At 40.2% G+C, this 60,948-nt stretch overlaps 6 protein-coding genes and 1 long non-coding RNA gene across 10 annotated transcripts in view; 3 read left to right on the plus strand and 4 right to left on the minus strand.

Moving 5' to 3' along the window:
• LOC126374361 (uncharacterized) overlaps positions 1-1,808 on the plus strand; it is a 5,686-nt gene extending 3,878 nt beyond the window's left edge. For all 3 annotated transcript variants that reach the window (XM_050020970.1, XM_050020971.1, XM_050020972.1), the window contains one exon: positions 760-1,808. In XM_050020970.1, coding sequence (XP_049876927.1) covers positions 760-1,695 — 936 coding nt within the window. In that variant the 3' untranslated portion in view covers positions 1,696-1,808. The remainder of the gene's footprint in view (positions 1-759) is intronic.
• A 3,250-nt stretch (positions 1,809-5,058) lies between these two features.
• LOC126374332 (serine/threonine-protein kinase par-1-like) lies at positions 5,059-12,254 on the plus strand. The gene is made up of 10 exons (XM_050020905.1): positions 5,059-5,229; positions 5,651-5,823; positions 6,527-6,585; positions 6,926-7,055; positions 7,922-8,079; positions 9,301-9,452; positions 9,687-10,522; positions 10,953-11,039; positions 11,341-11,401; positions 11,990-12,254. The coding sequence occupies exons 1-10, from the start codon at positions 5,065-5,067 to the stop codon at positions 12,071-12,073; spliced, it is 1,905 nt and encodes a 634-aa protein (XP_049876862.1). The 5' UTR covers positions 5,059-5,064; the 3' UTR covers positions 12,074-12,254.
• On the minus strand, positions 8,348-18,256 carry LOC126374390 (nucleoporin SEH1). Its single transcript, XM_050021015.1, has 9 exons — positions 18,046-18,256; positions 17,542-17,698; positions 16,914-17,067; positions 16,285-16,392; positions 15,281-15,394; positions 14,601-14,759; positions 13,940-14,106; positions 13,081-13,243; positions 8,348-8,792 (listed from the first exon to the last, which is right to left on the minus strand). Exons 1-8 carry the CDS (start codon positions 18,178-18,180, stop codon positions 13,101-13,103), a joined length of 1,137 nt encoding a protein of 378 aa, XP_049876972.1. The 5' UTR covers positions 18,181-18,256; the 3' UTR covers positions 8,348-8,792; positions 13,081-13,100.
• A 288-nt stretch (positions 18,257-18,544) lies between these two features.
• On the plus strand, positions 18,545-27,260 carry LOC126374394 (DNA repair protein RAD52 homolog). Its single transcript, XM_050021022.1, has 6 exons — positions 18,545-18,795; positions 19,257-19,398; positions 19,997-20,148; positions 20,607-21,053; positions 25,825-25,936; positions 26,682-27,260. Exons 1-6 carry the CDS (start codon positions 18,748-18,750, stop codon positions 26,873-26,875), a joined length of 1,095 nt encoding a protein of 364 aa, XP_049876979.1. The 5' UTR covers positions 18,545-18,747; the 3' UTR covers positions 26,876-27,260.
• Positions 27,261-29,210: 1,950 nt separating this feature from the next.
• LOC126374396 (iroquois-class homeodomain protein IRX-5-like) lies at positions 29,211-53,617 on the minus strand. Of its 2 annotated transcripts, none has more exons than XM_050021027.1 (7): positions 53,310-53,617; positions 42,009-42,277; positions 40,646-40,819; positions 39,897-40,099; positions 38,943-38,964; positions 37,870-38,003; positions 29,211-35,530 (listed from the first exon to the last, which is right to left on the minus strand). In XM_050021027.1, the coding sequence occupies exons 1-6, from the start codon at positions 53,455-53,457 to the stop codon at positions 37,878-37,880; spliced, it is 942 nt and encodes a 313-aa protein (XP_049876984.1). In that variant the 5' UTR covers positions 53,458-53,617; the 3' UTR covers positions 29,211-35,530; positions 37,870-37,877. The 2 variants fall into 2 exon arrangements, with proteins under 2 accessions (XP_049876984.1, XP_049876983.1); XM_050021026.1 differs by having other exon boundaries at positions 38,811-38,964.
• A 215-nt stretch (positions 53,618-53,832) lies between these two features.
• On the minus strand, positions 53,833-56,328 carry LOC126374539 (uncharacterized). Its single transcript, XR_007567459.1, has 3 exons — positions 55,873-56,328; positions 55,201-55,240; positions 53,833-55,032 (listed from the first exon to the last, which is right to left on the minus strand). It is a non-coding gene; the product is annotated as an uncharacterized LOC126374539 (long non-coding RNA).
• An 875-nt stretch (positions 56,329-57,203) lies between these two features.
• On the minus strand, positions 57,204-59,285 carry LOC126374333 (lipase 3-like). Its single transcript, XM_050020906.1, has one exon. It carries the CDS (start codon positions 59,219-59,221, stop codon positions 57,317-57,319), a length of 1,905 nt encoding a protein of 634 aa, XP_049876863.1. The 5' UTR covers positions 59,222-59,285; the 3' UTR covers positions 57,204-57,316.
• Positions 59,286-60,948: the final 1,663 nt, after the last annotated feature.

A 60,948-nucleotide genomic window follows, 5' to 3' on the forward strand; every position in this document is an offset into this window, starting at 1 on the left:
GATGGTTATTAACGACTGCTAATGCAGCCGGGATCAACGGCTTAACGTGCCTTCCGAAGCACGGAGTAGCTCGAGATGAAAACTTTTTTTTTGTGGTCACCCATCCTATGACCGGCCTTTGCGAAAGTTGCTTAACTTCAACAATCGCAGACCGAGCGCGTTTACCGCTGCGCCACCGAGCTCCTCACCTACTATGGTATCAGCGACAAATAGTGACTTGCAATAAATAATTATGATAGCCACAAAATAAAGAATAATACTACGTATAGAGCGTTAGACTCCCGATGTGGAGATCCAGGTTCGATTCCCGATGGGAACATTGTCGAAATCACCTTGTGAGACTGTCCTTTGTTTGATAAGGACTTTGCAAGCTTGAATCACTTGATTGTCTGAAAAAGTAAGATGATTCCGTGCTTCTGAGTGCACGTTAAGCCGGTGTCCCGGCTGTTAGCCGTAAAAACACCTCCACCAAGTCGCAGTGGAGCAGCGTGGTGGAGTATGCTCCATATCCCCTCCGGTTGATTAAGGGGACGCCTGTGTCCAGCAGTGGGACGTATATAGGCTGTTTATGTATGTTATGTATAGAACGGTAACTCCGCCCCGCACCAATTCATATCGGGCACTGAGCTAAATTTACCTCACCCCCTCTGGCTATTCCTCTGCTAAGTAAGAAAGAGCGAGTGGACTGTCCGTCCCGCTCGTGCTGAAAAATACATGTAAAAAAACTAAAGATACTTTATGGCTTACTTTTTGTTGCAGCGTCCATGGAAACTGAATCACTTATTCGTTCAGGAAAGCGAAATCGAGCGTTTGAAAATAAATCTTATAGCCAAATCGCAACTGAAAGGCGACAGTATTGAGAATACCAACCTCGCCTCTAAGAATAAGATAGAAATTGTTGCATATGAGAACAAATTATTTGCTTTCGATTTCATCGCGGATGCAGATAGGCCTGAGGGGAAGCAAGTAGTTATAGTTGAAGCTTATAGAACTGTTAAGGAGCTACTTACACTAATCAAGAAAGAAAATCCATTCTTCTTGTCGTTATGGACTAATGACATTTCAGAAGCTAACGAAATAGCGTACAACGTTATACTTCCAATAGTCTGGATAAACGATTATGGCATATTCGGTGGTCCGGATAGATCTTCCCAAGCGTTTTACTCTGCATATTTCAAACTATGTTACTGCATTGATAAAGACTTGCTCACGAGTGATGTATTGAAGAATCTCCAAAATTGGTCCAAGATAAACACAAAAGAACGCGTGACGAAAATATTGAAGGTCGTAGAAGTTCTAAAAGCTGACAGTTCAGACGTTGAGTCTGCATCCTTAATTGAAGACGCTGTTAATAATTTACAGTCGAATAAATTCGTCGACATTGAGAATGGGCGGGTGTGCGTTGGTATTGAAGACTTTCAAGGTAGCATTGTATTGTTGGACAATGATAGTAATGTGAAGAAAGTAGTAACATCTTTAGTGTATGGCGCGGGATGCATAAGAGAACTCAAATCATTGCCCGATGATTTGTCAAGAATAGTTAAATTATTCCAACAAGAGAACATTCCATATATGGAAACAGATGCAGCTATTAAATACATTCTTTTTGGTATACGTCTATTAAATGATGGCATACAAGTGCTTCCTAACACTCGAGTTGTGTATACGACTTTTGGTACAATTTTCGCCAATTAATAATTCCGTATATTTGAACAGAATTAACACATTTAAGAAATAAAGTGCCTGTAATTAAAGTTAAGTATATAATATATTTTTGTATGTTTACGAGTATTTTATATAAAGAAATATTTTAAATAAAACGTTATCATAAAAGCTACAAAGTTTCATTTTCAAAATAGCATCTCGGGCTATGGTTGTCTGTTGTTATAATTTGACCCGAATTGCATAGTCGACATGGATTATGTATAAAAAAGCCTCGTTTTCACTAGAGACATCGGGCGATATCGCCCCACATCACACGACATTTTATCTTGACTTGTCGATGGATAATAAGGGTGTTTTGAAATTCTAAATTCCCTACGACACTACTGGCTGGTAGTGCAGAAGGGAATAAATATTCCCCACGGCACAACTGGTAGTGCGGCTTGGTAGTGCGGTGGGGAAGAAGGGGATCGATGTAGTAGAGCGAAGTGTAGCGACGTCTCCGGGGAGATGTCTCTCTACAAATGTCAACTAGTGGTGACCAGCAGGGCTAACTTGCGCAACGTGGTAAAATTATCGATCGATTCAATAAATTTTGTCGCCATCGATAAGTTTATTTTTTCTCTAACATGCGTGCCACGTGATTCTGTGCGTATTTTGACAGAACGACATGACTTATTTGGGTAGCACCAATCGACAAAACGACGTAATTATACCGTCAGAATCGATAAAATGACCGTGACATATTTTTATCACGTTGCGCATGTTAGCCCTATAAGCTTATTTTAATCCTCTGTCTAACTCCGATAAAGATTTCGGGCGCAGTTGTCTGTTTGTATGTATTATTTGTGTGTGTATTTTGTTTTTTTCTTGAATGGCTTCGCCTTCGCATTTACCCAATCACCAAAGTTAGGGAAACATGGATATAAAATTAACGGAAAGGACACTCAACTAATCAGTATTTGAAAATAGTAAAGTACCTAAGTCACAGATTAGGTAACAATGAGGTTAAAAACTGCGTATTTATCGCATCAGGTGTCGCTACTGTTGAGTATTCAAAAATTTTGACAGTTCCCCTTACACATACATAAACTCACGCCCGTAATCCCTAATGGGGTGGGCAGAGCCACAAGTAATCAAAGACAACTTGCAGCCACTGTTGATACGATGTAAGCTGGATATGATAAACCTTATGGTGATAAGGGATCAGCCTATCGCCCATAACATCAGTACATCATGTTAGAGGACACAATCCCTCTGTCGGTTTTTACGACAAGCCCGGGAAGACAACCCAGTTCCCCATACTACGTATTATTTATTTATTTTTTTTTTATTTATTTAAACTTATACAAACTTATAAACTAAAAACAATAGATTTACTATTTATTTATTTTCGAGCAAAACTGCCCTTTCCAACTGACTGCTTTTCTTTTTCGTTTTCCTTCAGACGGGATACAATCGACGATGCTCCACATTTTATACCAATTTATCTCGAATTTTGAGCTGAACAGTATGGAGAACTGTCAAACTTTAGGAACACTCAACAGTGCTGCCGCCTACATTTGAGCCTCTAGTTTTTATCTTCATTACTACGTGATGCCTACTATTCATTACATGATCCATGTCAGGGGCCTTCGACGGGTTAATAACCCCACCAGGGTTGGTGAAGTTGGTTATCGGCCTAACAACCCACACCAAAGAAGTAGGTAAGTATCTGAAGGGTGTAAGTGGTAGTGTTGCTCTCCCGGCAAGACGAATATACCGCGAACAAATTCATGACGTTAGAAGACACTCGTTGAGAGTTGAAGAAACGAAAGTGGAATGTCAGGGTCGTAGTAGGTAAGTGGAATTCCGTGGTCGCTAGCTACCCCAATAGGAATGGGATATTATTTAATGGGGAGATTTCTTAATTATGTATGATGTAACTAGATACTTAGATAAATGATTATAGACTAACTGCTAATCGTACGAAAATTATCCAAATCCGTTTCTGTAAATCAAGGACTTCGGCGGCTATTGTGAGAAATCTATTCAATCAATACATTGATCGAATCTCTTTCGAGTCAACACTGGCTAAACGATAAAAATAGGCCCACTAAATGTCACACGACACAAATCGCGTTCTAATTTCGAAGTAACAAACAAAAGATGGTCCCTAAACACTGAACCATTATTATGACGTTTACAAAAAACTATTATCGTGTGAAGAAACGTGTTATATTGTATAGTTGTAGAAACGTTTGTGCCTCGCCTTTTGAAGATACAACTACATAATTATGGATCGAAATTAGTTGTAACATTTTACCATGAAGACGGCTAATAATACTCGTAGTAGGGGGCAAGTGTACAGTGTAGGGAATTACCTGATGACTGGCAAAGTGCTCGGGAAGGGACACTTCGCGAGAGTTGAGGAAGCTACGCACAGAATAATAGGAAAAAAGGTAATGGCAGTTTTGAACGCAACCGTCAGTGAATATTAGTGTGGTAATGTCAACGAGCCACAGTGCTATTCGTACTGACATAATCCGGTCTATTTTATTTATTGTTTGTTTTCAACACGAAAGAAGTGGTACAAAGTAACATCTATATTTTTTAAGGTTTTTATGAATATAGGTACTTATTCTACCTAGTATTTATTTACGTTAAATGTAATAGTTTTTTAAACCAAAGTGATGTTTTACTACTGTGACAATATATCGGTATGTACTTAAAGTATATATTTAAATCTATTTAAATAGTCTACCTTTTTTTCAACACTAAGATTTTGTAAATTTATACAGAGTGTTAGTGACATCGTAACGAATACCTACTGAGAAGGACGATTCAGACCATGATTCTGATATTTTCAATTCTATACTTTTGCGATGGAAAATTCCACTTGGTATTAACTCATAATAATGAGCTGAATCATCCCTCTCAGTATTCGTTACGATGTCACTTACACGCCGTACAAGTACGTACTCGTATGGTTGTTAGTGACATCGTAACGAATATTGTGGGGGATGATTCAGACCATGATATTGAGTTGATATAAAGTGGAACTTCCTGTCGGAAAATTCATGAAAATGTTAGTGATTTTTTAATTAATTTCAATTCCATGCTTTTGCGACGGAAAATTCCACTTGATATCAACTCAGAATCATGGTCTGAATCATCCCTTAGTTTTCGTTACGATGACACTAACACCCTGTTAGAATAATAGGGCCTACCAACCAACCAACTGCTTAACGTGCCCACTGAAGCACGGATTCTCTTACTTTTGGACAAACGGCTAATTAAATTAGCCTGCAATGTCCTAACCAAACTAGGGATTAAAGTGATTTTGTGATTGTTCCCACCGGAAATCGAACCCTCCGGATCGTGAGCCCAACGCTCAACCACTACACCATAGGCCGTCATGCGATGAATGTGTGTGTTAGATATATTATTAATTTGCAGGTGGCGATCAAGATAATAGACTTGACGTGCATCAAGGAGGAGTACGCTCGCCGGAACCTGCACCGCGAGCCGAGGGTGATGGCGCGGCTGCGGCACCCCTGCATCGCCGCCCTCTACGAGACCATGATGGTGAGTAACAGCTCCCCTAACTACTAATATGGTGAGTGACAGCACCCTCTTTTACCAAGATAGTGAGTGACAGCTCCCTCTTCTACCAAGATGATGAGTGACCGCCCCCCTCATGGCAAGACGGTGAATGACAGCTCCCTCTCTTACCACGATGGTGAGTGACCGCTCCCCCATCTGCCAAGATGGTGAGTGACCGCTCCCTCATCTGCCAAGATGGTGAGTGACCGCTCCCCCATCTGCCAAGATGGAGAGTGACCGCTCCCCCTCCTGGCAAGGTGGTGAGTAAAAGCTCCCTCTCCTACCAAGATGGTGAGCGACAGCTCCTATTCTACCAAGTTAGTGAGTGACAGCTCCCTCACTGCCAAGATGGTGAGTGATAGCTCCCTCTGCGAAGTGTCACGTACCTGTCTGTCCTGTGCAGCACGGGCCGCGGCTGTACGTGGTGATGGAGGCGGCGGGCGGCGGCGACCTGTGCGCCCACGTGCTGGCGGCGCGCGGGCCGGCGCGCGGGCTGCCCGAGGCGCGCGCGCGCGCGCTGGCCGCGCAGCTGGTGTCGGCCGTGCGCCACATGCACGCCCGCGGCGTCGTGCATCGGTAACACCACACTCATTGTTTATTATATAAACATACTCAATGCAGAGAGGATGGATGGCCCATTCTGGAAACACTGGGTTATGACTCACGTGTTACCTATACGCCGTGTGGCCAAGTAATGTCATTTAATTTAATTTAATATACTAACATAGTTCGTAAGTCTCTATTGTTTTACTAACATTATATGGATGCAGAATCTGAAATAAATATTTTATTATTATTATTATTAATGACCCGATGAACTTTGTATCACCCTTTTCCATACTTTCTCACCGTTTAAACTTTCCCTGACAAACATTTCAAAACCAAAATCAGCCAAATCGGCCCAGCCGTTCTCCAGTTTTGGTGAGACTAACGAACAGAAATTCTTTTACATACAGGGTGTTAGTGACATCGTAACGAATACGGAGGGGGACGATTCAGACAATGACTCTGAGTTAATATCAAATGGAATTTTCCCTCGCAAAAATATAGAATTGTAAATTAATAAAAAAAACTACGCCACACACAAAAACAAGACATAACATCATTTAAAATTTTCTCAAACCAATAACAAAAAGGCGGAAGAGATGTTGGATGTGATATTGGATGACTTGTTAGTCATCTCTAGTCTAGAAGGGGGACCTTTACCCAGCAGCGGGATCGATTGCATAATTATATACAATTAATTATTTGATTATTAAATAATAATATATTTTTCCAGTGATTTGAAAATGGAGAATATTATGCTGGATAGTACGAAGCAATTTATCAAAATTGTGGGTAAGTGAATTTTCCAAGTCCTTAGCGGCTTACGGCCATTTAAGATAAAGTGAGACAAATAATAGTAATTAAATACATTAATTAAATATATTGTTAATTTATAATTGTATTCATGTTTAATTTGTAATTATATGTATTAATTTTAAGTGATAATTACGTTGGATAAATGATTCTGATTTCTGATTAAGTAAGTCACTTAATTTTCAATAATAAAATTTGCGTCCTTAGAATATTGGAGATACCAATTTAATGGTAACACTTACGTCATCAATGGGCTAGCAATGGCGACTTGTCATAGGATTGAGCATAGCTGTTCTTCTTATACCATGGATAATTCCAGATTTCGGTCTGTCAAACCTGTGGAGTGCGGGCGGGGCGCTGCGTACACCGTGCGGCTCCTTAGAATATGCAGCTCCGGAATTGTTTGTCGATGGCCGCCGGTACGGACCCGAAGTCGACCTTTGGAGCATGTAAATTTATTTTTCTTATACTCCTTGTAGAAGCATAACATACGCCCATGACTGTACCCCACCCACCTGACAGCTGAGTGCGGGTGCGACATAAATCGTCGACTTAACATTTAAGTGTATAAATATGCCCATGGTAGGTGTTTAATCTCGCGAGGTAATCTCCAGATTCTACGACTTTGGTTTTTGAGTTAATCACGGCAGATGCGTGAAACATAACATAAGCTCACGAGTATATCCCAATTGGGGTAGTCAGAGATACTGAACTAAGTACCCACACGTCACCGAGCTTTCTGCTAAACCGACGTGATAGTTGATGAGCTGTATCGCCGTCTATAATGGTCGAGCCAACTATGATAGTGAAAGCTGCACTGAAGGGGGGGTCATGAATGGCCACTGCAACATTGTCTAATTCTTTACGGAGATAGGCTGTCCGCCCATATAGAAACTGGATCCGATCTTGAATGCATTTGAGACAAATTGTTTTAGAAAGTGGTAGGAAAATATAATTGACCGTGGTACGTTTCCTTTAAAACGCATGGCGGTAAATGTTTGTTTTTATACAACTTTTTCTTACTTACCCAAGCGTCAGAATGTATTTAAAGTTGAAATAGCGGTAGAGTCCAAGATACGTATAGTAACGAATATTTATGAACTATGTGTTCATCATGCCTATGTGTTACGGTAAAAAAGATACCGGCAAATATTACTTTCCAAGAAATACTAGTACCTTTACGGTTAGTGTTAACACTATTTAATTAGTTCAAAATTTCATGCACCAAGATACAGGTTCACCTAGTTTGGGAGACAGGGTTTCGACGTTAAAACTTATATCAATTAAGGTTATTATTATTATTAATGTGTTTCAGAGGAGTAATAGTATACGGCATGGTGACAGGCGGGCTGCCGTTCACGGGGGCGGAGGGCGCGGCGGGCGGCGCGGGGCGCTCGCGGCCACAGCTGCGCGCGGCCATCGCGCGCGGCTTCACGCGCAAGCAGCGCGCCGCACTCGCCTGCGTCTCCAATGGTAACGTGTATATTGACCACGGCAACGAGTATATTGGCAATGGTAACTTATATATAGACAATGGGAACATGTATATTGACCATGGTAACGTGTATATTGACAATGGTAACGTGTATATTGACCACGGCAACGGGTATATTGGCAATGGCAACGCGTATATTGACAATTGGAACATGTATATTGACCATGAGAACGTACATTGATGCTTGCGACTAATTGTTTTAATGTGATCAAACTTCGTTTAGGTTAGTCATAATAAACAACTGAATAAACGAAAATTTCTTTATTTGCTATCTTAAAAAGGTAGAAAATGTAATATGGAAACATTATTTTACATAATTGAGTGCATTTTGGGCTGGTTTCTAATATATTATTTTTATAATATTAAATAAGCTAGACGACAACCTCGAAAACTAAAATTTCTGTGGAATTTGATAACACAAGGTTTGACGTCATCAATACCTAATTTTTAATTATGACATTGATTTTTATTGTTTTATACTGGCTATTTAAAAAGTACCATTTTATTATTAAACTTCGAGTTACCTACCTAAATAATAATTGGGTAATTATTATTATGATCCGCGTCAAGTAAATGAGGTTTTCATCCTTCTTCAGACATTTCAGGCTTATTGATAAAAATGCTTGTAGCTATTTTGTAGTTTCGTTTGTAGCGTTTGCCCAGCAATCCGCTTGGAACCTCCGCTTGTTACCTGCAATAGATAAGAACTTCATGGGTGATCTGAGACGACTTGGTAACATGTTTCAAAAGTGGCTGCAAGGTACTTGATGTTCTAGTAATAATAATAATAAAAAAGTTTATCACCATCACCAGAATAATAATACTACATATACAACGGAACCCCCCCCCCCCCCCCCCGCCGCCGCCGCCGCACAAATTCGTATCGACCGCCGGGCTAGATTTACCTCACCCCCTCTGGGTCTTGCTTTAGTCTAAGTGGCCGTAAGCCGCTAGGGGGATAGGGACCGCGCGCGGCATGCATGTCTGTCTCGCTCGCACTTACGCGGTAAAACGGCTCAAAAATATATCTTCGCTCATTTTTCACTACTAGTTGTAAAAAAATACTGTTTTTGTTTTGAAAACGGTGGCAACCCTAATCGAAGCATGCACAAGTCATCAATAAGACTACCCGCAGCCGCACTTGGTATTCGTTCCAAGATAGCTGAATGTATATCCATCTGTCCTTTTCTTACGATCAGAATGCAAGACGTTCGTCCAACAACTTTTGGAGCCGAACGTGGAGCTTCGTATGAAGATAGAGGAGGCGGCGCGCCACCGCTGGATCAAGCGGCCCGGGATGAGGATGAAGGCGCACCCGTTTGGGGCAGTCGACCCTAAGGCTAACAGAGAGGTACGACCAATTGGCTACTTAACAACCTAGTCAAATCAGATACTTTTTAAACGAAACGTCAAAACGAAAGTTTTCTTTGGAGTTTGTATGGAAATACTGTCCTGTGACGTCACCAATATAAACGATCAAACGTCGTACTCACTACATCATAATAAAATTCTAAAAGTAAAAAGATATTGATTTCTGATCAATTTTGTAACTTTGTAATAAGGCAGTAAATACTATGTTTTGCAGATTTACAAACAAATATCGGAGGTGTGCAGTCAGACAGTGATTGACGTGATTGCACAAGTTAAAGCGGAACCTTTCGGTCCATTGGGAGGCATCTACAACATCAAGACCCACCTCCAACAGATCCAGGGCGTCCCAGGCGTGGATCTGCTCTGGTCTTCAAACCCACAGGAGCCCAGACCCGCTTCCCCGCCAGAGTATAGAGCCATCTACGAACCCAGGCCCGACACTGCCCCATCCAGCAGCAAAGCCTTAACACCTCCCCCCAACAGCATAACACACACGATGCCCAGAAAGGTGTTCACTGCATCCACGCGGCAGAACGGAATAGTCGCTAAGGATGCCCTGAACGGACCAATGATCGGATCGACCAACGGACCGATGGCAAACGTCCACAAACTTCCACCGACGCGTCTGATAAACAACTCGTGCCAAGTGACCAAGGACATGCTGAACGCTCCACAACCCAAACCGACTATGCCTGTGAAGCCTATACAAACTGATCAAAAGACCTTCAGGCACGAGGTATTGAAGACTAGGAGTCAACCGTTGCAGAGTCCGAGGTTCACGATGATGAATAGGCCGTATACAGGAGTCTACGGGTTGAAGAAGCCGACGTACAAAGTGTATGATAGCGGGGACTGCGGCCTAGACCCACGGTTGCCAAGCATTGACGAACATTCCAACACGGATTTGAACGATAAGAACAAGAAAGCGAGGACTCCGTTCGTGAGGAAAGTGAACTTGGAGGAAGAGCGGCGACTGAGCAGTTGCCCCAACAGGATGGGAGACGGGAAGCGACCCGACTTTTATAGGCGAGCTGGCGACGCGCTACCAAAGTAAGCAATTTGCTTCTACTACACTCTAACACTACTAAATCCTTCTTAGATGATCTGCGTGACGCAATGGGAACGCAATGGCTGTGTATAGCTTTTGGCAGCTCAAAACTGCTGGTAGATGATGGTAGGATTGAGTTTTGACTTTCATTCAATCAGTCTGTAATTTCAATACGTGTTCTCTGATGATACTACATTGAAAGTAAAATATTTTAGACTTTTTCGCGACTACCTATACTCTATATTCAGAATAATGAGCTGAATCATCCCCCTCAGTATTTGTTACGATGTCACTTACTGAGGGAGATGATTCAGACCATGATTCTGAGTTAATATCAAGTGGAGTTTCCTGTAGGGGAATTCATGAAAATTTTAGTATTGTTTTTTAATTATTTTCAGTTTTTGTATGTTATTTTTTGGTATTATTTCGTAGTTGGAGGACCGGAATGTCTGTCAACACTCCGTCGGCACGGATCCTGCTACAAAGCAACGCCACCACTATCAAGCGAGCCTCCTTGGGGTATTTTATTTTTTGAGCATTTTATTTTTGACTTTATCCCTTATATTTTGGTGATGTTTTTTCAATGGAGGGTTCCGTGCCCAGTAATGTTCATAACTGATCAGCACCCAAAATAACCGGCAAGTAGGTAAAAGGAAATTCTGATTGCGAAACCGGAATGGGAAACAGTATTTTGACCAGGCGGACACGTTCCTTTTTACCATTTTGATACGGAACCGCAAAAGTACAAACGGAAACGGATCCTCTATGTAAACGAGCTTAGCCTGCGTTTCGTTTCAGTTAACCATTGTTTCATTTACAGAAACATCGTGAGCCCGCATTCTTCGTCAAACAGCCATTGCAAAAGCGAACGAGCTATGCCGGTAAGCAAGTATTAAGTATTAATTTCTGCTGGCTTAGATTTCTAGATTAGCAGTTTGTAGTTCATTTTTGACCCAGTACCCAGATTAGTGTAATTTAAGACCGTCATTATTTTTGGTGCAGTGTAAGCAAGGTATGTGAACTGTAAAAGGCACAATGTCTCATCATCATCTGTCTTTATTTAGTAATGAGAATTTCACAATTTATCTGGAACCTAGTAAACACCCCAATTATCTGAATTCTGAATCACATTCCAAAACTGAATTAGCCCACGAATGGGCAATGTACCCATAGCTGTCTGAATATGGGGTAAGAGCCCGCGAAAAAGGGTTTTTCTTAACCAGTTAAGAAAACTTAGTTATGAAAGTGCACGGAAGGTGTCTGTCATCTGTCTTTATTTAGTAATGAGAATTTCACAATTTATCTTGAACCTAATAAACGCCCCAATTATCTGAATTCTGAATCACATTCCAAAACGGAATTAGCCCACGAATGGGCAATGTGCCCATAGCTGTCTGAATATGAGGTATGCCCGCGATGTCTGTCATCTGTCTTTATTTAGTAATGAGAATTTCGCTATGGTCCCGCAGGTGGCGTGGTTCTCGCGCGGCGCGGCGGCTGGCAAGGATCCGTCGCCTCTACAGCGACTGCGCCGCACCGCGCCAATGAAGTGACCATTTATTTTTCGAGTAGCTTATTTTATAAGATTTTTTTCCTTTAAATTCTTTATGTGACACCTCGAAATGTAATTTTAAGCGAATAAAACAGTTTTATTCTATTGTACAAGGCATCGACTGTGTTTGGACGACGTTTTTTTTTATACTATGTAGTACTTTGGTGGATTTTACATTTACAAACAACTAAATAATAGAGTGATGTTATGCTTATATGCAATTTTATTCAAGGTTTACAATTACATGCGCATTTATCGAAAACAGGAAACATGCCCTTCTTCCCCACCGCACTACCAAGCCGCACTACCAGTTGTGCCGTGGTGAATATTTATTCCCTTCTGCACTACCAGCTAGTAGTGTCGTAGGGAATTTAGAATTTCAAAACACCCTTATTCCCTTCAACACTACTCTATTAATTTACTAATAATACCAATGCGTGGATGAGAAAAGAATATAATATCTGATGATATATGATCTAAAAAGATTCTGTCAAAAACGAAAATACAAGGAGACTGAAATGATTTCAAAGAAGTAATATTATATTCGTTTCTCATCCACGCATTGGTATTATTAGTAAATTAATAGAGTAGTGTTGAAGGGAATAAGGGTGTTTTGAAATTCTAAATTCCCTACGACACTACTAGCTGGTAGTGCAGAAGGGAATAAATATTCCCCACGGCACAACTGGTAGTGCGGCTTGGTAGTGCGGTGGGGAAGAAGGGGAAACATGCATAGTTATAAAATCTATTTCAAATCAAACACGACCTATAAAACAACAGTTAATAAATGGGGGATTTATATTACAAAGATTGGGACTATAAATTACTGAGAGAATACAATATATTTACATCGACATTACGCCATTTTCGATTATGCAATCAAGGCAGGAGTCGAGACTTTATGCTTGCGAGTGTACGTGAGTGTTCGTGCGAGCGTACGTGCTAGTGTCCGTGCGAGCGTACGTGCTTTGTGCGTGCGAGCTTACGTGCGTGTGTTGTGGTACTCACAGCGTGTGCCCGTGCGCGTGTCAGTAGCCGGGCATGTGCGTGGGGTTGGCCATGGCGGCGAGGCGCGTGTAGGCGGTGTGCGCCCGCGCCGCCGGCGGCGACTCCCCCGCCGCGCCCGAGCTCTTGAACTCCGCCACGCACTTCCACTGGTTCATGTATTGCACTACAAACACCAAGGTTCTATATTAAACTAAACTATTTAATAGGATCGATCAAGTGCTCTTTGAAAGCCGCTTACATACATAAGGTCATGCCTATTTCCCGTGGGAGTAAGCAAAGACCACGGAGTTCCGCTTACTACCATCCTGACACACCACTTTCGCTTCTTCCACTCTCATCAAAAACTTCATGCATGCTCGCCAGCTTATAATATTCATGGTTTAGTAGACAAAGGACTCTCATCATATGACCTGAACTTTCTTCAGGACAAGACGCTTAGGCGCCTTCCTCTTTTAACCCTTACTCTTACACCCATCAATCTTTCTATCTTCTTCTTCTTATCGTGTCGATGGCACTAAATAGTATCGGCCCAAAACTTGGCAACAAGTATGGCGCTAACTGCAGCGCTCATCAGATCCTCCTGCGTACAGGTGTTCGGGCACGCCGGACACCATATTAGATGTTCCATCGTTTGGGGAATAGTGCCGCACTTGCACTTTAAGTCTGAGCTATCCGAGAAACCCCGCTTGAACAAATTATCGTTACTTCGGCCCACCTGAGTCCAAAGTCTATTTAGAGACTTCCAGGTAAGCCAAAGCAAATCAAGACTCGGCTGAGGTCTCTCGGACGACGAAACAAATGTACCCTGCCAAATCTTGAATCCTGACTTTTTCTACCTTTAATGGTGGTTGACACTCACTTTTCCACAGTCTGACGCAGCAGTCGTCTCCGGAGGAGGCTAGCAGCGTGCCGGTTACGTTCCACGAAACCCGCCACACGCAAGAATAGTGCTCTTCGAAAGCCGCCATAACCTCTGTCTTGAAACGCACGCCGCTGTTGCCGTTCGCAGACGCGTTTGCCGTGTCCCTGAAGAATTAATAACCACTTTATTGCACGTACGGCCACGAGTACTAACATGTATGTATACTCTCTGATACCATATCACATTAACCTTTTTGATAAATTGAACCATAAGTTTTATTAAATGTCAAATATGATAGTGCGACAGGGTTCTAAAGTGGTTACATGATATTACTCATGACTGTACAACCAGGACTATACAAAAAAAAGACCAACCCAAGTGTTAGGGTTACTATTGAGCCGCCAAGAGTGTTTTGCAGTACTACTGTTAGATACAACAGAATCGATCGACTAATGTCGACTGACACATCACTATGTTACTGAACGTCACAACACTGGCTTCGACAGATCTAACTTGACTTTGACAGATCTAACTCATACCGCGCATTGTACTGAAGACTAGGCAGGCAAACATTGAATTGAAGCTATTGTAAAACATTATATTATTGAAACATAATCACTAATTGTATTGAATTAGACATTCTGTTAATACTACTCACGGCAGCGGTTCAATCTTGATGATGCGCACGTCCTTGGTGGCGACGGCGAGCAGGTGGAAGGAACGGCCGAGGTTGGGCGCGAACGCGAGGTCGTTGACCGGCTCCACCACCGATGACAGGCACTCGGTGCGCGTCCACCGCCGCTGCGCCTCGCTGTATCTGAAGCGTTTCGATGACGTCACAATATCACCCAATATCTTTTGGCGCGTGGCCGTAATCAAAACGAATATAAATTGAGTATGTATGGAGTGTGCACCATGCATACAAGTGCCGCAAAAACTTGCCGATTGGTCTACCTTAGAAACACACCCTGGTTTCTACTAAAGCAGAGGACAGATATATAAATCGACTAATCATAACCTAGGGCAGTGTCTTTTCTCTCGCTTTCTCAGACCCTGTGATTGCAGAAATTGGCACGCGTTTTTGCGTTTTTTTTTTAATCTAGTTTATCCTCTTGGGGACATCATTGTGATTAGCATTATCACTGATATTTTGTTTGTTCCAAAACCGAAATTTAAAATAGGTTATCAGCGTTGCCAGGCGAAATATACCATTCGTAACGTGGTTGAGTTACTTTACGAATGAGTCGCTAAATCATTTTTCTTGCTCAGTTACAAGACACAGTAATTTGTAGTTGTAATATATAATTAGCACATAGATACATCGAAATGGTAACTTACTCGTAAATGAAGACTTTTCCATTGCAAAGGCTCCCCTTGTCATTCTGTACGCTGGCTACCGCATTAGATGTGTTGGGTTCATCGCTACCCACCGCCAACATTGGTGGGTTTACTCTGAAACATTTTTTTTTATCGTGAATATGTTTTATAGTTTAGAAACTGAGAATTTTGTTTCCGACATTCGAATTTCAATTTTTCCTCGTATTTTTGCCGGTTTTTTTTTTGTTTTGGTTTTCCCCGAAGGGTAAGGCAAAGGGAACTATGCCCATACAGCCACGTCTGACGTATTTTTTTTCTTGATGATTAATGAAATGATGAAAGGTGATGATGATGAAACCTAAGCCCCCACCCTCGGAGTAGACTCCTACTCCGAACCCCAAACGAATTAACTCAAAAGTCCGCATAAACTTTTGAGTTATGAAGCGGCTTCCCGGCACGAAGCGAAAATAGGCAGATACACTTTGTTCATTGAATACTCCAATATAATAACACTCGCGAATGTCTTCCGACTAACTTAATGCGATCATTAACCACAAAACACCACTTCGTATTAATTATTTAGATTACTCAATGAAGAAAGCAACTGTCCCGTTCCCGTTTCCCGCCGAAAAGCCGTATTTTTGCCGGTCTCATTGCATTGGTCTCTCCGCCATATTGGAAAAATGGCGCCCAAAAACTGTTTTTTACCAATATGACGGGCAAAAGCGAATAGGCATTAATTCTAGTCTAGAACATTCTAAGATACTTATGAAGAGTAAACGCAAATTGTGGCAGGCTATTTCCGCCCTGTGTTCTTATAAAGAATAAGGGTATGTAGCACATTGTGATGAAATAATATATTCCTTTTTGGAAATATTCATAATAGGCCATCGCAATTCCATCAGATTAGTACTAACAATGATTATTAAGACATATCAGAAGTGGCTGTGAGTATTCTTCTGATTACTTGCTCTGCCCAGCCCATTAGGGATCACAAGCGTGAGATTAATTACATATATGCATACCTGGACAGTGATGGATTCCAAGAGAGACAGCTAATTGAAACTTTGGTTGGTATTTCATGCTGTAGTGTCCATTGTGCCAAGTTCATCACATCGGGCGCTTCATATATTCTGTAAGAAAAGACAGGTTGAATAGCATTCTTTTTGTCTACACAATCTAGCATTTTATTCAAATTAACACATGTCTTCAATCACTATAATAAGGTTTTTTCTCCAATGTCAATCTATGTTCTATTCAAATCCTGTTATAAAGTCATAATACATAACCATGACGCAGTTTCTTATCTTCTTCTTCTTCTATCGTGTGGGTTGTGAGGTGAATTAACAACCTCATCAACCTTGGTGTCAGGGTTACTATTGAGCCGCCAAAGGCCCGTGACATGGCTCTTGTAATGACTACTGAAGAAAAAGACCGTGTAGAAGACCGTGGTGCAGTTTCTTATGACATACCCTAAAACTCATGTGGGTTAGAGTTAGGGTTCCTAATAATTCATATTACATGTCAATATATATAGATTACATTCTACCAGTAGAATAGTTCATTCGCATCGGATAAGCTTTAAAATGCGCATATTTTATGTCGAACTGTCTGTGGTCTGCCTTTATTATATTGTCACATACTAAGTACTTACCTAATGATTCCATCAGCGGAACATATGACTAGGAGAAGGCCCAAGTGCTTAGGGCCAAACTTGACGTCTGTGACTGATGTCCTGGAGTCTACCAGATTTGACCTCTTCACCCACGTCCGGAGACCTTTCTCTGACCCTGACGATTGTGTGTCACCTGAAAATATGGTTTATAAATTATATAATATTTGTTTTGACCATTTAAGTAATATAGTAAGACAGTGTACTCATATTCAAAAATATGGTAACAGATGTTTAATTTCCCTGCTGAACTAAAAACCAAAACTAATAAATTAATTGCTTATTCAGATGCTTTTGTCAAGGCTTCTCATAAAGACAAACTAAGGAACATAGGCAGGGGATTAAAAAGGCTATATTGAAGCAATTCATCTAAAAAATCAATATTTTATTGCTATTTCACATTTGTTAACATTGCACACTTCCTTGATGAATTGCTTTAATATGGCCTTTTTAACCCCCGTGGTGTGAAGACTGGATACATAAAAATAACAGGATTAAAAATAAAATAGAGGATTTAGGAAAAGTGGCCACAAGTCGTCTACAGGTGAATTCTGGTTCTTTCTACTGCAATATGGTGTGTTATGTATAGTACCATTAGGTTTTAACCTACCAACTTCTTCCCAAATAGCTGCAGTTCTGTCAAAGGAACATGTGGCAATGACCTGTCCAAACTCTGGATGCGCCCATGTGACTTTCCACACGGAGCCATGGTGTGCCTTCCAACTGCCAGTTAGACGCCACCCGCCTCGGCCGTCCGAGTCCCATATCTAATAAATTAAATTAAAAAAAAATTACATATACTAACAATAGATATGTATTAACATATGGCGAAATTAAAAACAAATTTTTATGTTCAAGAATAATATCTGATTTCACTGTTAAGTAAAAGTATTTACTTTTTAGAGCTTGAAAATTAAATATAATAAAAATCATCTGTACTGTGCATGAATCACAATCAAAATTTTGTAAAAGTAGAACAAATGTTTATAACGCGTCTCCGCGGTGTGTACCCCTAATATATCCGGAAAACGAAAAGCTGAATTTTAAAGTCTAGTAAGTAAAGGACAAAGAAAAACAATTATTTTGTTATCATATCACAATAAACATAACCTACCTTCACGTACTGATCACTTGAACAGGTTGCCATTCTCTCGCCATAGAAGTCGTAAGCCACATCGTGAATAAGATCCTTGTGATCAGCGAAGATTGTTTGGGACTCAAACATATTACTAACTGAGAGGTCACCCATATTTCCACTTAAATTCCCAAAATATTTCAAAAATTCCTGACTCCGGTCCGTCCCTCCGTCCGCTTTCCTTTGACACTTTTTTGACAGTTTTGTGTTTTTAAAATATTTTTTTTCTTTAACTAGGAGCAAGGACCGAGCCCGTTATACAGCCATGTGTTTCATTATAAAAGGCAGCAAGACAAGCAAACAATATCAAAACTCAAAATAGCCAAAGGAACATTTTACTAAAGGCCTATTTGGCTAGGGGAAATTTTGCGAAAGAGATTGCGATTCGTCGCATAATGTCTCTCTTCCAAAGACCTCAGATGTGGCTGTATATATTGTTCTGAGGTATAGACCAAAAGCATACTCTGTATCCTTTAAGAAGAAACAAAAAAGGAAACTTCCGCGCAAAATGTCAATACATGTTTTGTTGCGAATATTTTACGAAAGTGCTTGTAAAAACTATAGTATCTTTTAAAAAATACCAAGATTAACTGCGTTTAATTCATCGCAACAAACCTGCGAGCTTCCAATTTCATATAATCACGTTCCGGCACCGCAGACTTTCATCTTGTTTTCGCTACGATGCAGAGGAAACCGGGTTATCCTGTGGCCAATTGCAACATTAAAATGGTAAATGAACTAAATTTCTAGCTATATATTAAGTAAGTATTGTAAACTATCTTGTATTTTGTGGGCAATCTATGTTTGTTTGTGAGTACTTTGCGCGCATTATGTTGTTATGTAGGCCGTATAACGTTCCGTTGTTATGACAGGCTAAAATGTTATTATCAAGTGTTGGCTTGATGAATCCGTACAATAACATTGCACCCACTTCAATGATAATATAGCTTATGTATCTTTAGTGAAGTCAGATAAAGAACATAGTCAATCAGTGCACTTTAGTATACAGATTTATTGTTTGTGCACTGGCCATACTTATTCACTTATCTATTCTCTAATTTACATTCTAATCGATTTATTATTTTTTTAATTTTCTGTGGCTAATAGAAATTAGACTATTTTTGAATACAATGAGTCATGTAGTTACTTGAAATAAGAAATAATTAATGGATTGTAATTTCTATCTTTAGCCTGACGGAGGTCCGTCACTGGACTTGTTGGCAGCGGAGGAGGACGGAGAACATGTCCAGCGTCGGCAGCAGCTCATCAACTTTGGGCACACACAGTGGGGATTCAATAATTGGAGCTGGAGTGTCACTAAGCAGGAACTAGGTGAGTTACAACACAAAAACTTTTTATTGCACTTAAAATAAATATTAAAAAATAAACAATTATAATCAGTTAAATAGTACAACAGGCAGCCTTCTTGCTAATAATATAATTACTAAATGAGTTGATCAGAACAGTCTATGAGTGATTTATTGATTGTAAAGTGGATCTTCGAACACCAGTGGTCAAATTAACACAAAAATGTATGTTGCCAACTTACGTTAAGTTTTAACAAAATATTTTAAAAAATACAAACTATTTTAGGATATTTTTGCATTTATGGTAATGATATTGACTTCCGGTGTTCAAAGAACCACTTAATATGCTTTAAAGTTTCTTTTTCAATCTCTTAGACCTCTGATTCCAAACACTAGACCGAATGTCCTTTTAAAATCCATACCCCATTGTTTAACTATTGTGTCTGGAAATCTCCACAAGAGGTTAAAGTCCACATTATATTTTGGTAGTGCAATAATAATAATCCACCACTTCTTTGCAGTGATACTTGGCTGAGGAGAAGCATAATACTTCTTTAAGCATAAGGCTCCTTTTATCAGTTTGTATAAATCCTTTCTCTCATTTAATACTTTGTACATTGCAGATTTTGTAGATTTCGCCAATGGAAAGTACTGCGCGGGCGTCGTAGCATTTGTGTCAGTCACGGTGAAGAGCTTTGACATTCACAGGGAGAATATAGGCTATGCAACCTCACTTGCCAGCAATAAGGGAGCCGCTATCTACAAGTCTAGAAAGGTAAATATAGATTAATTAATATACAAGTTTTCTTATCGAAATATTACTATTCCAAAAACATACAATATGTCAAACAACTTTATCGTTTAGGTAATTAAAGTCTACTTTTATCAATATGACCACTTTATATTCTGCCAAACTATACTTAGAATACAATAGTTTCTTGCACAGATGTAACCCTTACTCAAATTCAATTCTTGTCAACTACGAGTAAATCTTCAACTATTTATTTATTTTATTGTTAATATGGTATGGAGCAGTTAAGCAACAGATTTTTGTATATTTTACGCCAAGATCTATGAAATAGGTTGGTTAAGAAGAAGCCAATAAGGTATTATTATAATCTTTATTTGTAGGTTGATCTAATCTTATTTAGTATGCAGTGTCCCACTGGGCAAATGCCCTCCACAACTCTTAATCTAAGTAAATAATTTCCGATTCTTACTCCATGATTTCAGTGTGCAGTAACAAACGCGTTACGCGAAACGTTGTTAAGCTTCGGCGGTAGCGTGGCGAATGAACTAATGGAGCTGATAGAGTCGCATAAGAGTGAGGTGTCGCCCGCGCCAGAGGCCGAGAACAACCAGAACATAGCAAACAAACATACAGAGCCTAAGAACGCGCCGCTGAATAGAAATATTAGGAAGGATTCGTTCGACAGTGTGTGTTCGACTGCGAACAACATGCGGTCGCCGCACCCGCCCGTGCCGACTATCAAGAATGCTCCGGTAGTGCCGTCGGTGCAAGTGCCGCCAGTGCAAGTTCCGCCAGTGCAAGTGCCGCCAGTGCAGGTGCCGCCAGTGCAAGTGCCGCCGGTGCAGGTGCCGCCGGTGCCAGTGCCGCCGGTGCAGGTGCCGCCGACGGCGCGCTGCGCGGCCCCGCGGGCGCGGCCCAGCAACCCCAACGTAAGTGTGGTGGTGCCGGCGTGGGCGGGCGCGCTGCCGCCGCCGCTGTACGCTCCGCCGCCGCGCCTGCCGCCGCCTCCGCCGCACCTCTACCCCAACGCCTACTACGAGTACTCGGCGGGGCCCTGGCACTTCACTTACGAGACCTACGACCTGAGGCACGGTAATGTCGACCATAATTTCAATGTCCCGCCCAAGAATTTGGCGACGAACGGGCGAGGGTCGGTGGAGTGCAAGAACGCGTGCGGTGGCCGGCGAGAGGACGAGGCACAGTACGCGCCGCCGCCGCAGAACCGCGGCTGCTGGATCAAACCCACCATCTTCTACGACGGTTTCTGGACCGAGCAGAAGGTGAACAAGTGGGTCGCCGAGCAGAGGGAGAAGCACTTGTCCGAGGACATGTCCCAGAAGTGTTCGTCCCCGAGCAATGGGCAGGCGGACTCTTAAGTTCTCGCTGGACGATCAAATAATGTTGTCAATGTTTACGTGCTATTATAAATAATACTTTATTTTCATGGATATAAACGATGCTAGTGCATATGACACCTTTTATTACTAATTTTAGTAGTAAAAAAAGGTGTTGAACCAATCAGATTCGACATGCAAACAATTGAATTTTTATGTATAAAACCTGAATAACTATGAAGCATTTTTTATAAGAACGACATCATGTTTAATACCACGCTTGACAGCATGTTTTGACCGTCCAGCGAGGGCGTTCCACGTCAAAATCTATTTAAGGATATCCGTAATATACTGTAAGTTTAATTTTTAATATGTTTACTGTAAGTCTCGATTTGGTACAGTTAAGTATTGATACAAATTGCATGTTTGTAGTGGATCAAAGAGCATGTTTAGCAGGGACCCCTGCTTATACAGTGTTAGTGACTGTATTGAATACTGAGGGAGATGATTCAGCTCATTACTCTGGAGTGAATATCAAGTGGAATTTTCCATTTATGATATTTTCAGATATCCCAGTTGTTTTATCTGACGAATTCGTAACCTCGGACATCTCACGAAAACCAAATTCAATAATTAATACATACATAGCTACACACATACATTACATAGCTGGCGAGGAGTTCGTGCATAATTACACACCTCTGCATACCCCGTCGGTGATACAGGCGTGATGAAATGTTATGTAACATTAATTTGTATTGGAATAACCCTGGCTTTCTAATATTTCTTTTCGATTCGAAACAACCGGTTGAAAACCTCTGACGGGTATTGCTGGACTTAATATTGACGTTATATGACTCTGCCTACCCTAATTAGGATTACGGGCGTGCGGATAGTTTCAAATATATATATATTTTTTAGTACATATATTGTAGGATTGCTCTATTAGCATAGCAGTTTGTTTAGAAACTAAACTAAATTATTATAATTTTTCGTTAGTTTTATATTATTTTTATGGAATTTCGTGCGAGAATCATATACGTGTGTTAATTACGAATTCAATCTCATGAAATGGATCTGAAATTGGTCTGAGTTTTTTATACATAGATTTAAATAATAGATGAGTGTGTTGGGATGGGATGGAACTATTCGGCCGTTACTCGTAGCTTGTAGACACTATGACTTGAGCGCACTTGGACATCACTAGCCAATCGGCGTTGACTGGGCGTACTCGATCCGTTGATACTCGTATAGTCACATCCCGGCTTAAGTCCACCCTGTACGTGTTAGTGACCGAATATACTGAAAGGGGTGATTCAGCTCGTTCTTAGTTAATATCATGTGGAGTACAGTCACGAGCAATATCATGTACCCACTTTAGAACCCTGTCGTACTATCATATTTGACATTTAATGAGGCTTACGGTTTAATGTGACATGGTTGCAAAGTGTATACATATTAATACTCGTGACCGTACCACCGGAAAGATATATAATCATTTATTTTGGTTGAAAATAAGTAAGAATTATTTTCAATTCCATACTATATATTAGAGGGAGTGTAAACTTACTGCGGGTGGATTTGAAACGCTACAAGCTATTCGTCTAAAAAGCAATATTGCAATTGCAGACAAACTTTACTACTATTTTTGATGATTTATCTTGTCCGTTTAAATGCACTTAACAGGGGGATTAAAATGGCCGCATTGAATTGCTTCGATGCGGCCTTTTTACCCCCTGTTGTTTTCTCAGTCTCGTGAAACGTTAAGGGATTGCGATAATGTAAATAGGTATTTATAATAACTTAATAGTGAATAACCAAATTAGCGCTTTTTTGAAAAATCACATTCGGATGTGAATTTGTTAAAACCTAGCAATAGACAAGCTAGCAAATCAGGTAAAATATATGATCTCAATTTTTACCCGGTTTTAAATTAATGGGGGACTTTCTAGGCTACTATCACCATAAACAATATAGATGGCGAATTATTTTCTCATTACTCAAGCACATAATTATTCAAAAATACAACGTAATAGCAGAAGCATATATACAAATAATTGTTGCTTGACATTGTATATTGCTTCTCTTTATTTTGATCAGAATAATAAAGGGTGGAAGCTGTAAGAAAGGTGTATCTCTCCTTCCGAGAAACTGTGAAAGGCATACTTACAATACAAGGAATAAAAATAAAATTGTTGTTCAAAATTCTAGATTAAGTAAATTAAATTCATCTTTTTTGGGGTTATGTATACGTTTTTACAATAAAATACCAGATAATATTTATAACAATAAATAAAAATAATAATAAATAAAATAATAATTTGATAATTTGTCAGAGGACAAATTTAAAGCTCACGTGAAGCTTACTTTATGTAAAAAAGCCTATTATAAGATTAATGATTACCTAAATGATAAAAATGTCTGGTATTGAATGTGTTCCTCTAGTTATTAAATAACTTGTAATGTACCCTAATTGATTTAAAAGATGTGTTGCTGTTGCAGTTTCTTGTCATTTCTTCTCCACAGCCATAACACCTTGCGAAATGACGTAAATTCAAAAATGTTACATTGACCTTCAACAAGTTTATCCATGATAATTACGTTGAATAAATGATTCTGATTCTGGTGTAATAACAAGGGTCATCATTTATACCAAAAAAAAAATATAACAGACATAATATGTAGTGTCTGTTATCTGGGTCGTTCTTCTTTTTTATCGACAATAAAAAGACATTTTCTCAATTTATCGGATTTAACATCTTTAAAATTATAACGGCATTAAATATTTTAAAACATCATATAAAGATGTGTCTGTAGAGGACCATTTAGAGGTTCTCTTTATCTTGGTAACATACTTTTCTTTGTAGACACATTCCAAAAAATATTGTGACAGAGTGGTCCTTTTCATCGGAGACAGCATTTTAATTTACCACTCTGTCACAGAATTTTGTGAAAAGCAATCAAGCTACTTTAAGGACTAATTGAGGAACCGATTAGTATTTTGCTTGTATTTTGAGTATAATAAGATAACTATATTTTTGGACAATGGAAACATGAAACAAAATTCTAAAACATAACTTATCAGAAGCAGAACGAAGGACAGATCATTGTCGATAAAAAAGAAGAACGACCCATCTATGAAATTTGAAGGTTAAACGGAGGAAATCTGTACAGCGCCATCTATAATTGTTTTTGCGGAACATAGCCTGGAAAGACCCTCGTTAAAAGAAATCGTGATTTTATTTTTTGAAAATCGCATCAAAATGTGATTTTTAAAAAGGCGCTTGGTTTTCGCTACAATGCGTTGTCATATAGTATAATTTAGGAATTCTATGAAATAAGATATATTGTGTGGTATTGCAGTAGTACCTATACGTGTTTTTACTGTAATAAATTGATTGGAATATTCGTCATAAATTTTAATTGTTAAATTTCTTGTTTAACCCTGTTTTATTTTAATTTTCTAACATAATTCTTCAAGTAGCTAAGATTTACCTTCCCAGGTTGGAAATAATAACATAATATCTAATACATATACAGGGTGTTAGTGACATCATGACGAATACTCAGGGGGATGATTCAGAACATGATTCTGAGTTAGTATAGAGTCGAATTGTAGTCGGAAAATTCATGTTTTTTTTTAAATTGTTTTCGGTTTCATACTTTTGTGACGGAAAATTCCACTTGATATCAACTCAGAATCATAGTCTCAATCCCTCAAAGTTTTCGTTACGATGTCACTAACACCCTATTTATTATACAACAGTGGGTCGCTTCTGTAAAAAGCAATGATGAAGGTACCTAAGTACAGTACAGTGGGAAGTAGGATACATAAACTGACTATTTACGTCCCACTGCTGGGCACAGGCCTCCCCTCAATCAACCGGAGGGGAAAGTAGGATACTTGCTAACAATATGATTATGCAATACGCTGAAGTTAAGCAATATCGGGTGCGATCAGTCATTAGATGGGTGGCCGTTTAGGAGCTTCAATTTCGGCCTTCTCTTTCGGTCTAAAGTGACCCAGAGGGGGTGAAGTCGTAGTCGGTGCCAGATACGTATTTGTGCGGGGCGGAGAAATACCGTTCTTACTTATATAGTATTATTCTTTAGCTAGTTTTTTCCTTTGGGAGAAGAGCAGATTATCGCAGTAATAACCATATGCATTCATTCAGTAGTCATCGAGATTAGCGTGAACATGCGGTGATGTAAGATTACATAAACTCACGCCCGTAATCCCTTGTGGGGTGAGGAGAGCTACAAGCGATCGGAGAGTGACTCGAGTCCGGCAGTGGAACGTATATAGGCTGTTCATGTATGTTCATTTATTTCGAGTAGAGCATGATAGGCGTCCATTTGGTGACAGGAGCCGCGGCTGGACAGCATGAGCGAGGAGGAGGCCCGGGCGGAGCGCAAGCGCAGGCAGCAACGTGCGCAGGAGCAGTTCCGACTGCGGCAGGCGGGGAAGATGAAGCAAGGTTGAATAACGTGTCTTACATCACGTTCATGTTCCCATCACGTTGGTCTAACAGAAAGCTCGGTCTTCTATCGTGTCATATCTAGTCTCAGGGTTACTATTGAACCGCCAAAGGCCCCTGACATGGCCCGTGTCTACTTACTTACATTAGTAAGTAATAAACGCGAACATCGCTCAACGAAATCTCGGTGAGGTGTGGGTGGATACTTAGTTCTTGCGATGGAAGTACGAGTATGATCCGTACCCCCTCCGGTTGATTGGGAGGCCTGTGCCGTGCCCAACAGTGGGACGTACTCGTATGTAGGCTAATTATGTTATGCATGTTACACCGTTTGTACGGACTCCGCTTACCTAACCTGAAGATTTTACATTTTACGGAAGCAGCTGTCTATCCAGCCCAATACCTCACGATGTTTTCCTTCACGCTGAGCACGTCATAATCATTTATTATGAATTCGAAAATCATTTGTTTAGGCCCATGCTGGGTTCGAACCTGCGACCTCACAGTGAGAGTCATGCGGTCTTCGAACTGGTAGAGGCAGTTACATACATACACATATGAGTATATATTTTACATACTATACATAGGTAATAATCCCGTTTTAGTGTAGTTGAAAGAACGCTCGACTTTCATTGTGAGGTCGCAGGTTCCATTCCAGGCCCGGGACAAATGGGGAGAAAATTCCCAGTTGTCACCCCGGGAATAACACTAGAGAGGACTAACGGGAATAATCTCTTCTCTGCAGACGATAACCAAGAGAGCAAACCCAATTCGCACAGTAGTGGGTTCGACTCTTTGCTGATGGACATACCGACACAAGACATCGAGATAATCTCGTCTCACTCCGGAGATGACGGGAAGAGGACCTCGCCGGCCGGCGACCCTCACACCAAGAGGCGTGCCACCACTATGAGTAGACTCGATATTGTTACTGATTAGGGTATAGGTTATGATTGGGGATTGCCGCGTGGCCGCACCTTATCTCGCTTTAACAAATGATGGTTCTGAATGACAGAAAAGGACAGAGCATGTGAAAGTGCGATGCGGTGCGGCTAGATAGTTGCACCCTAAGGGTCAGTTTACTACTAGGGCAGGTCGAAGCGCATGGAAGCGTCAATCCAAAACTTAACAAATTCAACCTTAGGCCGGGTTTCCACTGACGCGGAAATGGGCGGAGATGTGCGAATTTGACCAATCACAGCGTTCGAGAAAGCGAAAAACGAAGACGCTTTGTCATTCTCTCGCTCACGGTGATTGGTCGATTCCTGCACATCTCCGCGTCTATGGAAACAGCCTTAAAGTCCATAGCGTAAAGCACACACTACTACTTCTGTGTGCGTCAAGCTAGCGGCCTCAAAAAAAAAATGGGCACGAAAAAATAATTTGACCATACCAAAAAATAGTACTCTTATTGAAAAAAATAGTACCTGTTGTAAAAAAATTAGTACCATCACGGTTCTGGATTTATAGCCATGTTTTATTGCACTTGCTAGCTTGACGGTGAGCGAAATTTGGCGAGAGTTAACGACAAGGTCTTTCGCTTTGATTTAAACGCCAAAAAATAGTACCGAAATAGTACTCACCCCCTGCAAAATACCGAAAGTAGTACTTCAACGGTTCCAAAGTTATAAAGGCAGTTCTTTGATCCCGCTAGCTTGACGTTTTGAAAATACCTATTATCTGGGGAACACTTGCATACTTCAGTATGTAACTAATGTCAATAAACTCGTATGAAATAGTACTCCCTACCATCATAATTTTGATCCGATTCTCTTTGTAGAAATGTTAAAAAATCATCATAACCTATGCCATACATTTGTTGTTGATACAGTCACGTAGACAATTACATAACCTCACAATTTATTCGTAAGTATTGCCATTTTGGAGGTCTACCCTACCATTTATTTGCACTTCAGAGTGCTGCTATTACAAAAAATTCCTATTGCATACACCCATATGCACTAATTTTAATAGAAAATGGCTGCATGGGTCTAGTTCTTATCGAAAACAATCTGTGATTTTAATACATCATAATACATTTTTAATCTGCTGTTTTATTTTATAATTTATACCTTCATGTTGAATTTGTTACCGATCGAAGTGTTTGTTAATAAACAATTTGCAGTATTTGTAGAATAACTCAAAGAGTTTCAACAATGATATTACTTTCATCTGACAACCCTGGCACTTCACCAATTTTTACCCAAAAATGGGGAAAAATACTAAAATCTGACAACATTCTTGACCATGTGTAATAATTTTGTTCGCGACTGTACTTGTCTTGATAAATGTATGACATAGGTTATAATGACTTTCTGACATATTTCTACAAAGAGAATCAGGTCCAAATTATGATGGTAGGGAGTACTATTTCATACGAGTTTATTGACATTAGTTACAAACTGAAGTATGCAAGCATTCCCCAGATAATAGGTATTTTCAAAACGTCAAGCTAGCGGGATCAAAGAACTGCCTTTATAACTTTGGAACCGTTGAAGTACTACTTTCGGTATTTTGCAGGGGGTGAGTACTATTTCGGTACTATTTTTTGGCGTTTAAATCAAAGCGAAAGACCTTGTCGTTAACTCTCGCCAAATTTCGCTCACCGTCAAGCTAGCAAGTGCAATAAAACATGGCTATAAATCCAGAACCGTGATGGTACTAATTTTTTTACAACAGGTACTATTTTTTTCAATAAGAGTACTATTTTTTGGTATGGTCAAATTATTTTTTCGTGCCCATTTTTTTTTTGAGGCCGCTAGCTTGACGCACACCTACTTCTGCGATTTTAAAAAGACCCAATCAGCGATTGTTGCACGCAAACACGAGAATTCAGAAGATTGTTTATGAGCGTTACGCTGTGGTACTTAAGGTTGAATTTATGTTAAGTTTTCGATTGCCTCTTCGATGCGCTTCGACGCTGCCCTAGTAGTAAACCGACCCTTAGGGTTGCTATCTGGCCGAACCGCAACACACTTATAATGCATCTGTTCTTTTCTGTCAGTAAGAGCCGTCATTTGTTAAAGCGAGATAAGATGCGACCCGAGCGTCTGAAATCGCGCTTGCTGTCACGTTCGTTCGCGCGCTATACTATGAGCAAAACCAAAATAACTCAATTATTCGGCAGTCAGTTTGACTGTTATAAAACTATATCTCTGTCTTACACTCGTCATAAGTGAGAGACGGCACTATTTTCAAAAGCTGTATTTCTGTGTTACTTCATTAATAATAATTATGTAAGAACGCTGTGTGGAATTTGAAATAAAAGCCATAATATAGTGAACGCAGTTTTATTTAGTAACTAAATAAAACTAACTAGTACTTACACACGTATATTTACAGACGGAGCCTAATGCTGCACAAGTCTAGATGCCGTGTTGAATGAACATTATTTAAAAGTTTACATAAGTTCATAGATATGTTCCCAATTGGGCATACATCCATCCCAACATGAACTAAGTAATGACGCTTCATGGAGTGTGCTGAGCCGGTATCCGTGTATTCTTCTTATCGTGTGGGTTGTGAGGTGGAATACCAGCCTCTTCAACCCTGGTGTCAGGGTTATGATTGAGCCGCCAATGGCACCCGACATGGCTCATGTAACGATTACTCACTTTCATCAGTAAATACTGACCGGGACCAACGGCTCAACTTGTTTTCCGAAGCACGGATCATCTTACTTTCGAACAATCAGGTGATTAGCCTGTAATGTCCTAACCAAACTAGGGATCACAAAGTGTTTTTTGTGATATCTCTCCACCGGGATTCGAACCCGGAGCCGTTAGTAGTATGAGTATTAATTTACTCAACATTAAATGCATGCAGTTTGTAAATTACTATTTAAACGTGTAGTAAACATGTTTGTCAAATAATGTACGCGAGAGTAAAACCCTTACGTTAAATTCAACGTTACATGAGTACGATTTAAATCACTTTACGAATGTGCCTTTAGGAACTAATTGACAAATTATCTTTTGTCTCATGCCTAATTAGAAAAAGAAAATAGTTGTACGAGCGTCTAATCCACGGCGTATAAGTTGAACCAAAATGGCGGTCGCAATGGCGCTAGTAACGTCGGTTGTCATGGTTACGTTGTCACTGATAATACGCTAAAACTCGCGCGGGTTAAACCAACTTATGCTGGATTATTCATCGGCCAACGTAAGTGAATCCGCCACAGGCGCCAAACGCGATGTTTTTTTAACTATGTGACTGATTTGCCGCATTCACTACTTGGCCGGGTAAGCTGTCGTCATCACTATAAGTTGGTCTGACCCGTGCGAATTTAACAATCGCCCTAAAGGTTTGTTATTACAATGTAATACAAAAACGCTTTATTGCACAACATTAAAAACAATTACAAAAGTGACTAAGAGAAGCATTGTGCTTCTCGGCGGCCTTATTATTATTATAATCCCTTCTAAAAAGATGTGCTTTCGGATAAGGATGTGCGTTTATATATGTATGGGTGCACGCAAAGCTTATTTAAATCATACATAACAGCAACATTAGACTTGTGCAGCGATGCTAAAACTAAACTACAAGCTAAGAGGTTATTGTACTCAGGTAAAAGAAACTAATACAAAGTTTAGGACGTACTAAAATATCTATAAACAGGAGACGCGTGGCTGAGGACTGTAGCTTGCATTACAAGAAGCATCATATAAGAATAAATGGATTTTTTCTATAAGCTTAAACCCACTTTCCACTAAAATAAAATGTGACAATGTCTAGTACACGCCACCAAAGAGTTCCACAAAAAATATTTGACAATAGAACGTAAATTTCTTCCATTACACTCTTCAATAACTTAAACTGTTTTAATGACATAAAAGCATTCTTATTCACAACAAAACATCGGCGTTGCTCTTAATATAAAACACGATAATTTCCCGCGTTTTAACCTCACATATTTAAAGTTTAGCTTGTCTACAATCGCCATCCTGTCTCGAAGCAGTCACGAGGTACTTAACATAGAAACTTAAACTTTATCATCAGCAAATATAAGCTAGTTGATAACTAGATTCTAAAAACTAAGACATACTGAGTTTTACAAAGTTTCATCTTAGAGAAAAGACCGAAATTGCTTATGAAAGTCAACTCTATTACAAGTCTTTACGCGCAGCTATATTGAAAGACCAAATACCTACGAAGAATGAAGCCGCGTTTCAATTGGCAACATTTGGCGCGCGAAATGTTGCCCAGCATGTTGAAAGTTAGCGAGGAGCTTTTGTTTAACGTTATAAAAATAATAATAAAAAAGTTATCTGTCTACTAACACACGTCTGTCGTCGACAACATGTTACCAGAGGAACTAGTGTTATTACGCGTCACGTCTCTACAACATTTGATGCTCATGCTAAACTAACGAGGCTCTCTAAACATCTAGTTGAGACATGTTGCGCTTCAGCTGGCAACGTCGCGCGCTGTTGTGCAACGTTGCTGAGCGTTACGCGTTGCGCGTTGTTGCCTAGTGGATACAAGGCTTAAATTTTAAGGATAATTGCACATTCCTCTTGCAGTGTTCTTATTCTTCAGGGCTTGCACAAATAGCAACATAATATACATCAATGACACAGTGGATAAAACTAACGTAATTTGAACTGTTTGGGATATAAACATTGGTGCCGATTTGGGCAAGAATGAGCTTAATTTGACAGGACTAAAGTAGTTCCGTCTCTTTCTTGCGCTTATTGCAAGTGAAGGACGGCACTAGTTTAAGAGCTGTCGTAGAACAGGTTTGTGTCCGACCGAATAAGCACCATTAGGCGTCTAAAAATACATATACGGGTCTTTTCTATAAGACAATTGATCAAACAAACGATTACTTATATATAAGTAACAGTATGACTTAGTTATTCCTGATTATATACAATTAATGTAACATAACATTAGGTATTTGTTACTTTACAAATCTGAAAATCAGATATACTTGATAATACAATGATTAAATAATTATATAACTTCTAACAACCTTATTCTAAGATGTTCATTCGACTCTTCTCGTTAGTTTAGGCGACCTGAGGGGTTAAAATGGCCAACATCAAAGCAATTCATCTAAGAAAGCAATATTGCTTTTTGGCATTTGTTTGCATTGCGCACTTACTTTTATATGCGTGAATGTCAAATTGCAATATTGCTTTCTTGGATGAATTACTTCGATGTGGCCATTGTATCCCCCTGAAGGTCTTCCACGAACTCAGCTCAAAATCGGTATTCGTAGGCACTCCATTAAGGCATGACGTCATTAATTTCGTATTATTTTGTTGGCAGTATGATATGCGCGAGTGAGTAAAGCCCTCAAGTACGTATGTCAATTTAAAATACCAAAATGCTCAGCTGAGGCCGAATCGCGTGGAAGAGTCGAGTAGACGTCTTAGAGTAGGGGTGTACATTTTAATGTATAGTATAATGTTGATTTCAACAGCTATTACATAAATGAGAACTAATGATACAGTCTGTTTAATATACAATTTATAAAATTGTTTTTTTTTATATAACTATACTTTGGAGGTGAATACTATTTAATCTATTAATCCTTGTTATAGTTTCCTTTATATATTTTTTTCATGATATATACCTTAAAAAACGTTTAAATAAGGTCATGTCTAGTAGTTTTATAGATAATTATGTATACATAATATTTTGTTGTTTTTTTTAAGGAATTACTCTGAATGTTAACATTACGTACGTGAAATCGCCGTTTAATTCTAATTAACCCCAAAAAATACACGACATTACGGTTCATATGTAGGTATACATATATTATACGATTGCAAACATTAACATGTATACACTTTAGTACCATGTCACATTAAACTTTTTCCTCAAATCTAATCCAGTGTCACTAAAATGTCAAACACGTTAACACGTTAATGCGACAGGGTTGCATACTTTTAAGACACTGTAAAGGGTTGCATACTTTTAAGACACTGTAAAGAGTTGCATACTTTTAAGACACTGTTATTTAAAGAAATAGACACATTTTTACGGCACTTTATTAACCCCAGTAGGCTCTGCACAGCAACCGCGCCGAGCGCGGCGCGAATTATATCGAGGCCTTCGACCAAAAGCCGTTTGACGTCCATCAACGTAGATAGCATTCGTATCGTTTATTGGCCGAAGCGCTCAATATAATTCGCGCCGCGCACGGCGCGGTTTTCATGCTGACCCGGTTACTATAGTGTATACATGATAACCGTTTATGGCTGTATATGTTTCGGATAACTGACTTTTAACTATGTTAACAAGCTATATATCTAAATAGTAAATACTATACTATATTACAATTGGTTATTGCTTTTCTAAATATACATTTAGTAACTGCGTGTACGTTTAGTATATCCAAAATGTATAAAATATACTAGAACATGATAAATATTTCAGTATAATAATGTATAATTTATGTCATATGTTGTATATATGTATTTATTGTTATATATTTTCATGTCATTGCTGAAGACTGTTGCAGTGATGTTAAGTTACATCATGTATAAAGGTCTTCACACACATGCGGTTCGAAGCGGGAGTTGATATAAAACCATGCCGCGGCAATATCGGATTTCCATGTAGAAGGGAATATACAAAATTCCCGCTACCGGATCGCTAATGGTAACGCGTAAATGTGTAGAAACCATCCCATAAACAAATAGAGTCACATTCGCTATGGGGTCTTTCTAAAAAAAGCGTCCGAGCCGTGTTGTAAATACGTATACATTAAGTTATGTAACCTTTTTTACTCCTGATATACAGGGTGTTAGTGACATCGTAACAAATACTAAGGGGGATGATTCAGACCATGATTCTGAGTTAATATCGAGTGGAATTTTGCGTCGCATGTTGTTTTTTTTTTAATTATTTTCAGTTCCATACTTCTGCGACGGAAAATTCCACTTGATATCAACTCAGAAACATGGTCTGAATCATCCATCGTTTTCGTTACGATGTCACTAACACCCTGTATATAATCATCATTATGAAACCAGAAAAGAACAACGTCCCCTCATACTAGTTTCATTTAGCTTACGTCACGACATATTGTCATCTCTTTTTGACACTGAGACAACAAACGTGTTAATACGGTCCCGAGCATTACCATAAACACTTTAGTACCATGTCACAGTAACTTATTTGAAATATTGAAACAGAGACTTCACCAAATGTTAAATATATTAATGGGACAGGGTTCTAAACCACATTTTCGGTGACCGTAAATTCACAACACAAGACTGATAAACCAAACAACCTTACTGAATCCTTATTTTGGACAAAATCGTTAATAAAATGTATTAATCAACCATTTTTTTAAAACAGAATCTTAATATCTATCTCAAAAGTATAGAACACAGTCCTTTACTGTAACTAATATTATATACAATAGTTATAAAATAAATCGATACCTAGAAAGGTACACCGCTTGGTCATAATAAAGAGCTGTCGATAAACTAACCGTCGAATAAGTGTCTGATAGTACACAAGTATTTCCATTTCTTAGATGTATCAGCATTTGACATATATACATAGATAAATATACATATATACTCACGCCCGTAATCTCTAAGGGGGTGGGCAGAGCCACAAATTTAGTTGTTTTGTTCGCGCGGAAATCAAAACTATACTTCTGAACTTCTAAATTCAAATTCCGATGCAAGATGTCTTTCATTACTTATGGCTTTGCCCACCCCATTAGGAATTAAGGGCGTGAGTAAATATATATGTATATTTATATATGTGTGTCAAATTCTGGGAAATAGCATTTGTTTGTGTTCGGATATACGATGACTGCCGAGGGGCAGTATGAACATAAGCACTGAGCATAAGTTGCTCTGACCCGCAAGGGACACGCGGTCAGCTACATATCCTTATAAATGATCAGTGCTCAATGGTGCAAATTCCTGTAAATACCATCTAATTTTATTTTAAGTTATATCTGTCATTTTCTTATCCGCCGAAAAGGAAAAGGACGGGTAATCGACAAGCATAAAATTTATGGAACACACGTCAATTTTAAGGACAAATCTAAAACAACAACCGTCTAAAAATTTTACATCAGTCAATAACCCGACACAGGTAAGTAGACAGCACGTCAAACGGATTGCATACCAGCGACATACCTTTTTGATTCGCCCGGGTTGTTCATTCATTTACTCATTCTTCCTAAAATTAAGAGCTGTGAATCATCCGTCCCTTTCCTTTTCGACGGATATGAAAATGACGGATATAACTTAAAATAAAATTAGGCGGTGTCTGCAGCAATCGGGGCCAATGCAAGACTAGATCTATTATATTCTAGCGTAAGGTGTACTGTTGGAAGCAGTAGTATAACGTCGCCTAGTGAAAACCACGGCACCGTGGTTTGAGCTCGCGTGGGTTACTCCAAACGCAAAACCATCATGAAAGGTCAACTTATTTGATTTTCATTATTAATTTTAACGATTTATTCTCGGGGCGACATAACGTCCAGTGTATAAGATATAAGGGTAGTTAACACCTACAGCAATGGAAGTCTACGCGTCTTCAAACAACATTGGGAGTGGACCGCTACTTCTTCGGTTCTGGCTTGCAGGACGCGCGTTGGTCCTTCGCGTTCGTATTCTGTAATGAAATAGAAAAAAATACGTTTTATTAACTTTTTTTCTTGGCTCGATAAGGCGTGGGTGGATTGTATTGTATTGTTGAGCTATTTCTATTTTGTATGTAATGTTTGAAGCAGATCATCGTTGGGCAAATGGATGGCAAACGTGTGCGAGGAAGGGTGTTGCTGGCAACACAAGTATAAAAATAATTAATATTTTTTGGTATGGCAATGTTGTAAGTCTCGAATGGCCGACGCCTCCCGCGAAAGCGTAAAAGTGTATTTTTTATTAACAATTTAATTATATAGTGAAAAGTAACAATCTGGTGTTTTGCTGCAGTTAGAATTAGAACCCTCGACCTCTCACCATCTACATATTATACAGTCCACACAAACCAAGAGCCGAACAAAAGGCGCCTATGAGGTGGTCTGACATCGTGAAGAAGACGGTGGGCGGCAGCATACAGAGGGCGGTCCACGCAGCATATAGCCGTACCGAGTGGAGAACCATACCCTGTGGTCGCGATCCTCAGCAATGAGGGAACGACGAAGAAGAAGAGATGTATATATGTTTGTAGGTACACATAAACAGCCTATACACGTCCCACTGCTGGGCACGGGCCTCCCCTCAATCAACCGGATGGCTCCACCAACCCGCAGTGGAGGAGCGTGGTGGAGTATGCTCCATACCTGTCCAGTTTGTAGGTATAATTCAACATAGTACTATATAAATATTTGAAGTGTGTTAGGGTCGAAGCAAATGGAATTCCATAGTCTCTGCTTACCCCGATGGGAAATAGGCGGGAGTTTATGTATATATGTATGTACTATTACAAAATATTTGAAGTGTTTGCATCGTTTTCAATGACTTCACAATAAAATTAGTTCAGTGAACTCGGCTACGTCAGCGTAATGCAATCAGAAGGAATAATATGTCATTTCAATAATTAATAACAATTGGAATGCTTTATATGGGTTGTTCTTCTTTTTTATCGACAATGATCTGTCCTTCGTTCTGCTTCTGATAAGTTATGTTTTAGAATTTTATTTCATGTTTTGATTGTCCAAAAATATAGTTATCTTATTATACTCAAAATACAAGCAAAATACTAATCGGTTCCTCAATTAGTTATTAACGTAGCTTGATCGTTTTTCACAAAATTATGTGACAGAGTGGTAAATTGAAATGCTGTCTCCGATGAAAAGGGCCACTCTGTCACAATATTTATTGGAATGCGCCTGCAAAGAAAAGTATATTACCAAGATAAAGAGAACCACTAAATAGTCCTCTACAGACTGAGTTATAATTTTAAAGATGTTAAGTCTTTTTATTGTCGATAAAAAAGAAGAACGACCCATATGATAAACTTCAACGTGATTAATAAAATCCCTGATAGCCCAGTTCGGAAAACGCGTGACTTACATCTTAGTGTCACGGGATCGAATTCCGACTCGGGCTTCAAACCACTGAATTCGACTTTATCACTTTATTCAAAATTCAAATTCAAATTATTTAATTCGGACTGTATCCATATATGTTAGTAACAAACAACTTATATTCTAATAAAATAACTTAAGCTAATACACACGCGCGACCCTTGGCACAGTAGCGTGCAGCTGCATCCAGCGCTTCAGCAGCGGGGAGTCCCACCGGTCTGCTAACACACTCAGGATACTGTTCGAGCTGGCGCGCACGCGGCGCAGCAAGGAGGCGCAACGTTTCCTCATGATGGTATAGAAGCAATTAATTTGCGCCTCTGCAAACATTAATGAGGCGCTGCAATAACGCGGCAGTCCGAACAGCATCCTGAATGCGTTATTATATTGAACACGCAGAGCTCCATAAGTTCGCTGCGTAAAGCTGACCCACAGACCGCACGTGTAGAACGACTGGCAGAACGCTTTGAAAAGCGTCGCCTTTACTTGTTCACTACAACGCGAAAATCTGCGGACCAACTTTATGACTATGAATTCATATTTGGATCATAGTATTAATAATTGATATCATTGGGTTTCCAGGATTTTCCGGTTAATGGCAATAGGCTCTCCCCTTATGACATAGGACTTAAACATAGCTAGCGATGAGTGGGTGTATATTACACCTCTGCCTACCCCTCGGGGATACAGGCGTGATGATTAATAATGTGCCCACTTCTTAGTTTTCATCTCGAGCTCCTCCGTGCTTCGGAAGGCACGTTAAGCCGTTGATCCCGGCTGCATTAGCAGTCGCTAATAACCACCAATCCGCACTGGGCCCGCGTGTTGGTTTAAGGCCCGATCTCCCTATCCATCTATAGGGAAGGCCCGTGCCCCAGCAGTGGGGACGTTAGTGGGCTGATGATGATTATGTTATAGTTACCTCGGGCACTAGACAGGCACCTCCTCCTGTTCCTTCTCTCTCTGGCGCACGGCGACGGCGGTCTCCACCAGCAGGTACAGACACTTGAACTTGTCGCGTTCGCCCTCTGCCGACCCTGTACCGGCTGGCACCACCTGGGACAGATAAAAAAAATATAAAAACATCAAGGGCGCTAAAAAGGCCACATTCAAGCAACATTGTTATTTAACATTTGTTGACAACGCGCACTTATTTTTACATGCGCAAATGTCAAATAGCAATACAGATTTTTAGATGAATTGCTTTGGCCTGTTTAACCCCCAGATATCAAAAAATGTCAGTAACATATTCGTAGTATACTTTTTTTTCTGTTGGAGAGAATAAAAAACATCGAAATCACATAAACTTCGTTTTTATGTGATGTGCGGATGGGTTTAAGTGTGTGTGGGTTTGTGCGTGTATGTCTGTGAAGTGTGGGTGGGTTTGAGTGTGTGTGGGTTTGAGTGTGTGTGGGTTTGAGTGTGTGGGTTTGTGTGTGTGTGTGGGTTTGAGTGTGTGTAGTGTGTGTGTGTGATGTGAGGGTGGGTTTGAGTGTGTGTGGGTTTGTGTGTGTGTGTGTGTGTGTGGGTTTGAGTGTGTAGTGTGGGGGTGGGTGGGTATGTGTGTGTGTGTGTGTTGTGAGGGTGGGTTTGAGTGCGTGTGGGTTTGAGTGTGTGTGTAGTGTGGGGGTGGGTGTGTGTAGTGTGGGGGTGGGTGTGTGTTGTGTGGGGGTGGGTGTGTGTAGTGTGGGGGTGGGTGTGTGTGTGTGTGTGTGATGTGAGGGTGGGCTAGCATGTGTGTAGTATGAGTGTGAACATGCACGCGTATGTATGCGCCGTATCGAGCCTGCAAGCAACCACGCGGTTTGTGTGTGTGTGTTAGTGTGTGCATGTGTGCCCCCCCCGCGTGCGTGGCGCGTGTACCTGCAGGCGGCGGCGCAGCGGGTGCGGCAGCTGCGGCAGGTGCGCCAGCTGGGGGTGCCAGCCGCCCGGGCCGCTGCCGCCGCCGCGCGCCGGAGACCCGCCCGGGGCCTCCTCTGACTCTGAGGTACGCACCGTTACTACTGCTGCTGTGCTCCTGTTGGAGGAAACAGATTACTTGGTCAGTGGTTTATACAACGGTACGATAAATTGTGATCTTGAAGTATGAAGAAAATGAACGCGTGAACGCGCGATGTCGCGGACAGTAGTTTTAACTGATACATTACTATGCTATTGAACGTCATAACACTGGCTTACATACTTTGAGAGATCTAACTTTTACCGCGCATTAAAGCTATTGTAAAATGTTATCTACATTGAAATCTAAACACTAATGAGGATAAAAACTAGAAGCTCAAATGTAGTGAGTTAGTTGAGTGTTCCTAAAGTTTGATAGTTCTCCGTTCTATATTGTCCAGCTAAAACTCGTGATAAATTGCTATAAAATGTTGAGCAACATAGAGTGTATCCCGTCTGGCGGATGAGTTATGAAAAAGAAAAGCAGCCAGTTGGAAAAAAGGCTTAGATAAACTTATTATTGATTAAAAAAATCTAGGGTTTCTTCTTTCAGATCTTTAGGGAATAAAGTAAGGGGAGTCTGGGCCCTTTACAAGTGTTATATTTATTCCCTAAAGGGTCCAGACGCCCCTTACACACTAGGATTTTGCAGTTAAACACTGCGCAAAGGGTTATAGTGTAAAAATATAACCAAAGCAATATGTTTGTTTACTCTATATAGTATGGAAAACTGTCAAAATTTAAGAACACTCAACAGTAGCGACACCTGATGGGAAAAATAGACAGTTTTTATCCTCATTGTACTGAACTAGTCATTCTGTGTAATAGTAGGTATATACATTGTTTTAAGGTTACGCGGTTATTATCATAATTAAAACACATAATAACGGGTTCTTACCGCGTTTAAAGTAGGGATATGAGACTCCCGATATTAACCAAGCAATATCGAGAGTCTCATATCCCTACTTTAAACGCGGTAATTGTGTTTTAAGTAGGTATGTGTCAACGTACCCTCTGGCGGCGGGGTGGAGTTCCTTATCCTCAGGCCCGTATCTGATGACGGACTGCCAGACAGACGGGTCGTACTTGACCTCCTCCTCGCTGATGGCGCTGGACGAGTATCCCTCCTCGGCGTCAGGTATCTCGTCTCCGTCGCTCCGGTAGACCAGCAGACCGTCGCTGTACTCGTGTTCTGCACTGCGCTCCACGTCGCCCTGGAAAAGGAAATTGAATTTTACAAAAGGAAATGCCACTTATTTTCTTGTAAACAGTTATTCCAGTGTGGTTTCATGTGTGTGGTTTCCAGGGTTTGTGCCCGGTTAATGGCAAAAGGCCCGCCCTACAGAGAATCACACTTATGTCCCTATGGGGTAGACATACACTCTCTCTTCGCCAGCTATTTATGAGTCCCATTTTATTACATGGGGGCGAGCCACATTCATGCATTTTGCTATTGTATTGATCTTAGGGTGGTATTAATAAACCAATCTCAGCATTGAGACTGTCCTCAAGATCATGTCAATGTGACAGTTCTCATATAAAAACAGGGACTTGAGTATGATCTTGAGGGCAGTCTCAGCTGAGATTAGTTTATTAATACCACCCTTAGACTGCCTTGTATTTCTAGATTAAAAGATTATAATTTATCTATAAAGAATAAGTAAAAATAATTTTGAAATAATTTATTTTTCCCGACTCCATAGATATCTATGACCCAGTCATCTAGCTTTGTGTGAGTATATGTTGGTACATGTACTGACCTCGAGCTCCCCGTCCCAGGTGACAACGACGCCGCCGGAGCCGCCAGGCGTGGACGCGGTCCCGGGCTGCTTGCGCCCGCGCCGCGAGATCGTGTAGTGCAGCGGGTCGTGGCCCTCACGGCGGATCATCTCGGGCAGGATGCGCCGACGCGCGTTTATGAACCAGTTGCATACCTGCCAGGGATAAATACATCAATCTAGGTTATATAAAAGGCAGCAATAGAATTCTCGTTTAAAAAGCCAGGTTAATAGTACTCTAAATCGACGAGCTTGTATGCACTATGCGGCGCAGTTTAAGTGCGTACATTTACTATTTATAAATATACCTGCAATACATTAACATAAATTTTATGCCTGTCGATTATGTAGTGTGTACCTCCACACCTATATTATATGCAAGTGCTCTATATCTCTCTATGTTATATACCACATTAACAGATAGACAATAAACGACCGTCTTAGAAGACACACGTCTCTTATTTAACTCCACAACTCCGGCGTCCCACAGTGCATGGCGACCCTGCCAGGATACCCGTCCCTTTCCTTTTCATTGAATAAGTTTCGTTTAGTTATCGAAAATGACAGGTATAGCTTAAAATAAAATTAGATGGTGTATACTGGAATCGGCAGCAATACCGGGTTCTTACCGCGTTAAAATCAGAGACTAGCGAGAGACATCCCTTGATCACGGCACTTCCAACAGTGTTGAAATATCGGGAGTCTCATCTTCGGGAGTTGTGTGCATTTTGTGTTGATAATAGAATCTAGGTTTGCTCTTGGCCCAGACTTGCCCGAAGCAATTGACGAGGCCTAAGATGGAGCTCGCCCAGAAGGTGCCTGTTCACTCTGGTCTTAAAAGCACCAGAGTTATATGCATTCGGAAATACAGAAGACGGCAGAGAATTCCACTCCCTAGCAGTGCGCATTGGGGTGGTATGAACGGAGTATTTGGGCAGGTTGCGGCGTCGCTTGCAGATGGCGTTGATGACTAAGAGAGTCAGCGAATAATGGCAGCGGTGGCAGGACGAGTGGCAGGAAGAGTGTTTACATACTCGCGCTGCACACTTACCTGCTGGCTTTTAGTTATCGTTTGCTATAAGGTTTTGCTATCATCCTATTTTTTTTAATTAATTGTACGCAAACAAACAAAAGAAATATACAAAGAAAACAGACAGTACAGATTATCTCTAAGAAAAAGATTTCTTCCAGCTGACATATGTAACAAGGAGACAAGCAGTGTATAATACTGTAGATTGACATACCTATGCATAATTTTTTTATGAAATTACATGAACAAATATACCTACTAATATAAAACTAAGACATCCTACTTCGGAAAATGACTATAAAATGCTCATTTTACCTGCAACACTGTCAAATTAGCCTCCTGACTTAATGTAAGCTTCTCAGCATCACTGGGATATGCGTTGTACCGGTGATCGTAGAGCCACCTCTTCAGTATCTTGACGGAGTGTTTGGGAAGGTTCCCGCGGCGCTTGCGCACGGCGATGCCGCGCGGCGGCGCGTGGCCCGGCACCAGCACGAGGCTGGCGCGCCGGGAGCGGTCAGCCTCGCCGTCTGTGCCGCTCTCATTCTCATCTGTAGACGATGTCGACGGGAAGCGGTCTCGGGCTGCCAACAAAGTATGTAAGTTACTATAACGCCTCGGAATTGTGAACTGTGGATGGATTTGCTCAGTAGGGTTAACATGCGCAACGTAGGCGCAACGTGATAAAATTTTGTCACGGTCATTTTATCGATCCTGACGATGTAATTATGTCGATTAGTATTAATATGTGTACCCAAATAAGTCATGTCGTTCTGACACCATAATTGCTGAGGTTGGTCATCCATCTCACAACCAACACGATAGAAGTAGTTGCTAAAATAACCATCTCTGACAGACAGACAAACAAACGAACCGACGGATAGAGTCGCTAGCGTAAGTAAGACAGAAGGAGTCACAGCACCGACACATCCTGGACACTTCATACAAAAAAACCTTGTTTATACAGGCACTACACATTAACGTTATCGTACACGCGCATCTGTATGTGTAACGTCTGACACCCATACGATCGAAGACTAAAGTAAGACCGAGGGGGGTGAGGTAAACCTAGCTCAGCCGCTGGCGGGAAACGGAGAGTTACCGTTCTATACGGAGTATTATTCCTTATTCTACGATAAGGGTTCCATTTTCCCGTTTTCGTTAGGAACCCTAAAAGTAAAGAAAGCGCAACTCAATTTCGGTTATTGAATGTATAATATTGTCGTATATCCCACTCTGCATAGGCCCGCTGGGAACCGAATCTCTCTGTATGAATACTCAATTTTATTACATACTGTACAACGCAAACGTCTTTCTTATTGGAATAAACATTGCAAGTAGGTTAAACGGGAGAAGATTATTGTTTTTATCACGAATGCGCAGTTGTTTTGGTATAATATTTTAACTGGCCTCCCCTCGATCAACCAGTGTCAATCAAAGGGAGTATGGAGCATACTCCACCACGCTGCTCCACTGCAGATTAGTGGAGATGTTTGAGCTAGTAGCCCAGGATGAACAGCTTAACGTGCCTTCCGACGGACGGAATCGTCTACTTTCCGAACTATGTAAATTCTCTAGAATCTAGATTTAAGCCTGCAATGAATGCCCTAGCCAAACAAAGGACAAGTCTCATAAATCATTCGAAAATTAAAAATAGCATAAAGTGATTTCGACAATGTCCCCTTCGGGAATCGAACCCGAACTTCCACTTCAAGCGCCCAACGCTCTACTACTAGGAGGCTGTTACAACATTACTTAAAAGTAATGGCTTGGAAAAGCAATATTTTACGGAAGTTATTGCATTATATTTTCGGATCTAAAAAAACATCGAGTGGGCCATAAATGTGTCTACATCAACATCATATGATAAAGCACATTTGAAAACAAAAAAAATGTTCGTCCGGCTTCGATGTTCGTAAATGTACAGTCATTCGCAATTTCAATGAGGGTGTCATAATAAAAATAATACAACCAGCCTATTACAGTCCTACACACACATAAATCGCGCCGGTATCCGAATCGGGGTGGACAGAGCCACAATTTTACACACCTTTTCTGTTTTTACTTAGTAAGTACGTTAAATGAACCTCCCGAGACTAAGTTTGGTTGGTAAGTCGGTGATTGACACACAATCCATTTGAGAAGAACGTACTAAAAGTCCGGGTTTGACGAATCCCGAGAAACGCGAGTTTACGTAACTTAAGCATTACTTATGCACACCTACACCGTTTAGCCTTTGGCCTAATGTAAAGCGCAATACACACCAAAGCCGCCGGCCCGCCGACACAACCCGGCCGCCTCACGTCGGCAACGTGCACCCGCCGACATTTTTGCCGACATGTCGGCGGCTTGCGTAACGGCCTTGCAAATAAAAACTGCATGCAGTTGCCCGGCGGCTACTGATGTATAAATTACTATAGTAAGTAACATCTAGTAAACAATTGTTGTCCTTGTCAAATCGAATGTCAATTTCAAAATAAGTATACTCTTAGAATAGGGTAGTTTCCAACTAGCCAAATCAGTTAATTTTTACTAAACTTCAAAACGCGAAATTACTATGGAATTTGTATGAATAAGCACACTGTGACGTCATAGAAAACCGTGCTAAACTGTCGGACTTATTGTTACTTTTTTCTTGATTGAAATTCGTAAATAAGTTAAATAGAAAAATAAAATGTTTTACGTTAATTTTAGATCTGTCTTTATTAAGTAATCAGAATTTCATAATTTATCTTGAACCTAGTACACGATCCAATTGTTTTTGATTCGAAATGCTAATAATGATTATGTGTATAATGTGTTACATTGTATGCCTATATGGCGGGATATAGCTGGATGAAACAATTTATAATTGATATGAACGCCTATACTGTACCTATGATCCACAATAAATATATTTCATTTCAAAAGTGTGTTGCGCCTATAGAGGTTTACCTCATTGCCGGGGACACTTCAATTTTCTGACTTGCAATGAGTGAACTCACCAACTAGCCTCAGTTCATACAAAACACCTAGTTTTACACAGACGCTACACATTGGCGTTATCCTACCCGCGCATCTGTGTGTGTGACGTCTGATGCTCATACGACTGAAGACTAAAGTAAAACCGAGGGGGGGTGAAGCAAACCTAGCTCGACCGCTTTCCTTATTTTATTTCGCTTACAAAAAGTTGCCGACCTATTCTGGCGAGCCGGCGGGTTTGGTGTGTACTGCGCTTAACTTTACCTACTTGACAAAAGAATAAATTATTGTGTAGACAACATCAGGCGACCTCTGTAATGGCTAGACAGTCTAGACACCTTGAACAAAGAGCAGACACGAATCTAATCACTTCGATGGAGTCTTTGAACTGCTTACGTCATATAAGCTCACGACTATATCCTAATTGGGGTAGTCAGAGGCACATCCATCGTAAGATGAACTAAGTACCCTATCCACACCTCATCGAGTTTTCTGTTAGAGGAACGTGATAGGTGGTGAGCCGTATCGCCGTCTATAATGGTCTTGCCAACTGTGTTAGTGAAAACTGCACTTAGGATAAATTAATAACTCATTGGTGTAAATCCGGTACCGGGGTTGGAACCGGCGCTCTCCGTTTGAGAAGCAAGCAGTACCACAGTACCATAGTGAGTGAAAACTTGGTGGTATATTGGTATAACGTACTATACATAGACTAGCAACACACCTGTATGCCCGAAAGGTTAGCTAGGGGTGTATAGTATACAGGGTGTTAGTGACGTCGTAACGAAAACTTTGAGGGATGATTGAGACCATGATTCTGAGATGATATGAAGTAGAATTTTCCGTCGCAAAAGTATGGAACAGAAAATAATAAAAAGAAAAACAAAATTTTCATGAATTTTCCGACGGAAAATTCCACTTGATATCAACTCAGAATCATGGTCTGAATCATCCCCCTCAGTTACTCTTATAATAAACGTTTCTTTCTTTCTTTCGAATTTTTCATCGCAAAAGTATAGAATTGAAAATAATTTAAAAAAACTAAAAAAAAAATCATGAATTTTGCGACGGAAAATTCCACTTGATATCAACTCAGAATCATGGTCTGAATATTCGTTACGATGTCACTTACCTACACCCCGTATACAGGAGTTACAAGTTTTCGCATGTAAAAAGTTAACACCCTCTCTCACACACACCATACACTTGTACACAAACATACTCCACACAGACACCATATCATGTTATGTTATTTCCTTCTTCTGGCAAGTGCCAGAAGAGTTAGTTTACCCTTTTTACTAAACTAACTTACTTATGATATACTTAATTACTGAGATTATTAATAATACCTACCAATTTGTAGTACGTGGTAACTTGTAAAGGCTGTTCTATTTTTAAATAATTCTGTTATTTAAGTATACTATCACTGTAACTTGTAAGTACCCAAATAAAATAAAAATAAAAAATAAATTAACTACAGGACCATAGTGCATGTTGAGGTAAGCTAAGCATATTTACGCAGCTAACTATACCGTTTAGCCTTTGGACTGATATAAGTTTACGAAATTCATGCGTCAACGACATATCCAGGTCGCGTGTGTTTGCGCAAATGCTTACACGAGCGTTTTTACCCGACATCAGGGCAGCTTTGGAATTAAATCTTTTGTCGTTTTGCATGCGAAAAATACATCCACAAACACATGCGTGTTTCCCACCGGGGTAAGCAGAGACTATGGAATTCCATTTGCTTCGAATCTGACACATTTCTCTTGCTTCCTTCACATTCATTAATCGTTTCATACACGCACGTTGGTTCAGAGTAGATCGTACTGAACCTTTTCTAAGGACATCTCCAATTTGGTCAATGTATGTCGTTCTAGGTCTTGCTCTGCCAGCCCTACTATCAACCTTCGCCTTGTATACCGCTTTCGTAATCCTATTATCATTCATCCGCTCTGTGTCCAAACCAACTTAACATTTCCTTCTCAATCTTAAGTCACTATACCGTCTTTTACCCCACATCTCTCAGTTTAAACTTGTTTACACGCTTCTCTTGCGCTAATGTCAGACAGAGAGCTCGGTGAGGTGTGAGTACTTAGTTCATCTTGCGATGGATGTACCTCTGACTACCCCAAATGGGATATAGGCGTGAGCTTATGTTATGTTGTTATTGTATAATGTATAAAGTAGAATATCTTTAGAAGTAGTGCGATATTACTATATTATAATGCCAATGTGTCCTAAGAGTTTGCTTACTATGGCATACGACCACGGCTATCTTCTAAATATCACTATTCGGAAGAATTTCAGAGGAACATACGTATCTACATGTTTCGTACTTTTTGAGCGTGATTTCTTCGAAGTTGGGTTTTAGTTTTTAAACTCATATTTTTTTCTATCGAAGTAATCCCTCGCTCCGAAGGTTATTGTCTTGACATTGTTATACAAACACGTAAACAGATGCGCGTCGCAAGTTGCTAGGAAGCGGTGTGGGGATGCAGGGGGGCGAAGGGGGATGGTGGGGATCGATAGGGGTGAATGGCCTGTGTGACGCAAGCACCAAGGCCGCATTTACGCCGGGCCTTTGCCAAATGTTGACCGAGGTTAGGATTAAGTTTCTTAACTGCGAATTGGATAGTTTCCTAGGTCAAAGATAAATTATGAAATTCTGACAAAAATAAAGACAGACCTAAAGGTGACAAAAAACGTTTTCTTTAAATGAATTTTAATAAGGATAAATGTAATAATAAGTGCGACATTTTGTCACGTTTTTCTATGATGTAACATGTTGCTGTTTTATACAAATTCCATACTAGTATTTTCGTGTTTTAACTTTTAGTAAACAGTAACTGATTTCGCTAGTTGGAAACTACCCTACTCCCTTGTCCGTGTACGTTTGTTTAATAAATAAATATATAAGGATGTCACGCCCGCATCGTCTAACAGGGTTGGTTGAGCCACAAGTGTGGTAATAGACTTTAAGATCGTCATGATAATGCTACCCTGGACTAAGACGCATAATGGGCCATCTTAAAGTCTAAATGCGGAAAATAGAGCCCACTAACATAACCCTGGACTGAGAGCATCTAGGAGTGAAGGAAAAACAGAATTCTAAAACAAGTTTTTATGGCTCACCACCTACCACCCTGGTCTAACAGAAAGCTCGGTGATGTGTGGGTACCTACTTATTTCATCTTGCAATGGATGTGCCTCTGACTACCCCAATTAGGATATAATCGTGAACTTATGTGTCTGGTAGAGATATGCGTTCTAACAGACGATGGAGATTTGATAGTCATTTCACTTACACCTGCATATAGGAAAACAAATACAGTAATAATGTTCAAAACACGTTCTGAAGATAACGTACCAAATTGGTAATACGCCCAAGTGGGATAACTTCTTAATTAAGATAATAGATGAACTATTTACTAACGAAATCATTAAAAAAATCATAACATTATAGCTATTATTTCTAAATGTACACTCGAAGCAGGGTCTGCCCCAATTGGGAGGAGGACGTGTGATTATGTTATGCAAAATAGCCTATGATGCAGACTGTTTATGTTGTGGAGATAAAGCGAATATCAAAAAGTAGCACGTACCTAAACATATTCAGCAATTCACCTACAAAAACACGGGCCAGTGTTCCCGTTAGAACAATAAAAATAGTACACGCGTCAAATTAGCACAGTTTGAAGGGAGCCAAGTATTCGTGACCCCAGCCATTGTTGAAACGACGCGGGCGTTACTTTACCAATGTTAACTGACTTAAGTGCTTCATTTAGGGCATGCATACTTTGTACATAAAGTCACGCCCGTAATCTCTAAGGGGATGGACAGAGCCGCAAGTCTTGAGACTTTCAGACACTCATCATCATCTCCCTAGCATTATCCCGTTTATCACAGGGTCCGCTCACCTAACCTGAAGATTTGACAGGTCCGGTTTTTTGCAGAAGCGACTGCCGCGACTGACTGTCTGACCTTCCAACCCGCGAAGGGAAAACCAGCCCAGATACCTCTGAAAATGCATTTCTCGGGAATGTGGGTTTCCTCACGATGTTACTTGATGTGTGATGACTTTCAGATTCTTGATATTAATTTGCGTTTAAGGTATACGTGACTTTTACGCGGCACTTATGGCGGAGCGAAAACTAACGTATTCAACCAGCTTATATTCCCGACTGAGGGAGTGAGTATTAGAAATATCAGTCGGTAACCATTTATGTCACTGACAATAATCAGTAATTGAATATGTAGATATAGGTACGTTCTTCATAGTTTCATGTACATTTCCAACTTTTGAAATAGTATTTATCAACATAGTAGCTGGACAATTGATCGACTAATCTGCTTTCTCAGGCCGACTAATCGACCAGTCGGCTAGTCGGCCGTAGTCGGCGGATCTCTAGTGTACATAATATAGGTTTTTTTATGCTCCGAAGCACAAATACTTTAGTTGAGTGTACCTAATTTGAATTTCATTTAGACGCAAAACTTAGAATGCAACACGTAATGTACAGTTAAGAATCTGCTTCGAGATTTTATGTACATAAGCAGGTACCTACATCTTCGTAAGGCCCAGATTTACAGACACAATAGTTAAACAATGGTGTTTGGATTTTAAAACAACATTAAGCCTTAAGAACTCTAGTTGGGCAGCGACTGGCTGGTCTCCGGCCTTTCATGGAATGACGTTTTTATTTCTCGATACGTTTTTTGTCATGTTGTTGGCTTTCGGCGGTGCTCACTTGCAGTTATATTTTACATTATACTTCATTGGATTTTCTCTTATTAAGTATTTCAGTATTGCCCTCTAGGTAAATTTTCACTAAACCCTGGCCTTTTTTGGTGAGCTGCGGCACCCACCTTTATGTTTTCCAACTAAATATTAATGTGTGTAAAAACCTGGCACCTTTGAACCAGGTACGAGAGGGGACGGTATTTTACACTGACCTGCAGTGTTTGTGCAATAATGTATGTGTGTCGTAGGTATTAGCTACACTTTTTTTTAGTTTTATTACCTATTATCACAAGCCGCAGAGCAGTAAGTCCGTTACACCTTACGTCTATTTCGATTCATGATTTTACGTTTTACGAAGTGTTTACAACCGTGTATATTATTAACAAACTGTAAACATTTCAACACCTATCTCACAACTTATGGATTCTAGAAGCGTGGATGACCTAGATGCGCATCTCATCTCCTCTGCACTTCGAATAGGATGTTTCGTAAGCGAAACGGTTCCATATTTGTTGGACTGAGAGCGAATAAAAACATAACATAAGCTCATTGAACAACGGCCTCTGTGGTCCAGTGGTTTGAGCGTTGGGCTCACGACCCGGAGGTCCCGGGTTCAAATCCCTGTCGGGACATATCACGATAATCACTTTGTGATACCTAGTTTGGTTAGGACATTACAGGCTGATCGCCTAACTGTCCGAAAGTAAGATGATTCGTGCTTCGGAAGGCACAATAAGCCGTTGGTCCCGGTTACTACTTACTGATGTAAGTTAGTAGTTGTTACATGAGCCATGTCGGAGGCCTTTGGTGGCTCAATGGTAACCCTGACGCCAGGGCTGAAGGGGTTGATAATCCACCTCTCAACCCACACGATAGAGGAAGACGAGAAGAAGAGCTTAGGAGGGTTACACAAATGTCAAATAGCAATATTGATTGTTTAGATGAATTGCTTCGATGTGGCCTTTTTAAACCCCCAGGACTATATTCCAAATTAATTAAGTACTTACCTGCTTTCTATAAGACCAACGCAAAAATAATATAGATGGCGCTGTATACTTTTCACAACAAAACCTATACCTATACCTGTAACCTATTTTCTCATTCCTTCATTCATAATTATTCATAAATGGAATGTGTCCGGATTTTTACAGAATTTGGTAGTTTCCTGATTACTAAAGACAGATCTAAAGGTGACAAAAAACCGACTTAGGGATTATGTCCCTTCTAACATGTTGGACCATTATTATGGATGATGAGCTGATCACCTATCACCATCATCACTAAGAGCCACGCTCTTGTCGGTGTAGCATTCTCCATGCTACTTATTAGGGAAAAATAGGGCAGTGGTCTCACTCTTGCATTCCGCCCCGCAGTACTTTGTCTGACGCGAGTGTGATGGCGCCCAGAGTCATCATCATCATCAGTCCATTAACGTCCCCACTGCTGGGGCACGGGCCTTCCCTATGGATGGATAGGGAGATCGGGCCTTAAACCATCACGCGGGCCCAGTGCGGATTGGTGGTTATTAACGACTGCTAATGCAGCCGGGACCAACGGCTTAACGTGCCTTCCGAAGCACGGAGGAGCTCGAGATGAAAACTTTTTTTTTTGTGGTCACCCATCCTATGACCGGCCTTTGCGAAAGTTGCTTAACTTCAACAATCGCAGACCGAGCGCGTTTACCGCTGCGCCCCGAGCTCCTCAACCAGAGTAGTCTATTTCAAAGCTGTAGCTAGGACTCCTGTCCTCCACCTCTGAATAGTACTGCTACCCTCTGTCAGGTTCCAGGTTACAGTCCTTGTGACTTGCCCCTTCTGTCCTGCATTACTGTGCCGATAGTTCCCACCATATGCAAAATCTTTATGTCTGCATGTTGTGTTCTGACTCTAGACCTTATTTATTAAACTACCCAATCGGAATCAGCCAGTGCACATCGGATGGATGCGGTAATTATCACGTTAAATCTGAACGTCGCCATCTATATTATTTTTAAGAAATATAGCCTGGAAAGTCCCTGGGTTCTGAGTTTAAGTATGTATCTATGTATGTGTATGACGAACGCGACAGGTCTTTTGTTTCATTCATGGGAAAAATGAGAATGCTCTCATCTTACATAATACGGAGCCTTACTTAAATGGAAATGGTATCGTAAAACAATTGTTGCTAGGCAAAAAAAGACAAGGTTATCATATCGACAATTCGGCAACCCACTTCGTACCACGTAATATAAACACATAGGTAGGTAAGCATAAACACATAGGTAGGGTAGGCACTTACAAGTTCAAAAAATCAAACTTCCCTTGAGGGCCTCCCAAGTAACAATAGCTTAATAAAAGGGGGTTTGGATTTTAAAAGGACTTTGGACCTAAAACATAGTGATTACATTCTCTTTGCTTACATAACCTTGTTAATACTTAAGATTGGTACTGTATCAAGTTTAAAAACCAAACTAGGTAGAAATATAAATAAAATCTTCGTCCCTCTGATGTGCTATAGTTTTCAGTTTGATTCCCTACTTCACAAACAAAATGATGTCAAAGTTTATACCACGTTGAACACACCGGTTCTCGTCTGAAACAAAATGCTTTTTTTCCTAATAATTTGAAGTAATTTGTAATAATTTGTTTGAACAGGTGTTATATTATGATCTTAAACATAACAATTATCATTTACCAAACTTCAAAGAACAAGGGTTCTCATTTAGATAACTTTTTGTATGAAATCACAAATTATATGTAACATTTACCGCAGCATACATTAAAACATTCCCAATTAATAAGTAACAGATAGTAAATACCATGGCTGGCTTCGGACAATACAAGTGGAAATAAGCGGGGTGAAGCTATACAGGTACAAATACAAGAAAATACAAAACATTTGAATAGAGCTCCTTATCTATAATACCGGAACTGAAGCTGTCGCCGGCAGATAGTCGTACGAAGACATTGCATTTCATTTTAGCAAACGTAGGTTTTTGTAGTGGAGTCAAGAGTTAATTTTATTGTAACAACAAGAAATTGTTATCATTTTGAAATGTAGATCGTTGATACCGTGTTACAGTCACCTTTGTTTATTCAAAATGACGCTATTATGTATAAACATTTATGACATGATAAAATTAGTTTATTATAAATAAAATAAAATAAATAAATAAATAAAAAGACCTAAGCTATATATTTTTTTCCAATAGGATATTTTCGTCGCGAGTGTACTTGAAAAATAACAACAAAGTGACAGCAGCGCCCCCTGGTGTGGCGCGTGACCGAACTAAACAAACACGATCGACCGCCATCTTGTCCTCACTGACTTGACTTGACCGCTGTCATTTTTCTGTCATTGCGACATTTTATAAAAGTCAGCCGGAATCCAATAATAACAATAACAAACTTTTGACAAATACAATCACAAAAGCAAATCTATCTGCCGCTTTTATTTAGCATATCACTGATTTACCAAAAACATATTGATCGATCATATTACATTACGTAGCGTCCGATCTAAAAATAACCACAGCACGTGCCAGATTGGGCTTCCTATATTTAATTTTACGAGTGCATTATGTCAAAGTAGACAAGAAAATGGTTTTACATGATCTCCTATCTTTTATTCGTTAAATAACCGCAATATCGCGGCAAAGTAATACGTGAGCGAATGCATATTGATAAAGCTTGCGGTCAATGTGGCGTGTTGGCGCCATTTTACTTTTGCGAGATCGCGTTCCCTGGTGACGTAACACAACCAAATTCCATCCCTGATTATCACTAGGCATTCGTTATTGGGAAATTAAAGGATTTTATTGTGATTTTGTCCCGATAAAAGCGTTGTTTTTGTGTAAATGTCACCTTGACATACGTATGTCAAATTTGACAAGCATGGCGGAAACGTGGCGTCGTTTTGAACCGGCTTCTTACCTCCAGGAGACATTGATTGTTGTCTGTTTGCAACACGAGCGTCTCGGATAATCTCTCTTGTTATTTCTCTCACATCCCGACGCTGCTGATACGCCATTTCGGGCCGGTCGCGTTGCTCTTGTGCTATACCGGCCGTAGGAGGTAACATCGTCACTTTTCAATCCATGCGAGCACTAATTTTGACACTTTGTCACTCGCAGAAGTCGTAAAATGATCACCAAAACAAAGAAACAGTCAATATTATTATTTATAAATCCAAAAAGAAAATAAACTCTCAGAACAACGCACAGCAAAACGAACTCGCCGCAACTGACTGACGTTTGGTTTGGTGGGGGGGGGGGGGGCAGAGGGAGGACGGACGAAGGCGGGAAGCGACAGCGCGCCGCCGCGCAACCATCCTTATCTAGCAAATGTTCAGTCATATATTTGTCTCGCTTTCTCGATAACGCTTCCATGACAAATTGGAAAACGAGACGTCAAAACAAAGCGTGGGTTGGGTTGTTTTCAAATGTCAAACCTCAGAACAATAACTAAAGCATAGAAGGAAGGCTAAAATAGCAACAGAACTCTATAATTCTGCTCTACTTTATCTTACGGAACCGGCGTAATGTTAGACAAAGACGCATATACAAAAATTGTTTCGTAATTTCGTAGGTTGTCACAAGTTTTTCATTGCCTAGTGTTGGGTTTCACTTTAGTAATATGTCGATAAAATTAAATTTACTTACAATTAATGTCGATAAATTTTTTTTACAAGATTTCTTTTTGTAGGATGCAATTATCTTCTTGATGAAAGGAGACTCTGTCTCTGATAGGTAAGTATCTAACCATTTTTGGATTATATTGTCTGGTTTATATTAGTTTGGAGCTGCAGCTCACATTCAGGAAGGAAAGAAAATAGCCAACTGTTATCGTTTCATCGGTAAGTATTTTGTAATATTCGAATTTATTTATGATGTCATCCGCCGTGCACTGGTGTCGATCGACGTGCCGTGCAAATTGGAACCGCCGCCGCCGGGTCTAAGCCGCACAGACGGTAAGAGGCCCGATGGGGTCACGCCATAGACATAGAAAAGAGTATGGACTGGAAATACCTACAGAAAAAACGTGCCACTCTGTAAACATAAAATGGCGGTCTTTACTAGGGCTACAAGCTGTTTCAATAATAGGATTACCATACTCGTACCTACTAGATATAGCATTATACTTAAAAAAATACGGCATACAAGTATTCATAAGAGAACAGAAAGGGAAAGTAAAAGGTAGGTAGGTGGTGTACTGTATCTTTCGTGTAAAACTTGTAAGTATTGTATGTTGTGTGCAATAAAGTATATTTGTATTTGTAAAGGAAGGTTTAGTCAAGATTTATCTAAGTCGCTTACACAAATCTATAACATTCATTACATTCTTTATTGGGCGCAGTTCGTATCAACCTGGAGTGTTGGAGTAGGAGTAAATAAGAACAGGAGGTAAAATGAAATATAAATTAGATCGTAAATCTGTTCATTTTCATTAGCAAGTATTTATTTCACACGTTATTAATTATGTACATTATATTTACAATAAATACAAATTTATTAATTTCTAAACAGTGTCAATTTGCTTAGAAACTGTCTTTGTGACACCCTGTCACATTGTTTTTTTTTTCATTAAGTCGTTTGATCTTGAGGCGGGACTTGTTCAGCTTTTCTTTTAAATTTTTCATCTCGTCTTCTTGAACTGACTGAAATAAAGTTTAATAATAATGTTAAAATAGTATATGTACAAAATAATCTATAAAAATAAAAGTAAAATATATCTGATTTAAGTGCATTGTGCAGCTGGTTGAATTATACACTCTATATATGTATATCATGTTAAAAATATAAAAAAAGAAAATTATTTGATATACCTTTTCATGTAAATCCAGTCGACACTTTTGGATTTAATATCTGAAATCAAAGATAATAATAATTTACTTATATAAAACGTGTACAACTCATAATTGTTTAGACATAAAACAACTACAGACTTAGTATATACTAAGTTTATTAAGTACATAATAATATGTAGTTGAATGATAGATAGTATAAACGTGTTGTGATAACATGATACAAATATCTTATCTATCTATCCAGCAGTGAGATGATGCAGGCTAGGCTGAAATTTAAATTTAAACACCATTTCATCTGTCTGATCTATAATGTTCAATGTAGGAATAGCATCGTCTCGAAGACGCCTCCACTTTGAATTAGGAACACACATAAATGAATCCGCAGTAAAATGTTTCGAGCAAATACGGCTGTACTTATTTGGAATCCAATTTCGTCTATTAATGCGAATTATCCATTCTTTCTCTTTGTTATCGTCTACAGGAAATCTAAAAATTAAAAGTATCGATAATTTTAGTACATCACTATGGACAATCAACATAACCTCAAATCAATTCCGTATTCATCGATGAAACGTATAATATAATGGATATCTCAAATATTTTATGCTACAAATCTATTCAGCAAAACATATTACTTTCCTAAAATTGTTCAGCAGTTCACATTTCACTAGAAAATTACAAAAAACTTACCGATGAAACGACAGAAGTTGTTGGCTATTTTCTTTTCTTCCTGAATGTGAGCTGCAGCCCCATACCACACAAGACATAATGTCACACAGTCGAGACACTCAATTATTTGATATAAATAAAAGTTTCTTTCCATTTATTTGGAAAAATATTGTTAAATTATCACTTAAAACAATCTGAACACAAGACACTCGTAAACACAGTTGACGCGACCGTGTCAAATAGTTCGGTAAATATAAGTAAAATCTTCTTATGTATGTTACTATGTATTTGGCCGAGTTAAAATGAGTCCAATAGGTCCAAATGACATTTCATGTTGTGACAACCTCGGAAAAAATGAAGCAAAGAGCGAATCATTTGTCCTTTTCTCACTCATAGTTTGTGTCGTAAGCTAGAAGAGAGCCGGTTTATAGTTTCTGAATTCTTATTTTAGCCTTCCTTCTATGCTTTAGTTATTGTTCTGAGTGTCAAACAGTCAACCGTTTATAAACTGGCGCCATCTATTGAATGTCTTGAATATTAATATAATTGAAGAAATCTTTAAAAAAAATGTCAGCGTAGGTTGACAGCATACCTCTGTCTCTTTCTATGTCATGGATGTATCTGTCGTTCGTTCTCGTTCGTTTCTGTCTGTCAAAGTCAATCATCAAGTCAATCATCCATCAATCAGTTCAGTCTTAGTTCAGTAATCAGTAGTTATTTTATTTTGTTTACATAACAAAATCTGATCAAATCTAGAGGTTGCTGAGGTTGTTTACGTTTCGTAGAGTAGTCAGATGTAAGTATTTTATAAACCAGTTAAACATTTATCGTATAGCACGGTTTATTCCTGGTACATGCGATCTTCTACGTTTTTGAATAGCGACTTATTAAATTCTCATACCTTACCTACCTACCTACTTACTTTTTTTTTTTGTTGGGTGGCAAATAAGAAAGTTTGATAAATTATTTTAGAATACAATTAAGAAAACTTAAGTAAATGTCTATTTATTTATAATTCAACAAAAAAATGTGTCAATAATTGGATGTTATGAAGTTATTCTTTATAATTAATTATGTAAGGTAGGGTACCTATCTCTATAATTACAAGATTAATAAGTACTTACCTAAGAGCTAAGTAATTTTGAATTAAATAAGAACCTATTAATTGAAAAAAACAATATAGTATTTATTGTGTACTAAATTGTTAATCTATAATTTAATTTCAAAAGAAAATCTTTTTTATTTTGTATTAATTTTTATTTTTTCTTAAATCAAATGTGTATCTAACTTGAATACTGAGTCCTCATATAAGAAAATTATTATTTAAAAAGGGTTAAACAAACAAAAAGAAGTAATACTGATGGACGAATTTATTTAAACTCCTATGAGGTAAAAAAACAATACATCTTATAAATGAATGAAATGATAAACCTACAAAAATATACAATTACATAAGTTAATTATCCTAATAACCGTAGTTCTGCTGCTGGTTGGATTGCTTCTGGATGGACTGGATGAGCCTGTTGTAGACCATCTCAGGGGCGTTCTTTGAGAACTGGAAGTCCATGTTGCTGTAGTGCTGCACCTTGTACAAGTCCTTCACGTTGGGCAGCTCCTTGGCCAGCCTCTCCACGTCGCTGGGGTGCGCCAGCCAGTCTTCCTCGCTGTAGTACAAAGCAACTGGAGTCTGGACCTTCTGCATGTTGTATTTCGGGGGCTGCGCGCTTCCATACACTCTCTGGTTGATCTCCGCGCCGTAGTCGTACTTGGTGAACTCGTTGTGAGCGACGGCCTGCGCGTACTGCTTGATCTGGCGGGTGGAGGCGCCGGCGGGCAGGTGCTGCATGATCACCGGGATTAGCTCCACGTCCAGGTTCTCTACGCCGACGCCGGACATGACGAAGTTGATGTTGGAGCAGACGTTTCTGCAGCCGATCTCAGTCTCGCACATGGCGCCGCCGAAGGTGTTCACGAGCTCCTTGCTGGGCTTGAACTCGCCGTGTCCGAGCTGCTCGTGCAGGCGCTCGTAGAAGGCGCTGGTCGGCGCGATCATGCGGAGCAGCGGGCTGCGCACATTGGACATGTACGCCATTGGGGAGAGGGCGTACATCATGATGATCTTGTTGTTGTACTCGGGGCGGGCGGCGGCCAGAGCGAAGAAGGCAGTGGTACCCTGAGAGTAGCCGACGTAGTACAGTTTCTCCTGGCTGGAGGTCTTGAGAACGTAGTCGATCATAACGGGCAAGTCGTGGAGAGCGATCTCGTCTGTGCTGTACTGCCAGAAGTCGGCTTGGGCGGGGTGCTTGCTGACGTGGCGGCGGGAGTACTTGCTGCCGCGAGCGTTGCCCAGCCAGACTTCGTAGCCAGCGTCCGCCAACAGGTAGGCCAGAGACTTGCCGGGGCCCATCAGCAGCCAGTCGTCGGCGCTTCCGAGCAGACCGTGCATCAAGAACACGACTGGTCTCTGCACGAGGGTTTGTTCTTTCGGTTGGATGCGGAACAGAGTGAGGAAGTAGCCATCATCAGTCTTGATGGTGTGCGTGTCGACGGCGTACTGGTACTTGTTGAGGAGCTGGGTGGCATTAAGGTGGGCGTCTTCGTTGTCAGTCTTGGCCGCCTGTTCATAGGCTTGGTGGAAGATCTTCTTGTCTTCCTGGCTGACGTGCTTCATGGTTTTATAGGCTTCATTGAAGATCTTCTGAATGTCTTGCCTATCTACGGGAGTATTGGCATTGGCAGCGATCTCGACGCCTCTCCAGGCGACGGCATCGCCATAGGCGGGCCTCATCTCTGGCTGACCGAAGTACAGGCGGGTATTCAACTCGCCGGCATCAGCATAGACGGGCATGGCGTATTCGCTGTATATCTTTCTAGTTTCTTGCGAGCTCTCGGCGGAGGTGGAATCATGGGTTTGTTGGACCTGTTGTTTGGTTTGGCGGGTCTGATGATGCTTCTGTTTGTTTTGGCGGGACTGCTCGCCCTGTTGACGGTACTGAGGTTGCTGGTACTGCTCGTTCTGTTGACGGTACTGAGGCTGTTGGTACTGCTCATTCTGTTGACGGTACTCGGGCTGCTGACGCGATTGCTCGCTTTGTTGGCGGTACTCCTGTTGTTGACCGTACTCAGGTTGCTGCTGTTGGCGGTTTTTCTGGTTCTGTCTGCCGCTTTGCTGGTATTTAACATTGCGCTCGTTCGAGTTCTGGCGGGAGTCCTCTTGGCTCTGCTGTCCTGGGTACAGCTCTTGAGCCTGGTTGATGTAATCCAGAGGTTGGACAATAAGGCTGTCCTGGGGGTAGTACTGTCGCCTGAAGATGTGACCCGCTGAGTAGCGGGCCAGGGTGAGGAAGACAATGAGGCAGACGGCCTTCATGTTGTGGGAATGACGATTTTAAGTTGACAGTAAGGTTTTTATATACTTGAAATGTGTTGTCAGCACCACAGCCCGACTGCGTATGTGGGGACTATAAATGCAAAGTAAGCGGTGCACTGTTGAAACAAACATTATTAGGTACAATGTTAGCGTTTTAATTAAAATGCAATATTATTATGATTGTATACAGGCTGGTTTTTCTTTGATAAATGATTTAAATGTTTTTTAAAAGTCCAACTCGAAAGTTAGTATGGGAAAGTTTATAATTCAATACTTACTTGTGTGTGGTAATTCGTTATTCCTGCAAAAACAGAATTCCCGGGTAATGATAAGAAACTAGGACTCAGTTTTTTTTTATTTTGCCATATTGTAGATTTGTCGCAAATGGCATTAACTACTTAGCTGGACAAATGAGGAGCGCTAAGGACTCTCACGGTAAAAATAAGTACTTTCTCTAAGATTTAGTTTATCGTGTGAGTTGTGAGGTGGAATACCGACCTCGTCAACCCTGGTGCCAGGGTTATTTGCAATTTAAATAATTGGACAACATTCTGTATAGTCAATGGATATACACATCACTTGCCATGTCAGCGTATGCCACCCAACTATAGTACCATAATAATACAATGATTCCATCTATCAATCGTCGATTTGTACGCGTTGCCCAATTTGTATTGATCAGGTACCTGATAATAAAAAAAGTAAAGTGAAAAGTAGCGTGGAGCACCGACAAGAGCTTGGCTCTTAAATTAGTGATGATCTGAGAATAGGCTAGTTTCCAACTAGTCAAATCAGTTACTTTTTACTAAACGTCAAAACACGAAACTACTATGGAATTTGTTTGAAAAAGCACACAGTGACGTCATAGAAAAACATAATAAAATGTCGGACTTATTATTACGTTTTTTTTTATTTAAAATTCATAAATAAGTTAAACAGAAAAAAGAAAGTATTTTTCGTTAGTATTAGGTCTGTCTTTATTTAGTATTAAGAATTTCATAATTTATTTTGAACCTAGTACACGACCCAATTATAAATAAATAGTAAAGTCACTGTTGTATGTAGTCACCGTGAAACGAAGAGCGCTGCTTGGATTCCCGGGACAGGACTTGCATCAATGAGTTGATTTTCACTTGCAAAACGTGACGTAACAAAAGTTATGATTACTTGTCACTCTCCGGCCCGCACCAATTCTTATCAATGCGATGCGCAACTAGATTTACCTCTGTTTGTGGTAAATATAACATACATAAAATTGCGCCTGAATCTCCGAAGGGGTAAACCCGGTCTCCGCCAGCATATCTACATTATTACCTATGTGCTTATTTAATACTCAATTTACATAGGCATAGGAACTAAAACATGGACCCTGTAGGAACATTGAAGGAAAGATTTAAACAACACTTTCTTCTTTTGACGTGGCAATGGCATAACTAATTGACCGGATCCGTAGTCTAGTTGTTAGAGCGTTAGCGTGGAGTCCATAGAGTGGAGGTCCGGGTTCGATTCTCAATGAGGACATTGACATTGTCGAAATCACTTTGCTAAGAACTTTGCAGGCTTGAATCACCTGATTGTCCGAAAAAGTAAGATAATTCCGTGCTTCGGAGGGCTCGTTAAGCCGTTGGTCCCGGCTATTAGCCGTTAAAACACCTCCACCAACCGTGAGGCAGCGTGATGGAGTAAGCTCCCTATTCGATTGATTGAGGGGAGGCCTGTACCCAACA

The sequence above is a fragment of the Pectinophora gossypiella genome, chromosome 17, assembly GCF_024362695.1.
Source record: "Pectinophora gossypiella chromosome 17, ilPecGoss1.1, whole genome shotgun sequence".
Classification (NCBI taxonomy): domain Eukaryota; kingdom Metazoa; phylum Arthropoda; class Insecta; order Lepidoptera; family Gelechiidae; genus Pectinophora; species Pectinophora gossypiella.

Excerpts from the sequence above, each read along its gene's own strand:
- LOC126374332 (XM_050020905.1), top strand. The coding sequence starts at position 5,065 with ATGAATGTGTGTGTTAGATATATTATTAATTTGCAGGTGGCGATCAAG. Across the intron at positions 7,056-7,921 it reads GAAGTCGACCTTTGGAGCAT|AGGAGTAATAGTATACGGCA; the intron begins GTAAATTTATTT and ends AATGTGTTTCAG. Across the intron at positions 10,523-10,952 it reads GCTGGCGACGCGCTACCAAA|TTGGAGGACCGGAATGTCTG; the intron begins GTAAGCAATTTG and ends ATTATTTCGTAG.
- LOC126374390 (XM_050021015.1), bottom strand. The coding sequence starts at position 18,180 with ATGGGTGACCTCTCAGTTAGTAATATGTTTGAGTCCCAAACAATCTTC. Across the intron at positions 17,068-17,541 it reads AGCTATTTGGGAAGAAGTTG|GTGACACACAATCGTCAGGG; the intron begins GTAGGTTAAAAC and ends CCATATTTTCAG. Across the intron at positions 15,395-16,284 it reads TGGAATCCATCACTGTCCAG|AGTAAACCCACCAATGTTGG; the intron begins GTATGCATATAT and ends AAAATGTTTCAG.
- LOC126374394 (XM_050021022.1), top strand. The coding sequence starts at position 18,748 with ATGCAGAGGAAACCGGGTTATCCTGTGGCCAATTGCAACATTAAAATG. Across the intron at positions 19,399-19,996 it reads TGTCACTAAGCAGGAACTAG|ATTTTGTAGATTTCGCCAAT; the intron begins GTGAGTTACAAC and ends TGTACATTGCAG. Across the intron at positions 21,054-25,824 it reads CGCGGCCCAGCAACCCCAAC|GAGCCGCGGCTGGACAGCAT; the intron begins GTAAGTGTGGTG and ends ATTTGGTGACAG.
- LOC126374396 (XM_050021026.1), bottom strand. The coding sequence starts at position 53,457 with ATGTTACCTCCTACGGCCGGTATAGCACAAGAGCAACGCGACCGGCCC. Across the intron at positions 42,278-53,309 it reads ACAATCAATGTCTCCTGGAG|CCCGAGACCGCTTCCCGTCG; the intron begins GTAAGAAGCCGG and ends CTTTGTTGGCAG. Across the intron at positions 40,820-42,008 it reads CTAATTTGACAGTGTTGCAG|GTATGCAACTGGTTCATAAA; the intron begins GTAAAATGAGCA and ends TATCCCTGGCAG.
- LOC126374333 (XM_050020906.1), bottom strand. The coding sequence starts at position 59,221 with ATGAAGGCCGTCTGCCTCATTGTCTTCCTCACCCTGGCCCGCTACTCA.